This window comes from Clupea harengus, chromosome 13 (genome assembly GCF_900700415.2).
Source record: "Clupea harengus chromosome 13, Ch_v2.0.2, whole genome shotgun sequence".
Classification (NCBI taxonomy): Eukaryota; Metazoa; Chordata; class Actinopteri; order Clupeiformes; family Clupeidae; genus Clupea; species Clupea harengus.
Genome location: NC_045164.1, coordinates 9,762,006 through 9,834,094, shown reverse-complemented (window position 1 = coordinate 9,834,094; position 72,089 = coordinate 9,762,006).

Sequence of the window (72,089 nt, the reverse complement as noted above, 5' to 3'; positions counted from 1 at the left end):
TACTACAAAAATCTAACCGCAGTTTAAGCGAACACAAGCTCATTTTAGCTAACGTTAGCTAGCATGTCAAACAGGGCTAATCAGAGTCTTTCCACGGCTCCGGGGCTAGTAAATCAGCACATAGGAGAATGTAAAATCGCACATCTGGCTGATACAACTATAAAATAGCAAGGTGACCAGTAAAACTACCGCAGATGACCAGGGTTCCCACGCTTGCCTTGAAAAAAAATTCCATGTTACCTCCTGATTTTCCAGGTACCATATTAAGTGATGATCTATAGGCCCCTGAAGCTTTCCGCCCCACCTCCCCACACACACACACAACCCCCTAGGACACCTGACTACTTACTTGATTTAAAAGATGTGCCAGTCAAGTCTACATCGTAAATGCTTAGAGATTATGTCTTATTGATAATATCAATGCATGAAATAATGCAACAAGCTGTAGATGAACAACAATTTTTTGAACTGGAACTTTGAGACACATGAGCACTGGGATTGATATATGTTCTCTCTTCCACTCCTCTCCTATCTCATCCTGTCCTCTTCTCTCCACACCTCCCCTCTCGTGTCCACTCCTGTCTTCTCTTCCTACTCTTCTCAACTCCTCTCCACTCTTCTCCCTTTTCCTCTGTCATCCTCTACTCTCTTATCCTCCTCTCTTCTTCTCCTCTTTCATCTTCTCCCCTCTTCTCTTCCTCCTCCCTCTTTCCTTCTGTGCCCTCCTGGCTCCTCCCCCTCTCCACTCCTCTTCCTTTTCAAAAATGTCTCACCCCAAATGTTTAAAGAAAAAAAAGAAAAATCACAAAATAGCTAAAAGTAGATATAAGAATGAATGTTACAAAATTGATCAAGACTAGACTGGTCATGTCAACTAGTATAGAAGGAATGTCACTGCCTAATGTGAAAATGTATTGGTAGTTAGCTAGCAATGCAAGCTAGCCAACACTAGCTAGTTAGTTAGCAAGCTGAATGTTGGCTAGCAAGATTGCACTGCATGTGCTTGCTAACCATCATTAATGAATCCAAATTCAAAACAAACTCCCCTAAATGTGGTGAATAACATGGTTTTAGGAAAAGTCAATGAGTGAAATACATATGGGGATCAAACATAGTTCTAGTATTTTAAAAGCAAGGTAAAAATTACCTCAACAATTCTAGTGTAAGCTGCTAGCTAGCAAGTTTGCAAGATTGCACTGCTTACTAACTAACGTTGATAAACCCAGGTTTACCACACAGTTAAAACACAGCTACTTACATTTGAGTATAAACTTGCATAAGAAGTTTCACTGTAGATGTCAAGGCTCCCGTGTTGGCTGGGAAATGCATGTATTTGACCCTTCTATTGAGATTGTGGGTAACGTTTCTCGGTTATTATTCCCGTTATTAAGTCCACCAATCCGAAACTATACTTTTAAAGTCCACATCACCAGGTTGCCTGCATCAAATTCCAACATCCAATATACCAGATAGGATGCCAAGAGCATGCTCTACAACATGGGATCCATTTCTATCTACAGTAAAAGCTGTTCACATGTAAAGGGTTTTTATAAACTCATCTTAATTCTGTGCTCAATAGTTTCATTGTATTACTATTTTATCATCGAATAACATTTTCCAGGACAACTGTTTCAATTTCCATGTAATTGTTCACTTTTGCTCAGTTTCCATGACTTTTCCAAACCTGGAAAATGAAAAAATAAATTCCATGTTTTCCAGGTACCGTGGGAACCCTGTACATGTGATAGCACTGTCTCTTTTGTAGTCAAATAGATTGCCATTGCCAACTATGTAGCCTCAATCAGGGCATTGCTGCAAAAGAGCCCTGTGCTCAGTCAATTCTCCCTGAATAAACAATGATGATGATGATGATGAAGTGTAGTGTAGTGTAGTGTAGTGTAGTTTTAAGAAAGAAAACTGTTTTTGAATCATGTTTTGTCTTGAGTTCATGTAGACGAAAAATACTCAATTGAAATCATAAATTGGTCAAAACACTGAAAAAAATCAAGATAAAAAATTTAGTTTTCACTAAATGTAAGTAAGATTGTTGGAATTCCAGGAAAGACATCTTGCTGTCTGTGTAAATGTATTCTCTTGTGAATGTATCTACTTATTACTGTTATTCCTAGGCTTCTTTTTAATCTACCAGGATTTTTAAAGGTAAGGGTCAGGTATTACGCAGATGCTTTTATCCAAGGCAACTTAAAAGAGCACCCTGCAGTCAAGATGCCCCGTGAGTTGGATCCGCTCCAAAATGTCATGGGTTCTTCCTAGGCCCATCCTACACCTTTCCACAAGTTTCATGAAAACTGGGCTGGTAGTTTTTGCCTAATCCTATTTACAGACAGGCCGCACTTGAAAGCAACCTCTTTTGTGGAAGAACGTAGTTTGCATTGTATTACAAATTGATGGTTTGCCGCTACTTTCAACAGAGAGCCAGCTGGCACAGAATCTGGACTTTAAGGACCTAAAACATTAGCCTGGTATAACCAGAACCAAATTCACCAAAAACTAAGCCGGGAGCAATAGACTGACTGTATGACTGCTACCAAAAAGGTGGCGGCTGTCACAACCTCTGCTGCACGCTCCTCTGTTCCTGTTCCTGCTCTTGCTCCATATGCTACTCCAGTCCGTTAATCCTCTCCTAGTATTTCCCTCACACCTTAGTTTTCCCGCCATGTTTGGTTCTCACCTGTAGCCTATGTGTTAATTGAATTTAGTTCTCACCTGTAGCCAATGTGTTAATTAAGTTTAGTTCTCACCTGTAACCTATGTATTCATTGAGCTCCTATGTAAGCCTTGGACTTTTCCTTTGTCTTTGTGTGTAATTGTTTGTGATCAGCAAGACGTACTGTGTTCTCCAGTCCTGTGAACTCTGCCTTGTATGCCCATCGTGGCACTTTGATTTATCTCAGTAAAACACGCCTTGAGCGTTTGCATCCTATTTCTTGTTTCAAGTCTCCAGTTTGTGACAGCGGCAGGTGCCACCTTTTTACATTTGCTCATTTAGCCTGCATGTGTTATTGTGAGTGAATTGTTTTTTATATAATGCTGACTCCAGATTTTAAAAGTGATTGTCAACAACTTTTGACATTTGCTAACTTAAAGTTTAGGAGTGATTATTATCTAATGAGTTAATAGGCAAGGCTACTGTAACTGCAATATGATTTCATACAAGCTTGTATTTTGAACGTTTTTGAGAGAGTCAAGTTGACATAACAATAGAGCATGGCATTGAATTTTCAAAGCCTACTATCAGGCATAGCCTATTTTTACTTTTATTGAGGCTCGTTGAAATCATTTTGTCTGTGGGCCCAGAAATCATGCACAGCAGGGCTGCTAAACAGGGTCAGCCTTTGGTTTTTAAACCAAACACTTAAAACCTGATCTGTATATCCACACTTTTGTGATATCCCATAAGAAAAGAAAATCTAAAAGGAGATCACCTTATTATCTGCTTATTTTCTCGACACCAATCTCAAAAGTGAGATTTAGGCTTAAATGTCCTGCTTCTCAGATTTCTAGATGGACCAGATTTCTCCTATGGTGTTAAACGAGAGATCTTAACAGGGTCACAAATCATGCCCAGTTTTTAGCAAATCTTTAGACAATATTACCTCCTCTGTTTCTCTCTAGACCTTGGTGTTCAAAGCTGTTATGGAGAGGGTAGCTAGGTTAATTGTGGTAGATTCTTACAATGAAGTGCTTCATCTCATTTCTGTTTAAACAGTTTCTCCTAAGGAGTTTAGTAGAAATAACTGATTAAATTGATACATAATTAAAACTTTAAATAAAAAAAATTAAATAAAAATAATGAGATCACATCTAGGTCTCTACAGCTATCAAAGATCCATATGTGAGAACTATGATTTAAAGTAATAGAATTATGCTTCGATAGTTGAATGCCTTCGTGCAGTGATAACACTTTACTTGAACCCTGCTTCATAAGACAAACACATTGTCCTGTCAGATGGCATGTGCTGTCACATGAACAATCTGTCCAGTCATGTGGTTAACACTTTATAGATCTGTAATAAGTGGGCAGTATCATGATAATCAGTGGTTTGTATAATTATGGTAACAACCTACAAATTACTTAATAGTTTCCAAGTTGTTTCCACACAATAATCCAACATTTACTGTGGTAAAATGGTAACATCTTGTTGTAAATATGGATATTGTATGCATACACTTTAGGTAACTAGCTTGTTAGTTTTAGACAAAAAAAACCTTACTATTGTTTGAAATAAAATTCTGTTTTGTATTTAAGTTCCTCACTGAGCTCATTTACTAGAGTAGTATGTGTTAATCTGGATCCCCAGAGGTCTGGGTCTACTTTATTAGACATGAAACAGCAAAGTGGTGCTGGACTCAGTGATTGATGCCTGTGAACAGCATGCATTGTGCACAAACTTATCTCTTTAAGCAAACTTGGCCCGAGGGTGTGCCAGCCGGAGGCCGCTGGGCCTTATCAGCTCTTTATTGCTTGCTGTAAGACTAATTACACTAATTAATAAGGCCACGCTGATAGAACCTAACAATTTCCCACCTATGTATGCTCCCTGAAGAACAATGGTGAAATAATATTTCACACTAAAACTTCACCAGAATGTTGAGAAAAACATTTAATACATGTTACCTTACAGTGATAAGTTACTCAGGTTCTTACATAGTACAGTGGGAGACTGAAATTGAATCTTTCTAGCCTGATGTATTCAGACATCCGGCATTTCTGCTCTAAGGTTCTAAAGTTTTACTGAGTACAAAAGCACTGAGAGAGCTTCATGTTGTTTGAGAAGTGCAGGGTTGGGTGCGGGCTGAAGTGACCTCACTCAAGGGAAGCGGATCTAGGTGCAGCTGTGTTCCATGTGATTAGCCCCTTTGAGCTTGGAGCCACCATGTCCTTCTCAAAGAGGTTATCTCCAAGACCCATGTATTATCTTGTTCTACCTAATGATATACTAAATGCTTACCCTATTCAGTCTGTCAAAATTTAATCAGACCAGTATAAACTGTTGAAAGAAAATTGAATAGAGCCACATGCACAAGATAAGGTACTAACAACTCAAGCAAGGCATGACATATTCGTTTTACAGGACATGTTTTAAAGATATTTTTAAGATTTATTCAGCTGTATTTAAAAAACATTGTTCTTTAGTCATGAATATGTCAGGTGATGTCACAGATTGTAGTTTTTAATTGTTACTTATCTATATAAACACATTTAAATTCAGTTAAGAAGTTCAATAAATTGCTATTCATCTGTCAGCTTGTAGGCCTTATTGCCACAGTGGACTGAAAATCTTGCAGTGTTCTCATACCTAATGTGTTCATCAACCGGGGAGAATGATTTTCCGAAATAGACTATGGCATCTTTAACAAACTGAGGCACTGAAAAGTTAGAAAAATGGCCTGTGTTGTATTGTGTACTCGCCTTTTTGATGAGGTCTCACCCATGAAATATTCCATCTAGTAACATATGGAATCACAGCATTTCACAAAAAACGCGAAATTCAATACGTGCCTGCAATAGTTTTAACCTGAGAATTTCCTTTTACATTTTAATAGGTCTTGAAGACCTACAAGAGCTGTCGAAATACAGGACATTGATAAAAACATGCCCAAAGAGAAAAGCCACGCCTCTTTACTCAATCACTGTTTGCTGTTGTCATGGAAAGCCATAGAAAACTAAAATCTAAAGCATACACACAAGCACACATAAACACACACTGCATTGCTCCATTTATGCTAGAACTGTAGGAGAAGTTGACAGCCCCTGTCCTTTAAATAAATACAAAAAAATGTTGATCAATGTCATGTTAATGTCAATGTCAATGTCTGCTGTTATTGCATGTAGGACTCTACTAACATTACTGCTCCACTGCACATTCTTTCTCATTACACCATGGACTAATTTAACATGAGATTATCATCATTATTAGCATATCATCACCAAATTATTATTATCAAACAATATTCACTCTACGCGATCTGCAGAAGAATGAAATCAAATGTCATATATTTTCTTAAGGTTTTCTGTTTTTCTTTCCTCTTTGGTTCCAGGGTGTCTTTAGCTTCCTTTTCCACACCAAACAGTGAAACAGTAAAGAGGTATCTGAACAAGAATCACCCCCAACCTACCTCCCCTCAACTCTCAACCTTTGCTCTCACACTGCCTGACCTGTCTAGACTCAGCAAACAGAAGGATGGGGGACTGGAGCCAATCTTTTTGGTTAAAGTCTTCCTCTCTTTAGATTTTTGAATTGCATACTACAAGAGTGCCACCAGCAGGCTGGTGTTATTTCTTTCTTTCTTTTTGTTGGTCTGCAACACTTCATTCACATTATGGTTCTATGAATTAATTTAGGCTCAGAATACATTTCAATATATACATATTATATTATGTGCTTACGCTATGGTTGTATGCTACAGGTGTGTGTATATAAGTTGTTTGTAATATCAATGTTACCGTAACAAAGAAAAAAGAAAAGTCTGCTATTATAATGCTACATTAGCAAATCGATCTACTAATATTCTTTTAGTTTCCCTTTTTTTGCAGGGGATGCAACAAACAACCCTTGATAGTAGGGGGCCACATACATGAGATACATTGGTTCACAACAATAGACCCTTAAATTCAGAGTCTGCAATTCACTTTCGCGAAATGGTGTTGATATTTGGGCTCAAGAACCAATCAAATAACACTCCTCCCTTCCATGCTAGAAGGATGTGTGATGATTTGGTTGAGATTGTTTATGGCTCTGTCCGAGGACAGGACACCAGAGTTTTTTTGAGCAGACAGCTAGAGGACTGTGAAGAGGAATTAGCTGAATATGACAAGAAGTGTATGGGATTAGAGTTGCTAGCTGCACCTTAAGGGAATGTGTTCATAAATGTACATATAAGACATCTAGATTTATTTCAAACAGTAGTACAAGGGTTATCTGTGGACAATCAATTTACTTTTTAATTTACATACTATTTTATGTTTTTGTTACATCTGCAGGATAGTAATGGCGGCATCCCAGAAAAGGGGAAGTGTGCAGTTTCTGGGTTATCCTGGTTTTCCAGAATGGTGTTAACAATTTTAGTGTTCTAGGGAAGGAAAGGAATTCTGTCAGTGCTGTTGGTAGAGGGATTATTAGTGTAAGATCTTCTTTTTGGGATGAGTTATGGATATCTACTCATCTATATATATATATATTATGAAGTAATGTCATTTGTAATATATATGAAACATCATCATGAGGCTGAGTCAGCTGAATAAACACTAAATGTAAGTTTATATTCACTTACTTCCCTTCTTATTATAAATAGCATAGTAGCATAATGGCCCAGTTGTTGTTATTAGTACCATCCCTCATGGGGGATAATTCTCATGCTACCTGAAAGCTAATGCCTCTCTCTGTCATGTCAGCCTTTAAGACAGCTAGGAAACCATAAAATGATCTGCCTGACAGAATCTTTGTTTGTGTAAAGGTTATTCCTGTTTTGTCGCATCGTCTTAAGTTTAAGATGTGTTAAAATTCAGCATCAGCACTGGTTTACAAGTTTCAGAGATGGGAATAAGGTGTTATTTGGTGTGTGTGTGTGTGTGTGTGTATGTATGGGTGGGTGAGAGTATGTGTGTACTTTGGTAGACACACATTTGAGTGTTCCACAGCTGACCACTCAGGCTCCTTACCCTCCTCTGGCAGGATCCAGCCAAATTCCACACACCTGTGTGTCTGTATGTAGCCTTGTCATAACCAACCCACACTGACAACCTCCTGATAGTGAACGATGTGAGTTTACAGCTTGTATCGCATTCCTTAAATACAAATACAAAATACTCTCTTTCAATACAGCACAGACTATTGCACTGGATTTTGGGGGCTGGGGGCATGCTATGTAGGTAGTCATAGGTAATGTAGTTAATCGTATAGTGCATGTACCAGCAAAGACATAACCCTTAAATATAGAAACAAACAATGATAACTGTGAAGTGTGACATGTCTATGGAATCAGTATGAGAACGGTATGGTAATTTGGTTGATTCCGATTTGTTTCCCCTCTCTTTTGATCTGTCCCTTGCACTCCCTTTTAATTCATGTGATTATGGAATTGCTAAAATTCTTAGTATTAGTTATAAAGAATGGTAAAACTACAAACAGAATTGTCAACTTAGTCTAGAATTGCTGTGCTTGCTAGCATTAACTGTTACTGTAAGTAGTTGGCTAGCAATTGAATTTGTACAAAAAAAATCTAACTTATAACTACAACTGCTTGAGCAGCAACTTGATAAGCTAAGAAAGCCTGACAGTAACACTATAGCAAGTATACAAGTGGACTGTTGAGTAGAGTGAAGAGTGAAGTGAAGAAGTTGACTATAAGTGGACACTATGTACTTTTACCAAGGATTGTGCTAAAACCTACCCAACAATCTACTTATAGATTTTACAACAAAGACAGTGATCTTCAGATACGCTGTATCTTCTGCATTTTCTTCAATCAGGGTTCTTGCACCATTTCAAAAGTAAAATGTAATGCTTTTAAGACCTTTTTAAGACCTCAACAAATATAATTTAAGACCCAAAAATGTCACAATTTCTTTGGAATACTCAATTCAGGGGTGCAAACTCATCAGGGATGAAAAAGGTGACAACGATGCGAACCCCCTAGGAGGGTCCAGAGCATGCTCCCCGGGGAATATATTTTATATATAACATTTTGCAAATTTTAAAGTTCAATGCATCAATCTGGTGCACTTTGACAACAAAATTATGAGGCTAGATCTATGAAGAGCTTTGTGCTGTTGTAAACAATTTTGTGCTCTGGTAACAGTTTAATCATAAACATTCCTGTGTTGAATGTTGCAGGGGCACAGGCCAACCCAACCTGCCTCTAGTTGAGCCACAGTAATGGCATCCTCCTCCTAAAATTCTCTCATTCTGAAAACAAACTGAAGTAGGAGAGTGGTAAATTTGTTCAGTTGCAGTGAAGCGCCCGGCAGTAGAAAACGGGTCAGTGTTTCAGATTACAGATTACATAGGGACGTGTGGTCAGGGGAGGCAGAGCCTCATAAAAAGTAAAAAACAAAACAAATATTAATATGTATCTACTGATCTGTGCTTTAAATAAAATGTCTGTATGATTCCGATCATTTTTATAATCAAAATCGCTGAATTTGACCATGTCCTGTTCAAACAGAGGCGACTCGCGAGGTGAGGCAGCAACGAGCTGCGCCTCATCTCAGATTGTGCAATCCCTCACACACTGGGTTGAGCGCATGCCTTTTGCTTTCTCATTGTTTGTCATCACTGAAATATTTGTAGACACTGTTATTATATGTCGTTTGTATCCATAGAATAGGTAATGTAATGTATTTCACGTATGTGAAGAAGCTATTAGGTCTTGCTGATCTGTCATAAAACCACAATGAAAAAGCACATAGGGGAGGCAAACCTAACCTCTGCCTCAATGAACGGGGCATGCAAGAGCCTGGAAAATGGTCTTCCAATCCAGTGAAGTGATAAATACATAATGGGAGACCAATGCCAGAGCTAAAAGGTTTGCTTCAAACGACAGGACAGAAGATAACTTTAGCAGCTAAACTCCGGACCAAACTCGCCTGACGGCCATGTCTTTTATGTAAATGTACATTTTTCGGCGTTTTCACGCTTAGATTTGTCAAAAGTTACAGAGAAAAAGACACTGTACTATCCGATAGCACCGTTATTGATTGTAACCAGCAAAAATGGTTGATGTGATTTGCGAGGCGTCTGTCAGCCAACTGTCTGACTTTAGCACGTTAGCCTACGTTAGATAGCATAACGTTATTGCAGCGTACCAACGTTACACGTTACCGTAAATTCCATCTTAAAAAGAACGCTCGAAATCAACGCTTTCACCCGAAAGACATGTCTTGTAATACACCTGTCTATTACGGACCAGAAGACTCGAAATAAAAAGCGTGTCATGGTGACATGGGTTGGCCAAACAAACAAGCTTGAAAGAAATATTCATGACAGCTTGCGTTCACAGATTACTTGGAGATACCCAAGTGTGTGTGTGTGTGTGTGTCGAACCTCACATCGACAACCGCGTAATGGCGACACGCAGCCTGACGTCAGCGTCTGTAGCCGACGTACTGTAAACAGCTATTAAATTGCGGAGACTCATTTCACACAATACTAAATTAATCAACTATTAGATGTTTTACGATGCGCCACTGTGCTTTCTCATCGTCATTAAGCGCACCGGCAAAAAAATGAATACCTACAGCAACTTTACGTGAAATTTAAGACAATTTAAGACCTTAATTACCCGAATTTTAATTTAAGACTTTTTAAGGACCCGCGGGAACCCTGTCAATTCATTGAGTGGCTCTTAAAAGAGCCTTTAGGTGTCTCCAGCTAGTCAATAAATCAGGGGAAAACGGTGCTCAACTGCAGGGAGATGGATACTTGTGCAGTGTCTGTGTGTGTATATCACGAATGTTTGGACAGAGAAAGGTTTACATTATCCAGCATTGGGGTGGGCTAAGTTTGTGACAGGGAGGGCAGGAACCAGGGGAACCAGCCTGTAGTAGCCTCAGGCTCACTGGCAGTTGAAAAAAAGTTGGATATACAGTGGGGAAAATAAGTATTTGAACCCCTGCCGATTTCGCAAGTTTGGCCACTTGCAAAGAAATGTGTGATCTATAATTGTAATGGTAGGTGTATTTTAACAGTGAGAAACAGAATATCAACAAAAAATTCAGAAAACTGCATTTTCTAACATTTATGACTTTATTTGTATTTGATGCAGAAAATAAGTATTTGAACCCCCAAGCAAACAGCAAGAATTCTGGCTCCCAATGACCAGTTATGTGCCCAAGAAGCACACAGATTAGGCCTAACAAGGTACACCTGATCTCAACTGGTGACGTGTATAAAAGAAACCTGTCCAAAGAATCATACTTCACACCTTCAACCTCACCACCATGGGCAAGACCAAAGAGTTGTCCAAGGACGTCAGAGATAAGAACGTAGACCTGCACAAGGCTGGAATGGGTTACAAAACCATCGGCAAGCAGCTTGGTGAGAAGCAGACAACTATTGGTGCGATTATTCGTAAATGGAAGCAACACCAAACAACTGTCAATCGCTCTAGGTCTGGGGCTCCATGCAAGATATCCCCTCGTGCGGTATCGGTGATCATCCGAAAGGTGCAGAATAACCCCAGAACTACACAGGGGGAGCTTGTGAATGATCTCAAGGCAACTGGGACCACAGTCACCAAGAAAACCATTGGCAACACACTACGCCGTAATGGTTTGAAGTACTGCAGCACTCGCAAGGTCCCCCTGCTCAAGGAAGCACATGTACAGGTCCGTCTGAAGTTTGCCAATGAACACTTGAATGATTCTAAGGAGGATTGGGAGATAGGATGTGGTCAGATGAGACCAAAATCAAGCTCTTTGACATCAACTGGACTTGCCGCGTTTGGAGGGGGAAGAATGCTGAATATGACACCATCCCCACCATCAAGCATGGAGGTGGAAACATTATGCTTTGGCGCTGTTTCTCTGCCAAGGGTACAGGATGACTCCACTGCATCGAGGGGACTATGGATGGGGCCATGTAACGTGGAATATTGGGCTTGAACCTCATTCCCTCATATTGAAACGCAACCTTAAGGATTTGGAGAGGATCTGCAAAGAGGAGTGGACCAAAATCCCTCCTGAGATGTGTGTAAACCTGGTGACTAACTACAAGAAAAGTCTGACGTCTGTGCTTGCCAACAAGGGTTATTCCACCAAGTACTAAGTCATGTTTTGCTAGGGGTTTAAATACTTATTTTCTGCATCAAATGCAAATTAAGTCATAAATGTTATAAAATGCAGTTTTCTGGATTTTTTTGTTGATATTCTGTTTCTCACTGTTAAAATACACATACTATTGCAATTATAGATCACACATTTCTTTGCAAGTGGCCAAACTTGCGAAATCGGCAGGGGTTCAAATACTTATTTTCCCCACTGTATCTGTTTGATGTGTACTGTATGGCAGTAGACATTTAAAGGTCAACAGCATCATGTCTGTCAAGGTCCCAAGCAAAGATTGCCTCAAAAACAGACACAAAGACAATAAATGAAATCCTTAGAATGATTTTAATAGACAAAAAGCAGATAGCAAATAGCCAAACAAATAGAAAAACACTCAGCTTCTTTATCCAAAGGTCCAGCATTTACAGATTTAGCAGAGACAGAAGGTTGAGGTTGAGATTTTTTGCTGGCAATGTTGTGGACCTGAGATAACCTTCCAGAGAATAAAGTCTACATAGATATGTTAAACATACATTAATTAGATAATTCAATATTAAATACAAATGTTTTACTTTACAATACAATGCGTCTCGAAGTCATGTCAACATTCATTTGAAATTGTTCCAAATTTTTTTTTGGTTAATTTTCGAGGCGACACAGGACACACACACACACACACCCACGCCGGCCTGAGGTCGTTTGTGAATTTATCTTCTGCATTTCTCCCATCCCGGACTGTCCTTCCTCCAGGACCCCAGGAGCAGTGGGCAGCTTTTAAGCGCCCGGGGACCAGGTGAGGTGAACCGTTTGTCTTGGTCAGGGACCGACGAAGAGTGTTCTGTTCTTTTGCATGTTTTTTCTGTTGGGGTTCTAAGTGAAGGAAACCGCCTGTGAACACGGGGAGAACATGCAAACTCCACACAGAAAGGCCCGGGAGATAGCCCACCTGAGCACTGAAGGTCTGGGGAGGACCTACCCCTCATTTTTTTTTTCAGGAGGACATAATTTGCACAGAAAGGTGAGATTTTTACTGTCGGAAACTTTATCAGACAGTGTGTCAAAATCCCGCACATAATAATAAGGTGGATCGGATGTACTCGCTGAGTCTGCGTCTCTGTTTTCGCTTTCACTTGCCATTTTTTTTAGCCTGACGATGTCATACTCATAATTCTAGTCAGAATATGAGTCTGATACCGCTCCGTTGGACTGTGATTATGGGGCGTGTTTCAACCGAACCAGGAAAAAAAATGCCTCTTCGCTCAATTGGATATATCTAGAACCAATCAGAGCAACGTAGTATGACCATAACGTAGACCATGGGGCCAGCTGATACATTAAACTTTTACCGGATCCCGTAGGAAGGACAGCAAAAACATCTTTTCGATCGACAAATGCCTTGCTCGCGTTTCTCTGTTCCTCTTTCAAAATGAATGTGCTGTCAATGTTTTCTAAAACAGACTCGAACCTCCACATTTCAGCTCTCCAGCGGCAGCCATGTTTGTTGAAAACGAATTCAACCTAAACGCTCTTTGGTGACGTGGTTGATTACGTTACGGTTGATCATCTGTCCATCATCGTATAAAGCCCGCCCTGACAATTTGATTGGTCAGAACAGCTTCTGGTCTGGCATAATTTCTCCCCAAAGTAGCAATGCCAGACCAAACTTCCAGACCTCAAATGTTGTGGGCGGGGCTAAGTTCGGTCTGGTATCCAGGCTACTTTAGTGCATCCTATAGCCACAAATAATTGCGTCAAAAAAGCCATCACCTTTTGGGCCAGCAAGCCAGCATAACTAAACACATACAAAATCCCCCAAATCTATAAAACTGGGCTACAGATAGCATATGTTGTATCGTGAAGGAGGGCCTCTACGGATCCCGGGTACAGCATACAGCGTTTGTTGCGGCTGTCACAAGCCAAATGGGCACTGTTGTGTACTCTGGCACCCATGCTATGCTTATGACTAAAACTCCCCATGCACCAAGCCAGCCAACATTACTCATCACAACTAAACGCGTACAAAATCCCCTAAATCTATAAAACTGGGCTACAGACAGAGTATGTTGTATCATGAAGGAGGGCCTTTACGGATCCCGGGTACAGCATACGGCGCGTGTTGCAGCTGTCTCCAGCCAGTTAGGCACTGTTGTGTATCTTGACATCCTAACTAAAATCTGCATGCACCATGTCAGCCAACCATAACTATACATAACAAAACTAAATGCTAAATAATATTCCCATACATCTACCCAGGCAGCCTCTCTCTCTCCCTATCCTTTTACATCACATTGCTAATGCCTATATTAATACTGATAAAATGGCCATATTGCCTACCGTTAATTGTCTACCTAAAACTATCTCTTTATCTGTTTCCCAAATTGATGTCTACTATCAAAAATATTTTCTCCCCCATAAAGCACGATCCAATTGCTGATGGATGTGGAAACATTGCTCCTCACCACCACTACTCCTCATCTACGCATCTACCCACTCACTCTGTCTCCCCCCCCCCCCCTAGTCTAGACTATCCTCGCTATGGGGCGCTGCTGTAGTCTCCCCACCCGATCTGTAGAAACCCTCGGCCCACATGCACCCATCACCACCGTACTGCCGTACACTTAACCTACCCCATACACTATGCTAGCATTTATATGCAATATATATTATTGCCACCACCGACATGTTTTTCTGTTCCTACTCTCCTTACCCCAGTAACAGTAACCCTATGAGCACACCGTATACCACTAAGCTGTTTTTGTATGTATCATGTATATATGTATATATATATATGATGTTTGTATATATATTATGTACATCTACCAAATGCATGCTGTGTACAACACTTGTTGTTTCCCTCCCCTTCTGCCACACAACCCCCCCATCCCCCCTTCCTATCTCCTCCCGGTCGACCTCAAGCAGATGGGTCCCCCCTGGCCGTGGTTCTGCTTAAGGTTTTTCCTTGCCCCTTTTGCAATTGTGCTTGCTCTAAGGGGGTCCAGGCTCTGGGCTCTGTAAAGCACCTTGAGACAATTTCATTGTTCTTGCGCTATATAAATAAAATTGAATTGAATTGTTATTTTTTTTTATTACAAAAACAGCCTTTTCACATGGCGTTCACTGAAAGAAAAAAGAGAGCATAAACGAGCTTGAACAAATTTAGCAGGCAAGTGATCGCGGATGACCTTACACCTGGGGCTTCTCCGACTCTTGTTATGACAAACGGAGTTGGATAGCTGGATGTGGTGTAAGAAATGCCTTTTATTGCTTTCCCTATTTGCTATTTCAAAGTCTCAGCATGGAAGCATTGTGGACAATTTTAGGGTTACAAGACCTAGAATATCTGTCTGAAAAACATCTAAACAATATTTTACGGCTAAATTTGGTTGGCAAGAGACGGGTAGCTAAGATGGCTGATTTTGAACATTTAGTCATTAAGAAATTTGCAATCCAGTAGGAAAGGAGGGTAAAAGCAAGTAGGTCTTGCGGCTGTGTTTAGACCTCTCTGAAGCTTACTCTAAAGATCAGTATAGCCTCACTAAAGGCCAAACTATGTGCTGAATCAAAACTAAAAAACAAGACATTCAACTAAATGAATGAGACATAGAGATGCATGCTTCCACAAAAGCATATCATTTATTTTAATTCGGACATAAAAGGGAGAAGAGACATTTATAGGAGCACTGACTGACACACCAGTGAAATGGGATTTGTAATATGGGCCTTGAGAGGTCTACCCAGCTGTAGATAATTTTGGGTTATTACACCTAAAAGTGTTTTACAGAGTTTTAGAGAGTTTTCTTATTTCTTTTTACTGTGTGTAAATCTGAAAGATTATGCTCTTACTTTCTGTCCCTGAGGTTTTTTGACTGCAATATGCATTTTGGTGCATACACAAATTCCTTGTCCTTACGAGGAACATGAGAAACATATTAGCAGGACCAGGGGCACCTCCTTTAGGCAGAAATAAGCCACAATGTAACATACATGACCTTAACAGTAGCAGGAAACGATGCCAACATACATAATTGACACCATGGGATGGACAATTGGAAGACGAGTCATCACTTTTTTTTTGTCTTGATAGAAACCAGCCAAAACTAGTTTGAAATATGTCTGTTAGCCTCGTATCTCGAGCGAATTTCAGGTTTTCGCAAGCGTGAATTTCTTCTGCGCACTCAATTTTAGCAGCCGTGAGAGGAAATTCAACAACTGCGAGCGCAGAGACTGACATACGATCTCGCGAAAACTTGATCTGCTCGCTCGAATTTATCATACGCTCGCTCGAATTTATCATACGCTCTCTCGAAAACTTGATCTGCTCACTCGAATGTATGACTTTTGGCACTGTGTGGGCGGGAACCAAAGCAGGACGGGCTCTTCTCTGATTGGTCCTGATCCTTGAGGCTTTGACAGAGTCTCGTAGTCACATCACGACAACCAAACTCCGGTAAGTAGCTACATATATGTATGGTGAAAACTGATATTTAATGAACCGAAGTAACGATACCCATTAAATTCTAGTGGTGATTATGGCATTTGACCCATGATCACTTTATTTATTCCAGGAAAAAGAGTCAGTTCTCGTGACATAGTCGTGGTTATCTGCCAGTAGGTAACATAGCTAGCTACTAGCTAGCTTTAAGCTTGCTGCTAGTATGAAGTGTTGAGCACTACACAGTAAACAACAGTAATTTCAGTCACATTCTTACAGTTAGCCCTTGTAATTGCGAACGTGGCTTGTCCTCTCATGTTATTAAATTGTATTGTTTAGCTGCTAGCTAGTCTACTGCTGACCTAAGATCTAAGATTCTAGAGCTCCGCTGACTGCCTCAGAAGATTCCTGCGCTAGCAAGAAGCCTTTGCTTGCTAACTGTTGTAGCTAGCTCTTGCTGCTGAGTTTTCATAGTTGACTTCAATGTTTTAATGTAATTTATTCCATTATCAGTTTTCACTGCTTTCAAGCTAATTCTGACACTTTCTTCCCCTCCCTCTCTCATCCTAAAGTCTAAAAATGATGAACTCAAATGAGGTGAATACTAGTTAACATTGTAAAATATGTACAAACTACATTTTCTGAAGTTATTTGTGGTATTGTTTAAGAAGTGACCCTCCAAAAAATGGCTGTCAATATTAGTTTTCTGTCAAAAATGAGAATTTGTGCTCAAATTGGCTGATTATATATTGCTGCACGCGTGTGTGCATAATATCAGATGATATCAGAATTAACAATGTTGTATGCTGTAATTGAAGTTCAGGGTACATATACAGGCTCCCTGTGAGACCCCAATGCAGAGAAATTTGTTTAGGTTTGGATTTTCACATAGCCTATACTCTGTAGATGTTATGCCAATTATTTTCAGTGTGTCTCACCCAAAGTAATTGTTTGGGCTAATCTTTTCAGTAAAGCAGGGTCAGATGTTAACAAATGTTCAGCAAGAGCCCCGTATAGTTATCCATGGTTGTTTTGTAGTGGAGGTGTTCAAATAGCTTGATTTTCATCTACAAACTTTCTCTCAGGTCTTTCCCGGGAAGGTTTGGGGAGAGGCCACACAAGAGGTCTGCGGGCAAAAGTACCTCCGTTCAGTTTTTCCTTTTGAGTCGTTCGAGTGAGAGAACTCCAAAACCATCGGAGGAGCTAGCCCTCTTACATGCAGGGCTAGGGAGGAGAACAGTCAATGTTCCTGAGGGTGCTAGCCATAATGAGGTAGGTGTGTGACTGGATTTAAGATGTCTGTAGGATTTCATTTTCTGTGAGGTGTACCCGAAGTTGCGTGACCTAGAGAGGGCATGGATGGTACACAAAGCAATGGGTAAGAGCATTTAACTCCATCTTTTCTGTGCTTTTCTATATTATCTTATTAACTGCCATCAACATGGTTAATATTAAATTTCAAACAGGAGGGTCTGGACAAAGGCTGGTTACACCGGGGCTGGCCCAGTGAAATCCTGGGGAGGCAAGGGGTGCCTATATATCATACCTATCCAGCATGTGCTGGCAGGGCTCTACAGTGCGAGTATTTCACTCGCATTTGCGCCTAAAAATAGGTATGTGCGAACTTGAAAAATAATTTACGAGCACAGTGCGCGAGTGACGGGCTGTTGTCAATACACGGAACAACGGCGTGAAGAAGTGAAGCACCATAGATTTCATATGGAAACAAGTGACGGGGTCGCGACTGCACGATGTGAACATAGCATGATGACACGCTTAACTTCATGCAAATGAGAGCGACGATTCGCAACCAATGGGCCAGAGCCATATAAAAAGAGGGTTACGACGATCTCTCCGACATGTGATCACTTGGTATAAGTAGCTCGCAAAAAACCCACTGCTGGCAACCTGTTTGAATGGTCTTTCACGGGACAGACAGCAGCACCACCTCGATTTACTGACATGTTCGGTATATTAACACATAATATCAATTGGTTACTGGTGTGTTGTATTCTGTTTATGTCTGATACTTTATTAACATTACATTAACTTATAACACTAGGCAGCAATATTGTGAAGCAGAGCTAGAAATGGCTTTGCTAGCTCCCATACTGTAGCTCACACCAGCAACTGCTCAATTTAGAAAAAAGAAAGAGAAAGGAGTTTGGTAACTTAGCTAGTAACTGTCAATGATAACTAGTTATTAGAATGTATTAGCCAACGTTAAGTTAACTTCAAAGGGGCAGTCGAGTGTATAGGTTGTGTCAGCTTGGATAGCTAGCTAGTCATTTTCGATTTAAGCCTTCCGTTAGCCTTGGCGAACTTTTAGCTAGCTAACTTTAGCTAACTATGAGGTAGCATATCCTAGCTAAGTTATGCTAGCTAGTAAACTCATTGCAGAATAGACTATAGGGCAGGCCACGCATGACATTAATCAAGAAAAAATAAATTAATATGTGATTGGTTTAAATATCCTTGTCTATTTGGGCAGTTGTTATTATCATTGGCACCACTTTCAACTGTCAAAACTATCCGTCTAGCTAAATCTGTTGGTTATCAAATTGCACAGCAATTCAAATGGAGGATATGTGGTTGATTTAACTCTAAGGCCAGGTAGGCATAGTAGTTGTAATGTGCTATCACATCATTTGAAAATCTAGACTTGATATTCTCTTATATTTGAATGATAATTCTGTTAATTAAGTATTGCCTTAAAATGATTATTTACATTGAATTAATTGGAATTCAGCTGTAGGCATATACTAAGAGATCTGTCTCTTAGAGACTAATTGCATCCACAATTTAAGTACTGCAAGCTTGACTATTATGCACTTGTAGACACAACACAGGGGGTCCCTGGGCCTGGGAAGGAAAGGAGTTTAATGTGGCTATAATATGGACTTTTAAATGTGACTAAAACTAGACTAAAATGTAATCAGTTTTCGTTGACGAAAACTAGACTAAAACTAAGAAGGATAAAAATGACTAAATGTGACTAAAACTAGTATGCATTTTCGTCTTAAGACTAAATCTAAAATAGCTGCCAAAATTAACACTGAGATAGGGGACCCCTTAATCTACAATTCATTGTTGCTAGCTCTAATCAGATGTACTAACTAGGCTAATAAGAGAAGACTAACTTTGTATGCCAACAAACACCAATAACTAGAACTAATTTGACAGACTATAAACCAACGGACTACTGGTTATGGTACACATGCTCTCTAGCTAGCTACAGTAAAAGTGTTGCTTACATTAGATACTAGACCTACAGTCTAACTCTAACTGCATTTAGAATCTAACAAACTATATCTTACAATAAACTTTAGGTAAAGCTGGCTATATAAAATACTACTAATAACAATTGATAAGAGGTCCACTAAAGTGTTGAAATATGAACAAATGCAGTAATTTGATCAATTTACCAGCTAACTTGCTTCGGAAACACTGAACATGAATGGGGTTGAACGTTGGAAAATACAATGTTTGGAACTATAGGTCGCAAATGACATGCTTTACTTCCGCATTAAAAAAAAAAAATCGCTGTGCTCCTAAATTTCTTTGTGTGCTCCTAAATTTTTTCATTTAGGAGCACATGTACTCCTTGGGGAAAACCTTAGCGTAGAGCCCTGGCTGGACACATCTCCCCTTCCCCACCATGGAGTTCATCGCCATGCCCAAGGCCAAATGTGTGTCATGCCACCAGGACATGCCATTGCAGCTTCTCAGCCTCCATGCAGAAACATGCTGCAATGATATTGAGGAGGTACAATTAATTGCAAGCTTTTCACTCCTTAGCATCACAGAAGATATATTGATGTACAGGGCCATGTACTTGAACTATTCTTTGTCATTTCAGGTCCACCCTGTTTGGGATGACGATGATGATTGTGATGGCGATGAGAATCAGGCGAGCCACATAATGGTTTTGAATCTACCAAATATAGCTGTTATCATTGGTATTATTTATTGTTTTTGCATTTTATTTTTCACAGACTGAACCATCAAGGTCTAATTTGGAGGTGAGCAGATGCCAATATCCCTTTCACCTGGCACATCTGATATGCATGTCTTCTTATCTTTATCTCCCTTTATCCCTTATATTTGTAGGGTTTTACAGAGTGTCCATCTGCCTCTGAGTGTCCATCTGAGACATCTGATAAAGTAAGCACAAACCCAAGTTGTCTTTAAATGTTGGTGTTAGTCAACTCGGACTAAGCTGTCATTTAAATTTGAGTTCAGTGACAGATACGCATTAACAGGAACCCAATATTTGTGTTATGTGATCTGATCCTATCTCGGAATCCTGCTTTCCTCTTTGAACAACACATTTTCAAGATTTGGTCCAACCCAATCCTTCTGGATTACTTTTGAACAACTGGGCCCTTGTCTATAAGCTGGAGGACATATTGGTGAAGGTCCAGTGACTGGCGCTGGAGATATGGGGTATTATCATAATATGGCTGCAAAGGCTTTCGTACCATTGATTCCAATAGGTGTCTTTGCATAGCAGTCCTTCAGTGCAAAGAAAATTCTATTGGCTGTTGTGAGTGGAACAGTTTAGCAAAATAAAAAAGGGAATATGACACCTTACCTTTCTGGAGTACCCATCCACTGCACCAAACAGTACAATGCTGTACCTGAGGGCCAGAATTTGAGTTCCATCAATAAAATGTATTCACCATATCAGTAAAAGAACAACCATTCCACTATACCAAAAACACCCTCACCGACCTGATTCATTTATGGTTGGTGTCAACATGCCACAGAGAAAGGGGCCCTCTCACAGAATAAGTGCGGCGAATTATGCAGCCCAATCCACTGAGTCTCGACTAGGGATGTCACGAGAACCGATACTTACGGTACCTTTCGGTACTAAAATATCAAAACCACCTCGACTGATTGACAAGAAAGGCACAAAGAGTCGGGTATGGCAGTACTTTGCATTTGAGGCAGATGATGGTGGCGTGATCATTAATCCACAGAAGCCAATATGCAAAAGATGCTACCGTGGTATTCCGGCCAAGGGAGGGAATACTTCCAATTTAGCTAAGCACTTGAAAGACCGTCATCCGGATTTGTTCAAAGAATTCAAGGTGAGTTCTGATTCATATTAACAACATCCAAAGAATGCACTTTTTCTGTTTTTTTAATCCGTCATACTGAAATACACGTTACATGATGTTTGAGATGGTGGGCACGTGTGTGACAATGGCTTATGTTATGTCCGTAGTTTAGGTTAGCTATGCTGTAGTTTTAACGTTAGCCTATAGCCTACCTTGGTTAGAAAGAGAGCATGTATTTTGCAAGTATCATGTCAAAACTAGCCAAATTCACTGAATGTCCTAGTTTAATATAGTTACAAATGAATATGCAATTGGTTTGACAATTAGACAATTACCCAATTTAAATTTTTTTACGATGCCATAGACTCAATGTAACCTAAAAGACAATTTGCAAGCAGTGACGTGCGGTGTGGTTCGTGGCTGGTAAGGGACTGCCTCTTCCAGAGTCAGATTTACAAATACATAAACCCAATAGAGTATCTTAAATCATATAGCAATAGAATCTTCCATTCTCGCAGTCAGGGTCAAATATAAGTGTAGAAGAAGAGCAACGAACCAGCAAAACCCGACCAGTGGGCTCTCGCACGCCCCCTTCATTGAGGCAGAGGTACTGTGTGCCCAGTGTTGTGCATGAACACGTTCAAAAGAACGCGTTCATTGAACACGTTCATTTTTATGAGAACGATGAACTGAACGCAACTTCATGACAAATAATGAATTTGAACGGTGAACACGTTCATATTATCTGAGGTCCAGCGCCACTGAGGTCTAGCTAAAACATTACGGAATGTTTTCCTTCTGCTGAGGAAAGACGCTGTCTTAATCGAATGCTTGTACCATGTCGTTGCTCAGTACCTGTTAAAAAGGCCATAGTAATTATTTGTTAAATTGCCCAGACAGACCATGTTTCGGTAAATGACCATATTTGGTAATTGCGTTGGTCATGTGACTCCACTTCTCACGGTGCAATGTTTTGATATCGCTTCATGGCAAATTTAGGTGGAGTAGCAGTTAACTTCGGGCATATTTTCACATAATTGAACGTTGCACTTTGTTGAAGTTGTGTGCGTCCATGTATACGTGAGTTTGACTTTGTAGCCTACCTTGTCATTATGTGTTTGTTATAGTTTAGCTTTCTCATAATTGTTACGAGCACTGTCACTTAATTGATCTGGCATGATGCACTGTTCGTGAACTCGCTTAGCATAAGCTGCTAATGTACAAATACGAGTGTTACAGGGTTTACCTATGCTAACTTTTGAGCGGTCTTTCATTTAGTGTACATGCCCTTGTTGATCTGAGATTAAGCCAGTAGAATGTCATTGCTGAAGAGGTAAAATTATTACCCTGTTATTATGATTAGTTCCCTGTATAATTCATTATTTAAATGGTACTACATACTAATTAAAAAAAATTATAAAATGAACTGAACTATGAACTAGTTCAGAATTGAAATGGTGAACTATGAACGTGAACGATTCATGTTTACTTGTATGAACTGAACTTTGAACTAGTTCATGAGAGGTGTGAACGTGCACAACACTGTGTGTCCCTCACCTCCAGGGTTTATCTCAGATCAACAAGACTAAATATGTTCTACGCATGCGCACGCGCTAAACCCAGTTTGTGAGGGATTGCGCAATCTGAGTTGAGGCTCACACCGTCTGCCTCACCGTCTCGCTGTCTCCTGTCTGTTTGAACAGGACATACGCAAATTCAGCGATTTTGATTTAAGAAATGCTCGAAATGATTGGAATCATGCAGAAATTACATTTATAACACAGATCAGTAGAGAAATATAATTTTTTTTTTTTTTTTATAATTTTGTATTTATTTTTTACTTTTCACGATGACCGCACGTCCCTGTTTGCGAGTGACAGCTGGAATTTCGCCGCGACCACACTGAACATTGATTTATTTTGTATTTTATACGTCCTTTAAGAAGCTTTAGTCTTAGGGTATTTTTTTATTGTGATTAATCCAGATGAATTCACTTGGAAATATGAGATTAATTCCTTTTTTTTAATCGTTTGACAGCCCTGATTTTTATGTTTAATGTTTTAAAATGAACTACCTGCCACCACCTGTCTTACTTCAAATGGCAGCATCTACTACTATTAATATTTAGGTGTATGCGTGCGTGGGCTGGAGCCAATGTGCTGTGCAGGGCAGGCAGGCGCTTGTGCTTTATAGGTGCCTGTGCTCTTTCTTTAGTCAATTAACTGAAATGTGAATTTTCCTTTTCCAGTTTCAACCAGAGGATGACGTCCAGGAGACAACTCAGCCAACTCGCAGTCAGCGATCACAGCCAACCATAATCGAGGCTCTAGAGAAGCAAACTAAATATGAGAGAAATTCAAATGAGGCCAAGAGATTGGATAGAAGTGTAGCAGAGTTCATATGTATGGACCAACTCCCTGTCTACATTGTTGAAAAAACAGGATTTCAGCAAATGCTCCATAAATTCAATCCCAGATATCAACTTCCAAGTAGAAATTATTTCATGTACACAGAAATACCAAAAATCTACAGTGAAACAAGGGACCTGATCACACAATACCTCAAAGAAAAGCCATTCTATGCATGCACAACTGATCTATGGACAAGCAGAGCTGCAGACACGTTCATGTCCATTACTATACAATACATAACACAGTCATGGGAGATGCACTCCTGGTGTTTAGGCTGTAGTGGCCTGAACTCAGACCACACAGGTGACAGTTTGAGGGAGGCATTTGACGAAGTAGTTACTGAGGAGTGGAAGTTGGACATTGCAAAACTAGCAGGCATCACAACAGATAATGCATCCAACAACCAAAAGGCCTTTAAAGATGACTACACATGGATCCCTTGTTTTGGCCACAACTTGCACCTGGCCGTTAACAAAGCCTTCGACATCGCCAGGGTATCTGCAGCCCTGTCAAGGCTGCGCAGAACCATATTTGCCTTCACCAGGTCATCAAAGCTGTCACGACAACTCAAAACAAAACAAAAACAACTTGGACTCCCAGAACACAATTTGATACATGATGCACCAACCCGTTGGAATTCCTCATATGACATGGTGGAGAGATTTGTGGAGCAGCAGCAAGCTCTGTGTGCAGTCCTGGCAGAGGACAGAAAAAAATGGCACCTGATGCCAAAAGACAATGACATCACAATCCTAGAAACACTAAAAGAAGTCCTTGAGCCACTGAGTCCTTTTACAGATGCACTCAGTGGTAAGAAGCACACTACTCTCTCCTCTGTGTTACCGCTGTTATGGAAGATGCTCTCTTGTCTCAGGGATAAGGAGGATGACACTCTACTTACTGGAGAGATGAAGAGCTTAGTAAGGGAAAGCATCAACCAACGCTATGAGAATAGGGAGGTGCAGCTTCTGCTAAACATTGCCACCTACCTAGATCCAAGATTTAGGGCCAGTTTTGTTGCTCTGGAGGATGACGTGAAGCAAAGTCTCCTGGAGCAAGTGGGAAATGCCGATGATGGAGCTGGTACATCTGAAACCCCCATGGCAACAGGAGCAGAGGCCTCGAGCCAAAGCAGGCCATCTAAAAAGTCAAAGACTGATTTGAAGCATCTGCTTTCAGCCATTCAAGGAGAGAAGAAGGGCAGTGGTGATGACACTTCATCTCAAGCAGGGCTCTCCACACAAGATAAGTTAAATGGTGAGTTCCTGGTATATAGCAAAATGCCAGAACTGAGCGCAGACGAAGATCCCCTCATCTGGTGGAAAATGAATGGAGGCACAATACCTCAACTTGCAGAATTTGCAAGAAGGTATCTCTGCATTGCAGCTTCAAGCTGTGCTTCCGAAAGGGTCTTCAGTGTCTCAGGAATCATTGTCAGTCCAAGACGTTCCCGACTTACCCAAAACCATGTTGACATGTTAGTTTTCCTCAGTCAAAACCTTGAACTAGCCAAGAAAAGGTGTGAAATGCTGTGAATAGTTTCGGCAAAATTGCATAATTTATGTTCATCTTGTTAGCTGAATGGCTTTTATATCCACTGTTTTGTTTTGCACTGTTGTTGTTTTTGCACAGTACCTTTTCCAAAAAATTGCACTTTATTATGTTGTGCTATGCTCTATTGCACATGTTTTGTATGTCTTGCTATTTTTCAAATATTTTAATAAAGAAGTTCAAGTTCAAGTACATGGAATCTTTTTTTTTACCGTGGTATCGAAATTGGTATCGAGAATCGTGTTATTTTACTGGTATTGGTACCGACTACTGAATTTTTGGTATCGTGACACCCCTAGTCTCGACAGAATGCCAAGGGAGTCCACACGGTGCATTGTCGCTGCCGCAGATCGCAGCCTCCCCCTCACCATGCGATAGCCTGCTGATGGCATCTCAGTTTTAATGGCCTGCACCCAATCGTCAAGCTGTTCATCACTGATGTTACTATAATTTCTGGCGGAAAGTTGGTTTCATTCGACGGAAGAGAGTACTTTTGGACACTCCAAGCATTTTTGCTATGCAGGGCACAGGCAAATCTAAACTAATCAGCTCTTCCAGCGTATCTTCATTAATGCTGTACTTAGGGCGACCAGTTTCCCCATGGACTGTCAGGTTGGAGATCCCTACTCTGCTCCAAATCCAGGCGTGTCCTCACTGCTGTAAAAAAAACTTTCTAGAGCCTCCAATAAGCCTGCTGGCATGTCAATATGCCGTGATAAGGCATTCCAAAGATATACCTCATTTCGGCAGATGAATTCGAAATAATTCAGATCAATGGGTTGCCTGGTTACCTGGTTAAGCCCAGCTCAAACTTTGTCAGCAGCCGCATCAGCATCTGGTGTTTCAGGGTGTCCTGTCAAAGAGCATCAACATAAAGCCTACTTGTCATGCCCAATGTATTCAATTAATTTCCACTCGCTTGCACTGTAATTGACATTAGGCTACTGTCTAAACTTCAGCTCTACTGATTTCTAAACACACTTTTCAATCTGGCCAGATCTAGTGTAACACTGACATTGAATACTGCCTATATCTAACCTCTGGCCCACCCAATGAGCCGACTAGAATGATCCGGTCCTCCACATAAAAAAAATTGTCCACTGCTTAGATCAAAGCTGTTCATATCCTCTATCAAGGGCATTGCTTTAGGTTAATGATAGAACACTGTGCTTCTTGATAGCATAGCAACACAATACATTCACAGGCTAAGTTGTATTTGCCAAATGCCTTGAAGGTCATGTGGAAGTAGAGTTGACAATAACTTACTCCGCAGTTCCCCACAGATGCTGGTGCTGCTGCTGCCATGGTGCTTGATCCATAATGGATTCTAAAGGAGAGGAGGGAAAGTAGGCTATCACAATAATATAATTAGCTGAAAACAAGCTAGGCTTGCTCATTTTTTTGTCGTACTCCTATTACAAAGTAGGTCTAGGATACAACATTAATTATTCCTTACTCGCTACCCTATGTACGTTGTTCAAGCCTCAAAACAAATGTTAACATTAACTTGAAGCTAGCATTGCTAGCTGGCATCATCAACACTTAATACTAGCAGCAAGCTTAAAGCTAGCTAGTGTTACCTACTGGCAGATAACAGCGACTATGTCACGAGAACTGACTCTTTTTCCTGGAATAAATAAAGTGATCGTGGGTCAAATGCCATAATCACCACTAGTATTTAATCAAAACAGGTTTAATGGGTACCGTTACTTCGGTTCGTCATTTAATATCAGTTTTCACCATACATATATGTAGCTACTTACCGGAGTTTGGTTGTCGTGACGTGACTTCGAGACTCTGTCAAAGCCTCAACGATCAGGACCAATCAGAGAAGAGCCCGTCCTGTCTCCTTGTCTCAGCTGTGAGCTAGCCTGTTCTGTGAGTTGTCTGCTTTTTTTTTAAGTATGATGTTAGAGAAGTTTTTTGAGTTTGTTTTTGGACCTGCTTTTGCCTGCCTGTTTGTCAACCAGCCTGCTTGCTTTCTTGAAGAAATACTCAGATTTTTTTGATTATTTGCCTTAGAGAAGCCTTTAAAATGTACTTTAAGTCAAAGTTAGTTACTTTCAACAACTTGGTGGGGGCCGCTCCTATATAATGCAAAAAAGGACAAGGGATCATAAATCCAATAAAAAAACTAGTTATTTTTTAATTAAAGGAGAATCTTTAGAAATATAAGTGCAATGACATTAAACATGTCAACACAACATTTAAGAACTTTTGGGAGGACATGTCAAGACATGAACCACATGACAGCTAAAATAAAAAGTTAAAATGCCACTGCCGCTGCCCCACTGTAAACTTTGGTTACTTTACTTGTGTCCACCTTTAGAGCATATGATTAGTCTACAAACTTCTTGTTGAGTTTGAGCAGCAGCTGATTTTCAAGGTGAGTAGAGTTCATCCGGGCTCGCTTTGTGAGCAGCAATCCAGCACAGCTGAAGAGTCGCTCGCAGGCGGCAGAGGTATTGAGTTTAAGGGACAGTTTTTTGATATTCTGAAAGGCGTCCAGCAGATGCATATTGACTGAAACACAGGCTAGGTACCCTTCTAACTCCCCTGTACCTTCTGACCTTTTGGACTTCATTGAGGAAAATAAATCATCTTCATCTGATGAATGTTGTCCAACTTGCTCCAACATCCAGTCAAGGAGTTGTCTGACATAGAAATAGCTAGAAATAGCTACTTGAGATGACAGACCTACAGTATATATACAGAATTATAGCATTATTTTCTATTTCTACTTACATCACAATTCATAATCCTCAATTCTTGCTAACCGAGACCCCTGAGCATGAACATGAAAGACGTGCACATTGCAAAGCCACCACTTATCGTTATCAATATCTGACTAAACATCGTGATAAATTACAGATAATGACATACATATTGACTTGTCCAACTGTCTGACAACGATGGTGTGCGCATTCACATTGTTCCTGTTTCAAGGCATGGGAGGCAGCCAAATGATTAGCCTAATATCAGTTTATGTGGTGTATTTCATTGCTGATGACTGATCTGCAGTTTTTAACACAATATGAGAGACTGAACATAATAATGCTATGACCTGAAACGAATGGAAGACAGGAATGGAATTATTATTAGTCTATTGGATGACGGCTGTCGACGTTAGCATACTCAGGGCGGTTGCAAGTGCTAGCCAAAATGAGGCTACTAGTGCCATGAAATGCATATTTTGCATAATGGAGCAAAGCTAACTAAACGACAAAGACGCTGTCTGAACTACTAATGGAAAGGGACAAATACTGTACTTACCAACACATGCTTGCGCAGATTTGAAGATTAATTTTTATAAGCAGAAAGGCGGGTTAGGCACAGCTTACACAGCATTATATAGCTGTTGCCTCTTTTACATTGGAAGGCAAACTGCTTGCTGAGATGTGGCCACGGATTTTCTTCATCTTCTTTAATTTCAACTGGCGGAAAGTTCGGTGCTTCAGCTTGTTAGTGCGGACTACCATCATCTTCCTCCATCTCTATCTCTCGTGACTCGGCACCGGCGCCTTGCATCGACTCCATCATCCACTCTATGCAGCATCCACCACTGCAGTCAGAATTGTCGTGTGCGATTCCCGCCTTGAACTATGTTTTTTTTTTTTTTTACACAGTAACGGATGTAATTTCCAATGTAGCGAAGTACAATACTTCAGTCAAAATCTACTTAAGTAAAAGTAAAATTACCAATTTCAAAAACTACTTGAAAATTACAAAGTACACAAAAAAACGACTCAATTACAGTAACGTGAGTAAATGTAATTCGTTACTTTACACCTCTGAAAATGTGAACATGTGTGCAATTTTCCTTATACTGTTGGTATAGTTGGTGAATCAGCTCCTGTCTTCTCAGCGCAGTGATGTGCGTGTTCCAGCCAGCTGGGATGGGAGGGTGGTCATCTTGGTCCATGCGCATTTCGTCTTCTCCTAGCTCTAAAGTCAAGTCAAAGTCAAAGTAGCTTTATTGTCAATTTCTTTGCATGTCAGACATACAAAGGAATCGATAAAAACTCTATGCCATGGCTTAGACAGATGTTGGCAGGCAAGGATGATCTGGCAAACCTTTTCGGGGTCATATAGCATTCTCCCTCCCGATGCATCCAAACATCGCCACCTTCCCTTCAGCATGCCTATGCTGCGCTCCACTACCGACCGCGCACAGGCATGTGCTGTATTGAAGTGGGCTTCCTAGGTTGTCTGAGTTTGTGCAATCGGGGTGAGAAGCCATTGGGAACCCTGTTTTACGCAGAAAATCCTCTTTCACATTTCGCTGTTCCTGGGCACTGTATGGAAATGTAATACATTTCGGACAAAGAGGGATAATACCGTGACGAACATGACTGGGAAAGATGACTGGGATATACCCGACTGGTCTCCAATTTCTCGTTGGAACGTTCCTGTAGCCAGGAACCCAAGAACAGACAAAACCTGTACCTGAACGGGTATGGCCTGGTTGCATCAGGTGTGTCTCTGTAGATGAGGGCCCATTTTATGCTTATCAGCCATACATCATCCTGTGCGATCACGAAAAACCCTTTCTCTCCTTAATGCACGGTTGGCAATATCAGACATCCCAACCTGCAAAAAGTCATTTCAGGGAGGTATCCCGAACCTACCCCACCCCTGAGGCTCACACTCACACTGCCACACACACGCACAGTCTCTAGGTCCCTCTCCCTCTCTGTCGTGCGCGCGCTACACAGATGCTTACGCGGTTTGGAGCACGTCTGTCTCGCGTGTGCGGTCTTGCTCGTTCGCTCTAGATTCCGGGAGATTTTAAGTAATTTGCGGGCATCAGGGAGTTGCTATCAATATGCGGGAGACTCCCGGAACTTCCGGGAGACTTGGGATGTCTGCAATATCCTCTAACAACGTCAATGCAGCCATATCTCCTACAGAGCCGTTCTTGGTAAGCGGTACCTGCTTATCAGCCATACATCATCCTGCGCGATCACGAAAAACCCTTTCTCTCCTTAATGCACGTTTGGCAATATCCTCTAACAACGTCAATGCAGCCATATTTCCTACTGAAAACTAAGTCACTATCAGGCTTTTTATATAGGCTATAAATTGAGCGAAATGTTTTACACGTGTGGAATTCAAATGAATACCTATTAGACGTGAGTTTCATTCATGTATGAATTATTCAAATTGTTTAATTGATTTTATTGAGCGAAACATTCATTTGGCCTTTTACCATTAGCCCTAATGGTGACGATGATGTTGATGAAACTGCGTGTCGGCGCTCGGAGAGTTCCGAATTCCTGCAGTACTCCAGTATTGCCACAAGGAAATGTACTTACGCGAACTAGAACCAGACGTAGAGATACTCTAAGATCAAATCTGTGCGTAAGTACGTTTTATAAATGAGGCCCATTTGCTGACAAACCTAAGACTGAGTTTCCAATATATGGTATAAAACTAAATACTATCATCACTTAAAATTATCCATCACTTCTCATATAGCCTTCTTCAACTCAGCCCCCATCTTGCGTCTTGCTTTCCATTAATCCGTCATCATTTATTGCCTCACCATTCAACTAAGGTCTCAGTTTAGCCAGGCCCTCCTTCTCATCAACATATTTGACAGGCAGGGCAGGATTCCTTATCTCTTGAGACCCAAATGTCTTCAACATGTAGGATAACCTTTGCACCATCACATACGCGCAGGTTGCATGAAACTGGGATACCACGAGATTCCCCATGGAGGGGGTGGGGGGATGGGGTGGCTGTTGTCTGGGGAAAAGTCAGAAACCAGGAAGTTAAATCAACATGGTTTTTAAAATGCCGTTGATGAAGCCATTAGAGCTGGCTGAGATCTGGTAAGCGTATCCATGCCGCATTTGTAACGTGGAGGACCATACTAAAAATGAGGTGTACCAGTTCTGGCCTCTGGCGGATCCGGGACACCTTTGGGCCGATGTGTTTGGACAAAGGAACAGGTTCGGTTGGCAGATCGTTTCGTGGATCTGGGCCAGATCCTGTCTTACCACACGGGCTTCTTGGCAACAGAGGCTGTCCATAAGGAACTGACACGGGATGGGATGGGACAGGATTATAAACACAGGAGTATGAAGTTCCAATATGATGGTTGACCAAAACAATATTAAAGTACAATTTGGAGCAAGAGTTTTTTCCTCCAGTCATTGGAGTGACTGCACACTTTGACTGTTAATAGAAAATATTCTCATTCAATCAGTGTGCAAAATGTCTTTGATGCAGAAATGCGACTGACTAATATAGTGGCAAGGTGGCCTGGATCAACTCTTCATGTAGCCTAGGGTGACAGCGATGGGTGGCTCCTTGGGTGACAGGGTGCACGATGGGTGGCTCCTTGGGACACAATTCATTTGATGTCGGAATTTAAAAATGTATGGGTGCAGTTATTTTGATAAATTCTTCAACTGCCCATCAAAACATAGAGGTTATTACTAGTGCTGTCAGTTTAACGCGTTATTAACGGCGTTCACGCAAACCCATTTTAACTCTGTTAATTTTTTTTAATTTTTTTTTTTAGATTAACATTCTTTTTGGCCTCGCAAACTGTGTAGTAGGCAAACGTTACGGTTTGAGTGAATGGTGAGCGCGATACGGCGAAATGGATGATAAAAAGCTTCTGAATGGAAAGTTTACTTTTAAAAGTTGTGTTGTGCAAAAGAAGCGAGCTTCACTGTTGTCTGAAAATGTCAACAGGCAGCTGGCTGAAAGCAAAGAAGTAGTAGGCTTACCTTTTATTGGTAACCTAACTGTTACGGTTCATTGTTTCTGAAATAAGAGGCCTGACTGCTATGTTCCCAGCAAACTTGAAAAAAAGAAAATATTAAGCCATGGTTTAACTGCACTATAGGCTGAGTCCTTGTTTACCTGAAATGTGCACTTTATAATTTTATTTTGTACCGCCCTGTTTGGCAATGTTGGTTTTCAATAAAATAAAACATTTGCATAAAGCAAGCCAATCCACTTTTCCATGTTGATAAGGGCATTACAATTAAAATAAAATGATGGAAAAAATAAATAAACGAAGGGACATTTAGAATAGATAAAAATTTGCGATTAATCGCGATTAATTTTGAGTTAACTATGACATAAATGCGATTAATCGCGATTAAATATTTTAATCGTTTGACAGCACTAGTTATTACACTTTTGTTATTAATGCCAGGTGACAAATTTGTTTTCTTTTCATTTACATTGGATAAGAGCATAAAAGACCTCCACCTTGGATTCGCTGAAATTTCCTTTTTGGTTTGGAAATTTTCTTCTGCCTCAATTGGAGCACGGAGTGGCCTAGGCCCCTAACCCTAACCTTATATTTCATTATTAAAATGTGTGGAATTTAGGGAGGAGAGACAATGGAGTGTGGTGCTTGTGTACTGTATGTGTACCCAATTTCTCGTTGATTGGGATGCAAAAAAAAGTGCATGAAATTTTGCATATGCACCAGCTTCCAGCTTCACGCATACGCTATGTTTTAGTATGAATTCTATGTTTTATTATGAATTCTATGCAAGACTTTATACATTAGGCCCTTATATGAATGGGCTGACATTTTAAAGTCTGGAAAACTAATGGCTGGTCTCACTTCTCACGCTCCTATCCAAAACCATTGAGAGGGCAGCTTCCAAACAGGTCACAGAGTTCCTGTCAAGGAACAATCTCCTCGATCCAAACCAGTCTGGGTTCAAAAGTGGTCACTACACCGAAACAGCCCTGTTGTCTGTGACAGAGGCCTTAAAAACAGCTAGAGCAGCAGCTCAATCCTCAGTTTTCATCCTGCTTGACCTCAGCCGCTTTTGACACAGTCAACCACCGCATCCTTCTGTCTATACTGTCAAGTATGGGCATTTCTGGCAGGGCACACTCCTGGTTTGACAACATCTTTAAAATCAGGCCGTGCCTAACCCAGTATGCTGCTGCGGGTGCAAACCTTGGTGAGTTCCAGCCTTGACTACTGCAATGCCCTCCTAACAGGCCTGCCGGCATGCGTGGTGAAACCACTACAGATGATCCAGAGCGCGGCGGCGCGTCTGGTGTTCAACCAACCAAAGAGGGCACACGTCACCCCGCTACTCATTGAGCTACACTGGCTGTCTGTAGCTGCTCGCATCAAGTTCAAGTCACTTATGCTTGCTTACAGAGTGAATGCTGGTTCTGCTCCCACCTACTTAAATGCTCTTGTAAGGGCAAATGTTACCCCCAGGATGCTGCGCTCGTCTAATGAGCGTCGTTTAGCATTGCCGTCTGTGCAAGTACCGCAATCTAGACTATTCTCATTCGTAGTTCCACGTTGGTGGAATGAGCTACCTAGCACTACCAGAGCAGGGGCGTCCCTCTCTACCTTTAAGAAGCTCACCCAAGACCCAACTCTTCAGAGAGCACCTACCTTCTTAACTTGCATTTCTACTAGTTCTTAACTTGCACTTACATTCCTGCACTTTCTTTCTTTTTCTTATGTAAAATAGTATTTATTGTTACACTAGGTCTCTATTGCTCGTAGCTTGATTGTCCTCTCCCTTGTATGTCACTTTGGACAAAAGCGTCTGCTAAATGACTAAATGTAAACAATAGCGCAATAGTAGCTCATTCACTTTGCGAAAACTTTTGATAACGGAATTTACAATTGCAAAGTAAAACAAACCTGTATGTATATTTAATCAACAGTGCCATTGGCCAAATTCACTGTAAGTGAGGTGTTAAGCAGCTATGCTATGCTAGGCTGTCTGTTTGAGCGTGATCTAAGAACACCACACTGCCTAAAATGTTTCCATAAGGAGTGTGGTGTAAGGACCTCACTAGTTGGTTTTTGGTCTTTGTTTTAGTTAGGCCATATCTAACGTCAGTTTTTGTTTTGTAGGGCAACGGCTAATTTCTTCTGGCTAATTTACAATATCCTGAAGGGAGTCAGCCCTATGTTCCCACAGCCCAATGTTCCCACATTTCTAAGGATTTTTTTTTCACTGACAATTTTGAAAATTAGGCCCTATGTTCCCACAGACCTATGTTCCCAGATTTATTTTTAAAAATGAGTCCCGATGTTCCCACAGCCCTATGTTCTAGGGTTAGGGTTAAGGTTAGGGTTAGAGTTTGGAAGCTAGCTAGCTCCTCCAAATCGCCAGCTACGGAATGGTGAACCCTTAACTATCAGGCAGGGGTAGAAATGTGGGAACTGTAGGAACATAGGGCCTAATTTTGTAATGAATATTAGAAATGTGGGAACACAGAGCTGTGGGAACATAAGACCTAATTTTGAAAAAGCTCTTAGAAATGTGGGAACATAGGGCTGTGTGAACATTGGGCTGTGGGAACATAGGGCTGTGGGAACATAGGCACGCTCCCATCTGAACTGGGTCCGTCTTGAAAGTTCAAGTTTTTTTCTTAGTCACGAGGTACAGGTCTCGCGGTTTTCGCATTATTCCAGTCTAGTTGCCAGGCAGATTTCGTGGGGCACATCTGAAAGTGCCCCACCGCTCAATGTTAACTTTGGCCTGTGTGGTTCACGCTCATTGGTGTTTCTATGGTAACGGTGGGGCAGCGTGGGCCTTTGCCCCACCGGAAAGGGAGGGACAGCGGAGAGCAGCATTTCACAGAGCAAGCACACAGACAGAAAAACACACAAATCAAATTACTCCAAAACAAGACTATAATGCATGTGAGTCAAGTTTATTCACACACATATTCACCCTACTTTGCATAAAAATACATATATAGATATTTTGCCGCGAAGTACGAATGTATTGAGCTTTCTGCACAACAGCGTCATCTGGATCTGGTGGGGCAGTGCCCCACCTGCCCCTAATGTAGAAACGCCACTGGAAGTAAGTATGTACTGGCATACATGCATTTCTATAATTAGTTTGTTCCATTTTAAACTGTATTCATCTGTTGTCTATTTTTTTTTTTTTTATATCATCCCAGAATTTCAGAGACTGGTTCTCATCAAATTGGTGCAAATAAGAACTCTGATGTCCGAAGATTGGAGAACGAAACTGATTTTGATGAGATATTGAATGTTACAGCCTAACGGTGAGTCCATATTAGACATGTTGCTATTCTGAGTGATACCTGGTATTTTTCACACAACCACCTCTATCCCCCAGGCCTCATCCCTACCAGTGCTGTTCTGGAGCAAACGAATTGCCATATGGTGGCTATAATCCTCAAAAGCAACTCTGGTACAATTAAGACAGGCTCAGCTTGGAGCTTTGGAGTGGTGGTGAGTAGCATAACCCTTGCACCAACACCACTGCAGTCATATCAATGAAGATTAATGTTAGTGGCAAAATTCATCATGAGGGACAAAACCCTTTCTATGTAGACCAGAGCAAGCCACCAAATTGTATAGTCTTGTCCTTCTGTGATCAGCTTTTCAGATTGTGTGATCCCCCAACTGTGCTGCCTAGTCTGACACCTATGTCATCTAGTTTCAATTTGCAGGGTTGAAGAAAGGTGCCATGGTCCTTCATGCAGAACAAACTGGGTGCATTTGAATGCGTTATTTGTCAATCCTCACTTCCTTCCCTACTTTCTTTCATTATGTCCAACCCCTCCCTCTGAGGATAGAGGATCAAGAACAGACATACATGATAAATGAGATGTGTTTCCTCATTCACACGTCATTTTAGGAGATGTCAATTACTGATGACACATCAGCATCATCTCTTACTAGACTTAACAGACCTGTCGTCATATATGGCATAGAAGAAATTAAGGACTTGAAGATCAATCAAACATTAATTCCACTATATGTAATTGTCATCAGACAAGCAACAAATAACCATTAGGGTTGCAACGATTTATACCTACACTGACACAAGCCTACATTTATTTCCATCATTTATTATTCCCACCAGGGATTGTACAAAAAGTGGTTGACAGGTGTTATTCTCCGTCAACTCCTAAACAAACACAAACACCAGCGCTCTTAACAGCGCGTGCAATTTGTCGTTAAAATATAACATCCACTGCAAATGACCTGTCCGTTTAATGACCTGTCCGCAGTTGAATGCTATTCATTATTTTATTAGTCAACCAGCAGCCTCATGGCAAGGCACCTTTTACCCTAACTAGGGTTTGCATTCCAATCTCCACTCTTACCCTAACCAGGGTTTGCATTCTATTTAAACCTCCTTTGGATGATCCTCCCTTTAGCTTACACTGAGTGGCCCTTCCCTCTTAGGCATAGCGTGACTTTAGCCATCAGTATGTATAACACAAAACTGATCAATTTTAATGTCTGATCATCAGTGTCCCATCCAAACAGTTTCCAAAAGATATTTGTATTGTTTGATTACTTGGCCAACCAATTGTCTACCCAGTTAACCTTTCATCTATTATTATTTCACTTACAATACTACAGCTATGGTTTTTGACTCTATAATGGATTAGCATTTTTAAAAGTAAAACAGATCTATAATTGCACAAGGGGATCAAATACTCTCAAACTGTGGTTACTCAGGATGTGGGTTAAAGATCGATCACGGTCACTTTATAAAAGCATAAATGCATTGTCTCCCTTCAGGGTTTTCACCAAGAGATTAATAGGCCAGTTCAACCTCAAGGGCCATGGCCAGAAAAGGGGCTTTTCAATTACAGTCCTGTACTCCGTTATCAATTATGGTATGACCATAAACATTCACTTTTACTAGGCAGTCGATGTTCCAAGTTGTGTCAGTTGGACTTCTTTCCATTTTGTATGTATTTACAAATAAATGCTTTGGTGCTCAAGATGGTATTCACTTTGGTAACTGTTCTTTTAGAGGTCAACAAAGTTTGTCTCATAAACTTCTCATCTTTTCCAAACTGTCAAGGGAACCACAAGGCTACTTGACCAGGAAATCTACAGAGCAATGGGAAACCCCCTGAAGCCATTAGAAGTCTTCTCCTGGCAGAGCTGGTATTGGAGGCCTCCAACATAGTGAGCAAGACCCTTCTCCTGTGTCCCCTCATGCTCTGTAGACTTGGAAGTTTGTGACATAGCTAGTGGTGCTCCCTGCCATGACCCACACCTCGATATCCCATTTTGTTGTTTTGATGATGCAGAGAAGGCAAGTCTTTGTTTATTTATTTATTTTGTGTGTGTATAACAAGTTTTCTCTCTCTTCTCCCACAGATAGTAGGACCTTAACCTGCAAATGCTGATGGTTGTGATAACACTGTAACCCATCATCATAACCTATAATTGCATATACGGGCCATTCTACCGAATTGGTGCAAAGTGTGGTCCCACAACAATAAAAACTATTTACAAAACAATTAAGTATTCAGACATAGATATTTATTAAGAATATGTTATGGTCTATTTAAACCCAAGACATTAATTGAGATAGGGATAAGCTAAATATATACAAAATCATCATTTATAGGGTACTTTCTATTGGGAAGTAGCTGTCCCTAACCCTGGCATCTAAATTTCAATGTCTGTAAATAACACTTTTTAGATTTTTTTCAATGATGTAATTTCAAAGATCTTTACGATTAAGTTTAAACAGAACTTGGAAGATTTAGATTTATTGTGGGTTTAATAAAAAAAAAAAAAAAAACTATACTCAAAAAATAGTTTTCATGTCACTACCAAAACACAGGAGTTTTAGTCCATTGGCTGAGCCTGTTTTTTAGCCACACCCCTGCATTTATAACCAGGCAGTGATACTGCATCCCTATCCCTAATCGCTGAATGATAAGTAGCTAGATCCCATACTTTTGATATAAATGTGTTCCAAAGTCTGAAAATCAGTATGTAACCTTAAGAATTTTCACTACCGAACACATATTTTCTTCAATTAAGTAAACTTTTTTTTTTTTTTGCAAAGTATTATGTTTGTTTGTGTGTACACCTCTTCAAATATGTGTTTGCTAGCCATGTGCTTGCTAGAATTATTTATCTATGCTCAAAGTTAGCTAGAATTGTCACTACCGAAACAGTCACTACCGAAACAGTTACTACCAAAACATATGGTAAAGTTTCGGTAGTGACATGATCGTTTCGGTAGTGACAAAATGGAATGGTAAGTAGTTCTATCCCATCATTTTGAAATAAATGTGTTATGTGGACTAAATGGTAAACATGTAGATAATGCTGATTTCTATCTGAAATTGTTCAGGAGAGAAAGAATCATAAGACACCAAAATGCCAAAAGGAAAAAGTGGAGCAGAGAGGCTGAGAGAATACCAACAAAGAGTGAGGGATGACCCAGTAAAACACCAAGAATATTTAAGGAAGGAAAGAGAAAGAAATAAGAAACGAAAGGAAGAAGGAAAGTTGAAATGTATCAGTGATTTATCCAACAGGCAGCAAAAGCACAAAACATTTGTGTTTTTAATATTCTCAACCTAAAGCATGGTATGAGTTAAGATTAAGCAATAAGGTTGAGGAAATATGATACAACCTTGCAAACAAAATACTGTGGTCACTACCGAAACAGTGCAGTCACTACCGAAACACTGGATGTTTTGTAAAAAATAAAGTATATTGAGTTATCAACTAAAATGTTATGATACTGATTGGTTTAATGTATGTTCAATCTCATCAATCATCAACTCTGGAATCAATATGATCAGTATTTTGCATTTTACAAAGAAATATTGCACTTAGATTTGGATGAATTGTATAAATTGAACTTTAAATTTGGTAAAAATGTCTTTTTTTATTGATTTCATTGTGAAAACCTTCAAGAAATATTTGTAAAAATACTCTTCAGAAAAGGGAAGGAAACACAATCTGAACAGGTTAATAATAATACGTGGTTACTATAGTTTATTACTATGTTTCGGTAGTGACAATTTTTGGGAGAGGAAAAACATTCCAACACATTCTGAAAATACAATATAAAAATTGACGGTTCATTTACTAGATATGTGTACTTTAGATATGGTACAATATATATACGGACAAAGTTTTGGGAATAAAACATACAAATTTTCAAAATATTTCCAACCTGACTTTGCACCAATTCGGTAGAATGGCCCATACACATACCTAATGAAGATATCAACTTGTTTTAGACTTTGATAAACAAACATGTATGTGGGCACATGCATTCTAACTGGCACCTTTAATGTTCTCATTTCACTGAATCCTTTTACCCACTGATTGCTGTTTGATTACAGCATGTAATTATCTGCATTGATTGAGTCAGCCCTAATGCAACATCTCAACTGTCTTCAGCAAGGCACATGCTGTGGCACAGTTAGTCTAACCACACCGTGTTTGACCTCTCACTCCATCTCTAATGCCTCTGAAAAGGGCTAATTGTGCATTCATTTGTTTAACAAAGACAATGTTGTTACAACCCTAAAAAAAAACACCCAAAGACCCACTACTACATACACATACTAACAGAAACAAAGAACTCATATTCACAATCTGGGAGGAGGTGGGGGATAGTAAGACCATAGATAATGGTACAGATGTCAACATGAAAACTGTTATCAACACTGGGCATTGAAAAGCCTGGCCAATTCTTATTGGCTCTTGTCACAACATAAATACATGCAGTCTGACCAGATGCTGATTTGCTTGCTCTCTGACAATGAAATCATGTAGCTGAGATGCTATTCAAGTGGTTGGTTGCTGCTTCTCTGCAACATGGAACTGGCATCATGCAAAGTCTGCTGTGCATGACCTAAAGCTAATTTAACAAATCATTGGGCTAATTTCAAAACATGAGCAAGATTGTAAGTATGGCAAGAGAGGTAAGGAGGGCTATAATAAAGTTAACAATGTAGCCAGACTACGCACAGGGAATATTTAGGTAAATACCCAATGAAGCACACTAACAATTAAGTCACCCTGTTCAAATGCACCACCAGGAGACGTGAATTCTGTGTACCCAAAAGTTTATTGAAATAGAGGTAAAGGGTTATATTATTTTAATAATATTCTTAAAAAGTCATAGGAAGGTAACAAATTCTAACACTGGAGCCAGTGTTGGATTCTGTGTTTTGGATACTTCTGCCTTGGACTCCGTTTGGTGAGGCAGATACTCCAAACAAAAGCTAAAGAAAACAAAAAAGAGGGTTCCACCCCCAGTTGACTAGCCTCCATCAAGGGGACACCCATTTCTGCTAAGTTAAAGGGGACATATTATGAAAATTTTACTTTTTAGTGCTTCTACACATACATTTGGGTATCTGGCATGCCTACCAACCCAAAAACGCTGAATAAAGACAACCCAGTTAGTTTGTTATGGGCTGTCCAACAAGTCCATTTTAGGGATGAAAAGAGATAAATGTTCTTAAGGTGGGAAGAGGGTAGAATGAGGATGAAAAGGGGTAGCAAAATAAAAGTTTAGTTATCTGCACATGTGCACACACATGTAGTACTATGTCAATTTTACACTCATGCATTTAATAACATCAAAATACCTAGCAAATAATAAACATTATCACAGAAGTGCACTTACAGACATTTCTTTCAAGGTATATTCATGCAGGCCTACAACTCTTTCATAAGGACCTGCCCAAATTATTAAATAATAGCCTAAGTATTGTGTGTTATGCACTGTATAGGCTATACAACAAATAAATAAATTGTCCAAATCGAAAGCTACATAGCATGAGATCATTACCATTAAAAGTCCAAGCAAATACTAAAAGCAACACTATACAATCATTTGCTGTTTTTTTAAGTGTATTTTACTGTAATTTCCTGACTATTAACCATGGTTTATATATTGATTTTGTAAAATGTCTGCAGCCCTGCGGTTAATACTTGCATGCGGCCTATAAATGGGAATGCAATTTTTTTGCCTGGTAGTTAGTAACACACACAGTAACTCTGTCTGGTAAAGCCTGAATGGTTCTCTCCCTCTTTGACATACGAATACCATTAATGTATTAGGTAAAAACAACAGAGTTTAACCTGTTGCTATGGGCTGCAAACCTCCACGAGAGGTGTGTAAAACATGCAAGGTGTCATGCCAGGTAATCTAGCTGTGAACTGTTAGTAATTCTGCTATTTAAGTTCTTGTTTTTCCGGCAACATGTGCTTTTGTTTACATTTTGATCATGTGGTGGTGTTATGTGCCTTCTGTTTTTGTTTTGAAATGACATGTGTCTCTTATTCCACCCTGTTGTTGTTTGATTTCCCATCATTTTGTGAGCACACCTGATGTCTGTTTGTTGTGATTGGTTTGTGGGTATTTAAGCCCGGTGTGCCTATCCATCTTTGCCAGATCATACCAGTCTGTTACCTGTGCCATTTTAGCGCTTTGTAAGTCTCACTACATTCTGTCTGCTTGTAATTTTGACCCTTGCCTGATTTTTGACCTGACCTTGTTGGATTCTGTGTTTTGGATACTTCTGCCTTGGACTCTGTTTGACTGTTGGATTTTTGACCTTTTGCCTTACAAGACTGTCTTCTGCCCTTGGATTGTTGCCGGAAAACTTTATTAAAGCTAACACTGATCATTGAGCTGTGTTGTCTGCTAGTGGTTCCTTCTCTACTGAAAGCCTAACAGTGAACTATCCTAGCTATCTCTGGCTAGCCATCTTAATAGTTGCTAGTGTGTGTAATAAACAGCGGTTCTTGCTCCTGTGGCCATTGTGCTTGCTCTAAGGGGGTTCAGGCCCTTGGCTCTGCAAAGTGCCTTGAGAGAAATGTATTATTATTATTTTTTGATACTATATAAATACAATTTAATTGAATTAATATGAACCTGTGTTAATATGAAGCTGCACAGGCACTTCTACCTTTTCCTATTATCATTTCATTAGTTAAATTGAAGGCACTGAAACATCAGCTAGTAATTAACTGCGTGCCTCATCATTTCATGCAAATGGAATGTTCAAAGTTATTTAAGTTTCCTTAGCTAGCTAGTTTGCTAGCATAGCAAACTAGACAACCATAATAACCAGGAAACAGTTTGCTGCATAGCCAGACGCAACGTTTCAAAATCAGCTCACCAATAAAGGGCAGTCTTGGGTTCAAAGTGATCACAACCACTTGCGGATGAAGGGGAGGAAGGGGAGGGGAGAATCATGTTAATTGGAAAACTGTTAATAACACATTAACATAGTGTATTGCAAAACTTATGAGATATGATGCATTTTCTTGTGCAGAAGGAGGAAGAGATTGGGAAAACAAATACAGGTGCAGACAGATTATTGTAGCACGGTAAAATATTATTTCAGAAATGAATTATTGTTTTCTCCATTTTGAAAATGGATTGGGAGACCTTAGCCTTTCTGGGGTGGTCAATTTCTAAGGCATATGTTAATACAAGGTCAATGATGTGGATGTGGTAATGAGTTGCCGTGTTTACATGTTGGTTATTAATTACCGGAGAGGTCTCAGAATGTTAAAAATAACATTTCTGCTCAGAAGGAACTGGAAACAAAAAACATTTTGCTTTTAATCCCTGGCCATGACCACTATCTTCCTGAAGACATTATTCCTGACCGTGGCCTACTGTTCACTGCTGGGGATTATGGTGAGCCTCACATCGGGGTACAACCCCCGGTCCAATGGACAAGTGGAGAGGACCCACCAGGAGGGGAGATGGCTTCATACTTTCAGCCATGAATGACAGAAGGAATCAATTTCTCCCATGGGCTGAGAAAGCACAGATTTCCTACACTCCATACACTTGCACATAAATTTGGAATTATGTCATCAATATGAAACACACACAGAAATGTTAAAACCCACACAAATTCATAAATGTGCAAATCCATGCATGGGCAAGTACTTAGAAATACTCTCATACTGGGAGCTCATTGTGCCTGATCCTTAGGTACTATTACAGATGTCCTGCATCGCTGCAAATTTCCCCAGTTGAAATTCATTGCTCAATGATATAGTCCATGCATATGGTGCCAATAGGTGACACAAAGATTTTGGGTTAAGTAAAAGAATGACAATATTGGACATGCAATAAAAAGCTGGGGAACTTGGCTGAATATCCCAAGCACTGACGTATGTACCCCAAAAGTCAAATGCTCGTTAAACAGCACAAGGTTAATAGCCTAAAGGCTTTAACTAATCTAAAGTTGTATGCTATATACTACCTTTCATATTCTGAGCCTCTCCATAGGCTACTGAAGCCTTCACTGTTGTGCTTCATGTAAGAACTAATGATAGGTACCACAACTCATTTTCCCTGTACATTTCTGTGTGTTTTATCTGATTGATTACATTTATATTTCCACAAGAAATGTATCATTCATGAGATTTATTTAATTACTAAAATAATAAGAATTGTATGTTTGTATTAGTGCTGTTAATTGTTTAAAAAATAACTTTGAAAACAGGTTCTCTCCTGTGAATTACAGATTTCCAATAAAACTATCAAGGCCATCAAAATTGACAGTCAGTTTGAAAGCCATATTTGTTAAATGTGTTGCAAATGAAATGTGAAGGGACTTTTGTTTTGAAACGGGGATTGAGATGAAGATGCGGAGAAGAAGAGACAAGGACATTTGGGAAAGGAGATACTTTGGAGGGAGCTAGCGACTAGGTCAGTTGGTTGGTAGTTGGAACATGGTGTGCAGCACGTTGGGTTAGTTATAAGTTGAAGTGCTCAATGAACTTGCAAGTTTGTGAATTCAACTAAGCTCTGTGTCAGGTATATGTTAGATGCCCCCAGATATTTCAAACATTACATATGCACTCACAGAAATAACGACAAAACCCAGCTAAATTTATCGCAAAAATTAAGTTAGAAAGGTTAATTTTGATAGCACTAGTTTGTGTAATGTAATAATGATAATATGTGGAACACCTGCATTTTGAAATAAGCACAGCAATATTTAATCATTTATTAAAAATTAAAATGAAATTAAATTCAAAGTATTTATTATAAAAACATCAGTTGATTTAAAAAAAATACAGGTATTATTACATAATAAAGTGAAATTTCTTGCAATTTTAGGAGTTTTCAAAAAATGCTGTTTTATTATGCAATAGTGGTTCAGGAGGTAGAGTGTTGAAGTGTCCTTAAGCAAGACACCGAATCCCCAACCGCTCCCGATGTGCAGTTTGGCAACTTAGATAGTAGCCTCTGCCATCGGTGTGTGAATGGGTAGATGCACTTTGAGTGCTCTATGAGTAGAAAAGTGCTATATAAATGCAGTCCATTTACCATTTAATGTGCTGGTGTAAGCATATCTACTAAATCTAATCTAAAGGTATTGCCTTATGTGTATATCAGTATTCTTCATCACTCTGATATTCCAGGTCCAAGCGGGCCAAATTAAAACAGCACCGCTCCATAAGCTTCTGATAGACATGACACTGACTAAAAGGTTAGTCAGTAGTATGTCTTTTCATGGATGCCCGTTTACATTGAACTATGAACTGTGCCACCATCTTCATGCAACTGCAAGCCATTTCAATTTAATTTCAATACATTGCAAATACACCTATTACAAATATCCGGTGTAATAATGGTGTATAATATTTACACCATTGCTGAGGGTGAATTATCGACATCCCACTTGTAGGAACTCTGTGTCTGTGTGTGTGCGTGTGTGTGTTGTGAACTCCTCAATAAGGAAGGAAAGATTTAAGACAAATGATATAATGGGTCAGGAGACATGATTTCCTGGTCACAGTCTACTTAAACACACAACATTATGATCCCTACAAAACAAACTACCTCTCCAAAACGATAAATGTTCCTCGGCTAAACCCTGGCATTGCATCCTTCATCAACCAGCTGACTTGTAGAGACCTGACAGAAATTTAATGTGAAGAAGCTCTTGAAAATAATGATTGTATTTTGAGAGGAGTAATCATTGGCTGGGACATGATTGAATGTGTCCATGGCTATTGACTTTTCATATGATTAATAGGTTTGTTTAGTCGATATTCCCATCCAAATTGTATAATTAATTATCCTTGTGCCTGTCAACCTGGCAGGATGGAGTGCCTTGATGACGATTTGGGAAGATTACATTTTCTGGGCCCAGTGTGTGATGTTGGGTGTGGGGCTCAGGGCATCCAGGGGAGTGGGTGTGACACAAAGGGGATGGAGACCAACGGTAAAGAATCGGGACTGGTCTGCCACCCTGCCATTAACTCACCCTCAACCTTCCCCCCACTGACACACAGACGTGCACATACACATGAACACATTCACACACAGCTGCACGTGTTCTGGGAGCAGAAACCTCTTACTTCAACATTGATTTGGATTCAGTATCTGTTTTTACTGCAACTTAATCTGTACTGTTCAGTCTGGTGGCTAAGTGATTTTGTTATATATGTCTCCACCACCCCTGAATCACCCCAGCCCTTCTCATGCACTATGCATATCTTGTAAAAATCACACCAACATTTTAGCTCCTGTGGTTTCAAAGTTGTTCTACAGCAGCATTTACGCATCATCTTTTTAACAGAAAAAAGTCTTAAGAGAGGGATCTGTATCCTATTAACACATAACCATACCGGAGCAGTAAGATATGCTTGTGGATGCTTGTATTATTTGGTGCATATTTTATTCAAGTTCTAGAAGTTATATGTCATCTTTAGTTATAAGCAGTGAGTTTTCCGCACAATATTATAAATGCATTGAAATGCATCGGAAAACGTGGGCCTTGTTGAGTGGTGTTTGTAAAAAAGTAAATGCCAGACTGAAGCACAGACTGAAGCACACACAAGTCAATTTGTAAATTAAGAGTGAATTGATAAATCCACTTGTTTTTCAAACTGATGTAAAGTTGTTGATTGTCATTTGTGTAGGCTACAATGTAAAATAGGCTAATATATAGACTAGACTATATTTTTAATAACATTTATTCTGGTTGTAGAGAGAGCAGGATATGATTTTTACAATATTTTTCCTTTCCTTAATATGTTTTAAAATCAGTTAAGACACTACTGACATCCCGTAGATTTTTTTTCATTATTAACTGAGGATGCAAAATGATGATGAATCAACATCTATCTGAGCTAACTAACTTAGCAAGAAGCCTGGTGTATTATTATGGTTTCTTTCTTTTATTGTGAGTAAACGTATCTGTGATATAAGATTGACTAGATCAATACAGTCATGACAGCACCACTGCAAATTTGTAGCCAACTTTCTGTATCATGTGCTAAATACCACCCCACCACCTTCCCCCACCCCCACATCCAAATTCATGTTGGGGCTGCCTTAGTTGCAAAAGTCACACACCGCCACCGAGTTTGATTTATGTTAATTATCAATGATAACTTCTGCATTGATGTTATCTGTTTGCTGTCTTACAATGATAATGATAAGATTGTGTTTGGACGAGCTTGGACTGGATAACTGTAAAGTTAATGTTACTTACCTCTAATCAAATTGGGTTGTTATACGTCTGCATACGTCTTACTCTGTTACATTAGGCTACATACGTCTTACTCCGTTACATTAGGCTACATACGTACGGCTACTTTTATATTGTATAATTTGTATTCACATGCGCATAGCTTCTAGCTTACAATGACGACTGCTTTGGCTACACAGGCATAGATGCCCTGGTTCTATAAAAGTCAATCACAAAACATTAGTGGAAATCAGTTGAAAAATGGGATGCATGAGGGTGTGTAAATCATAGCACCTCCCTTTAAATGTAAAGCTGCGCAGTTATTTTTTTGCTGTTGTATTTGGTAGCCTACAATAACATTATGTTGACAGCTAGTTAGTCCGCTCTTTATTCAAAGCAATTAATGCTGACATTAGAATGATGTTTTTAAAGTCAAAGGCAGGGTTGGTGACAAGAAAAGAAAGACAGAAATACAAGGACTGTGTACCCGAAGGTCTCCATATTTAACAAACACAATCTCTGTGACTGTAAAATACTGAAATGTCACTATACGTAGTTACAGATCTAGATCTACATGTAACTAAAGGCACTGATGCTGCATCATTACTTTCTTAATGTGGGCAATCCTACAGGCAAAATGCAAAAGAAAGGCGAATGTAATGTTAGGCTATTTACAAATTGGTGAAAGATGGGAGGTTGCTAAATTGGCAATATTGCTTTAACTTTACACACTGAACCACTTTCTCGGTAGGGAGTATGGTACAGTGTTACACAAATGTATAACATATACAATATTAGATTAACGTTGGATTGGATTAATTTTAGTTACCATAACTTTAGATGACGTGACATTAGTGTAGTGACAGTGATGGTTCATTGGTCATTGCTCTGAGAAGATCGGGGTACACTTGTGTGTCTAAGTCATGGGGTACACTTGTGTGTCTAAGTCATGGGCCCCTGCTCACATTTCAGTCTTTCAGAGCCACATTTTCATAGCCATTTTGTCACAGCCGTCTCCCATGGATTCTCAAAAGCAGCTGAACATCAATGAAATACTTTTTACCTTGAATATAAATGATTTCATTGCACGAGCCATGAAAGAGTTCTTGGTTTGACAATTTGAGACTTTTTTCTGTATTGCAATGATGAAGATTCACAAACCCTTTAAACTACAAAAGCTCCAAAAGCTTGTTTAACACTACTTCCCCTCTGTTTTAGGTGATGGGTGGTTTGAACACAGACATTGAAGAATGATTAATTCACTTTAGTACTGAAAAAACTGCAGTGACAAGCTATTCATTTTCAATCCATTGTTCACATTACTTTTTGACAGTGAAATTACTTTTCAGTCTCTCTCAATTTCTGCATTTATACATTCAAGATAGAAAGCCAGAACAGAAACCCATAAGTGCATTAGCATCTGGATAGTCATGGTGCACAGTGACCCTGTGTTTGGGAGAACTAAATGAATGAAAGATGGACCAATTTGTTAGAATGTTTTAAAGAAATAAAGCTTAGAGTGGCTGCTGCTGGGTTGATGTTCTGCTTTCACTTGTGGTGTGTGTTTGTTCTTGTCTGGTGCCCCAGTCACTATTCAGGGTAGCTGATTTGTGCTATTTTCACTCAAAATCCCTATTTCCACTACCAGCACCAGCCACCCTGTTACACTGGCCTGCCCAGATTAACTATACTGTGCTTTGAATTTCAATCAGGTTTCTGTGCCCACCATGTGGGATGGGAACGACAAGCTGCAGGATTACCTCATTCAACTCTCCTCAAACACAGATGGCTGAATGTTTAACCAATTGTGAAAAGTCTCCAAAAGTGACTCTTACAATGACCATAGTACCATAGGGAGTACCATAAAAATGCTGAATTAAAATGAGATGGTCATTTTAAAGGTACACTTTGTCCTCGTAAGATCACTGAACAAACTGTTTTTGGAACCTCTTTGCATATGAGGCATGACAGCACACAAGTCATTATCTAATGTAGTAGTTATTAGTTACATGTCCTACAATATTGATATGTATAACAACAACTACAAGAACAACAATAATTATTAGTATTATTGCTATTATTATTATCATCATTATTGTTGTTGTTGCATTGTTATACACTTTTGTTATAAGTCATTATGCATTATGTTGTTGTCAATATTTTCTTCAAATATGTTTAAGTTGCCAAATGCCAAAACCATAACCATAATTAAAATGTAGAGAGGTTTTGGTTTTGTATTGTTTGCATTGCTGTTAATGCACATCATTACCACCGGGCTTCCAGATTCAATTCACTTGAAATTGATTCATTTGTATGAGGCATTATTTAGTTTTGTCAGTGGCCACTGGTAGTATATTCTTGTTCTTTAAAATGAAGCAATAGCCATCCACAGGAAACTGAATGAAAGGTATAGTTCACAATTGTGTGTGTGTGTGTGTGGGGGGGGGGGGTCATGGTTCCCCAAGCCTGAAGGTTTTTTTTGTTCAGTAGCTGCTTCAGGTCACTAGTGATCCAGGGTTTGTTCTTGGGGAAGCATTGCTCTGTCCTGGTGGGGATAGTGTTGACTACACAGAAGTTAATGTATTGTGTTATGCATGGTCAGTCTTGTAATTGATGTTGTCTCCATGGGACTCACATAGTACATCCCAGTCTATGGCCTCAGGGATGAGACACACCAATTTGTGGTCAGATTGGCCAAGGGGCAGGGCAGTGGAGCTGTATTAATCTCTCACATTTGCATATAGCTAACCCAAAGTTGTATTGTCTCTGGTGGGGCAATTGATGAAATGTCTGATAAAATACAACAATTTAATAATAATAACAAATGACACACAAACAAAAAATAAATAAAATCTCTATTCATGAAGTTTCTATTACACAGAAAAACAGAGCTATTACATTTATATCAAAACTGTCCATATTCAATTGTTTCTTGGTGTGTTTTTATGTTTTTTTTAAATATGGAAACCGGCATTTTTGCCTGCCACATCACTTCCACCAAGCTGATCTTGCCGTTCCTCAATTTCTGTTCAGGAATAATACGTTTGCAAACAGAATAAATCATCAAACAGAATAAAAACACACATTTCACTATGCCTAATGTGCGCATGCTCCAATGGTCAAAGTGTGCATGGAGGTAGGAACATGTCTTTACGTAACTCAATAAACTTCAGATAACTCTTCAATTCAATTCAATTCAATTCAATTCAATTCAATTCAATTGTATTTATATAGCGCCATAACAATACCATTGTCTCAAGGTGCTTTACAGAGCCCAGAGCCTGGACCCCCTTAGTGCAAGAACAATGGCAGCAGGGGCATGGAAAAACTCCCTGTTATTCAGGAAGGAACCTTAAGCAGAACCACGGCACATAACAGGGGACCCATCTGCTTGAGGTCAGCCGGGTGGCACATTATTTACTCTCTGAAGGTCGCTTGCATCTTTCAGTAGATTTCGAAATGCTCAGGACACAGCATCGATCTCTCCAATCACGTTCGTAAATTGGGGATAAGTCATTTTGCAATCGGCAGTGGTTCAGCTCTTTGCGCACCACCCAATAACACAATTGTGATTAGACGAGAGAAAGTCAACATTGCTGCCAGTGATATCTTCGCTGCAGGACAGTTTTTAATGTTACAGAAATATTATTAAAAGTAACGAGTGCTTTTGCAATTGTAGACGACTGATAAGACCCCAGAGGCTTTTAAACACTGCCAAGTTAGCTTGGCGTATTGAAGCACAGACAAACACACACACGTGAGCAGAGGCAGAGAGACACAAGTGCAGAAACATTATGTTAGCTAGAAGCCCATAACATGTGTTCCCCATAACGTTGTTGGTAAGCTGATATCGTTAACACTAGCTTTCGGACTGCTGTTATCGTAAGCCCACTTGTTGAATCGAAAGCTATCTCTAGCCCATTAGTAAATGCAACCATTTTTAACTAACGTTGGGTTTCTTATAACTATCAAATCAATCGCTTATGATAGCAGATTGTTGAATTGAGACGAGAGGAGAGGTTCATCAATCCAGTCTTCATTCTCTGCCTCAGCTGACAGCAGGTACTGCTGGCTTTGCCCACTTGAGAATAGTTCTTCTAGCTCGCTATTAATGTTACTCCACTGTGGGCAAACTTTGCACTAGCATGCGCATGTATATTAGCACCATCGATGAAGAAAATATGTTTATGTAATGCAAAATACTTAACAGCGGCAGGCCACATGCTTTGATAATCGGCCTTGTGAGCCCAGGCATCGGCCGATGCCGATTAACTCAAAATGCCGGATATCGGCCGGATTTATCGGTCGACCACTAGTTTGAAGACACCTCTTGTACCTCTTTCATATCTCTCATGTACGAATCTATCCTGTCCAATCACCATAATATGCTGTTCAGTTATCTTCCATGAAAAGGCCTTTAGCAAGGTGACCAGCTGTTTGTTTTTTTCTGACTCAAAGGCGGAATAATTGAATATTCCCATTGAGTAGCGTCCCCACTCCACATTAGAAAACTCCAGCATTCTTTTGTGGGACTGTGCTTGTTTACACAAAGCAGGTTACATAGGTGCCGTGCCTCGGATTGGGAGCGAGTTTTAGGAGGGTGAGTGTAACTGTAACCAGTGGGTACAGTGCTGTGCAGTGAGTAAACCTCATTCCGTGACACCTTAAGAGACGTGCTAGTGACACATAGGTTTAAGCCTCCTTGTGAGTTTCAGTCCGGTGCAAGACTGTGCTTGTCCATACAATGCAGGTTACACGCACTAGATAAAAAATACTCTCTTTTTGGAACTTCAGGGGCTTTGTACATCTCCTGTATGTGTCCCATGTTACGCTACGTCTAATTGTTCTTGGAATTAAAAACATAACTTTAAATCTCTCCATATCTTCGCAGAGAATTTAAAGCGGCCAAACGACAATGCAGAGAGAACCTCTCCCTTCACATGCGAGTGGTCCCCTCCTGCTTTAAGATACCTATTATTATTACGGTGCCAAAAAAACACATGCAAATAGACAAAACACCAGCAAGTTAAGAAAACATCTACACGTTACAGAAACACGCTGCAAATACTGACAACACAACGAAAGTGTTTTCTAAGGACACATAAAAGTGATGAACACGTTTGGACATGCATGTAATTGTTTGCCAACTGTCATTTAAATAGAAGAAGAAAAAGGGCACTCTTGTCGACTGTTGAAAAATGTAAGTGTTTTTGGTTTATTTTAACATTGTGATCACATGAATCAGATGTTATTGCAGATATCTGCTGCCTAGCGCTGGCCTTTTACTTATCATTAGTCTGCCAATTCAAATAATCTGAACACATAAACATAATTCATTGTGAAACACACTTTACTTACAAAACCTGTAATAAGGGACAAACAAGTTAAACTACTTTTGCTAACATAGCTAAAAAAATGACACCCATGACCCAGTTAGCATACATAAACATATCTGTACGGAACTAAAACAGAGACTTTAAGTTTGGCATTGAAAAACACAAAATCGTCATTGATTAAAAAATAAAGTGAAAAATAGAACACTGGCATTGTAATACTTGTATTGAAATTAACTTTGGGCACTCTAAAGATATTTTCATTTGCGTGCAGGTCATTATTTGACGTCAGTACTTTCCATGTCAACTTACTGTCTGTTTTGATGTGAAAGGCGAGGATTTTAATTTGAGGGACAAGAAATACATTATTTGCATAGATCCAATGGTCAACGCATTTATGAACATGGGCATGGCTGCAGGTATGGGGATTGTAAAAAAAATAAGAGAAAATCCCATTTAAGCCTGTTCAATGGCACATCTCTTCTACGAAGAAGACATTTTCATTGATAATTTAACACTTGATGAGAAACTACAATACTTCAATTCAATACAATACTACAATACAATACAAACTGGATACTTTCAGAGTTAATTAATGTCCATACATTGTGAAACCTTTGGGAAAAAGTGCTATAATTCCATCCTAAATACCTGTCATCCCTCTATCCAGCTAGCTAATGTTAGGTTTTCAGAGACTGGTTTAAGAGACTAGATTATGAGGTAAAACTAGCCTTGTTTCTTGGAATGTTTCTGGTATGGTGCCTGCTTAGCTCCAGCAGTATCCTTCAGTATGCTTAATTTCACATGAAATTTGGTGATATACTTTCAAGGATAATTGTATTATCTAGTCTTGAATGTTGTGCTTTAGTGCCTATATGTGTGGGTTGGGAAGTTCACAGGGTCCATTCAAAACAAGGTCAAATGCTATCTCAGCAGGGTGTCTAATATGACAACGAGGTATCAAGGAACATTCAAAACTGATTATACTCTCTTTTCCTGTCTGGTAAGATACCTTCAAAGTTCCCCTGTAATGGTCATTTTTGAAGGCAGCATCAATGTAACCTCATTGCTGCTCATTACCCATGATTCCGTGCGGCAGCCCCCTGCAAATTGTAAACAAAAATGGCAAACCAAACACCACGATGGCCGTGTTTTGTACGTAAATGTCATTTGTTTGGCTTTTTCTCACTTAGATTTTTCAAAAGTTACAGAGTAATAGGCAGTGTACTATCCGATAACACCGTTACTGTAACCAGCAATAACGTTTGATGTGATTTGCAAGGTGTCTGTCAGTCTTCTGTCTAATGTTGGCTTACGTTAGCTAGCCTAATGTTCTTGCAGTGTGCTAACTTCATACATTACTGAAATGAAATGGCTTCGTTTTCAATTAAATCCACGTATTTTTACCATCTTTTCTTTCCTTAGCAACTATTTCTACTAGTGAACGAACTAACTAATGTTGCCTAGTTTATAGCGAGTAGTTAGCCAATAAAGATGATGACTTAATGGTATTGTAATATCGATCTAGCCATTGTAAATGTAAAGTGCACTGAAACACTGTGTGCTTGTTTTCATTGTTTTGACGTGACCAGGCACAATGGCAGAAATGTACTCCAGTGAGGGCTTTACCTCGTAATGTAAGCTAGTCCATAAAATGTATCTTTCAGCAGGTATATACAATGTCAGGACACTAATCCATCCTTAAGGTGTCCAGTTTGAATGCACTTCATAGAGCAATCTGACAAAACCGGTTACAATAGACATATATATGAACACACAAATATAGTACTTTAACAAACATCAGTGCACCATTTACATTTTTAGTGCAAGAATGTACAAAATAGTTTACTAAAACATTACAGCAAACTGAAATATATTAAGTCAACACATAAATGCAGGGCCATTTAGGGTACTGAGGGTTGTAACAAAAGCGAAAAGTAAAAACTTTTTAGAGTGTAGTATGTAGTATGTAAGAAGTATAAAAACATGTACCCTCTGTACATGATTCATAAAAAGAGACTCTATAACCATACCCTATCTCTTTTTTTAGTCTTGTCACAGCAACACAGCTTAGTGGGTCTTGTATTTTGTAGGGCAGTGACTTAAAAAGGCCCACAAGTGTTCAATGTCTAATGTTTCGCTAAAAGTGTTTTATGAAACTGAAAACTGAGTTAAAGGCTGAGAATAAGCTAATGATTTTGCAGATTTGGTGTGGGGTTTTGCTCTTGGAGTGACAGATCTCAGAAATTGTGTGCACGCAGTTTAAAAAAAACTGTAACATAGCCGGTCCTGCCATAAAAAAGTCTGATTTCACATGAAGCCCCAAAGCCACACCCAATCACAGCTGTATAACATTACCGGCAAAGGAATTCGATCACCTGTGGAATTCAAACACATGTGTATTAGCTAACTTGACAGTGTGACTAGTCAAACCTGAGTTTCGGGGGCAGAGTACATCGAGACAGGAAATGTCAACAAGGATATCATGTTGAAACAATGTGTTTTTAGCCTCCATTACAAACCTCTTTGTGGTGAGTGGTATTGTAATATGAATGGTTGTATTTGTTCATCGCTTACATTTAGTTTGTATCAGATGGTGAACCACATTCATCTTTGTTTGCAACCTAATAAACCTAATTTGCATAGTCACAAAATGTTTTTGCAACTGCAAATTATTATTTCAGGTACAAATCTATTTTACAAGCACAAAAACATGTTGGCCTATTTTAACCCATATGATGGCCTCTATAGAGGATATACTGTAAAAAGAAATATAGATCATATTTTACATTTTTTTTACCATTTTCATTTTTCTGTGACTGCCCAAAAAACGTTGTATATGAGAAACTCAAATTCAGAACCCTTCCTCCTGGATCCCAGGAGGATGACACACAAATTAGTTCACGTATGTGTCGCACAGCACATGTCAGCTCTGTCAGCATCATGCATTATGTGAAGCGTCATACAGAAAAGGTAGCTTGGAAATACATTGCATTGCATGCCACTGAGAAATTGTTATTCTTAGGGGTTAATGGAATAGTAAGTGTGGGGTTGGGGGTGGTTGTGACGGCAGTTGTCAAGAAGTGTCTCTGTTGGAACATCCTTTAAAGACAAATGAAGAACAACCATGGCTTCTATTCTGCTCTCATGTAACAAAAGGGTTTTGAAGCACGGTCATTGAGAGCTGCTGGCAGCTGAGCACAGCAGCAATGGATGGCATGACATTGGAGATGAGGGCATTGTCTGGCACCAGTGTCTCTGGATTCACCCATCCCCCACCACCCATAAGGATCAGTGACGTAGAGTGATGCCTGCTCTAGTGGCCCTCGGATACTCTGTATCTAGTACTAGTTTGAGTTTTGGTAGACTTCTATGCTTTCAGAAAGATGTGGCCTAAGGCTATTTTTGTTATGCATGATGCAAGAGAAGAATTGAGTTTAGTAAATTTAGAAAAAGAAATGGTAGAGTGAGATTACAACTAGGTGAATTTAGTCTGGTGAATCATTTTTCACCTTGCAAACTTTCTAAAAACATGAAATCCTTCCTGTTTTGCGACAAATATTTTGCCAAGGAAAATACTTTCATTTTATGTTATTTGCAAGCAAGACAATAACAATGAACAAGGATCAAGGAAGTTATTGAAAGCAAGTTCCATACAGTTACATTTCTATTCTATCTGAAACAGGAGCCATAAAGTTCAAAGTGCAGAAACTAAAGCTATGTGGAGAGCATAGGAAAGTGCAAGAGTGGATTCACTTCATTTAGTTTTTGCATAGGGATGATCAGATGATGAGAATATTATTAAAGTATATGTGGTTCCCCAGAGTTATCTGCCAGCACAGGGTTGTGCATAAAGTCTTAGTACTGGGAGGTCAACTGGGTCAAAGTGATGAATTTTTATGGGCGTGTTCCTTGTGTTTCAGATCTGTTCCATTCTCCTTAGAGTGCTACAGTCCAACAGGACAACCAGGCTGTGCAATTTGTCCTTCAAGGCTGTGGTGGATGGTCCCACTGAGACTTAAATCCTAGCTGCAAGCAGACACACACACAACACACACACCCATCTCCATTGTCCATGATGATTTATGCCTTGTCCATTATCCTGGGAAGAATAAATGCATTCAGCCCAGATCCCAAGGTGGTGTATGGGGGGTATAACACTCCAAGTAGTGGATGACATTTTTTTAGAGAGGTTTCCATATGTGTAAATGGGAGACATAAATAGGAAGCACCATCATTATCTGTCACGGCCATTTTATTAGGCTCCAAGGCCCTGAGGGAATGGGGAAATGGTAGAAACATAGAAATGTTTGTTGTACAGAAGCTGTGGGGTGTGGTACTTGTGGAATTTGTTATTAAGACTTCATTGGTTCTCTGGGTGAGAAGTGGGACACAAAAGCAATAGTTTTATATCTTTTTATATCTCTATCTGCCTAAATTGCCACTCTCAAAAAGAGCTACTTCTCTAACCTTGTGTCAAAACTGTTTGTTTATATTTCAACCAATATTGAATATTGGCATTAAGCAGAATGTTTGTCAACCACAGTGGTATGAAAGAGGGAAAATGCCATCATTCAATTAAATGAAATGTTATTTATATAGTGCCAAAACAACAAAATTGTCTTAAGACAGGGGCATAAAAAAACTCCCTGTTAACAGGAGGAAACCTTGAACAGAACTTCGGCTCATATGGGGGGACCCCATCTGCTTGGGGCTGGCTGGATAGAGAGGTAGAGATAGAAGAAAGGAGAGGGGGTGGGGGTGGCAGAAGGGAAGGGAGGAGAAAAGGAGGGGAGAGAATCAGAAATTCATACACATGTCAGGATAAGCACGCTAGCATACATGTGGAAAATGTGCACAATACATACAAACAGAATATGGTATATATGATACATATAAAATTAAGAGTGGATAAGATGACGAGAGAGCATTTAAGTATTGCAGAACAGCTTAGTGGGTAAACGGTGTGCTTGTAAGATTATTATTACAAGGGTACGGGTAAATCTATGTCTCAATTATTTACATTGCAATCATGATAATGTCAGTCCTTGCTGACACAGATGGCTACCCAGTCTCCTTACCCACACATATTTATGCTTTAAATGTAATGTTGTAGCCGTAAACTAGTAATTTCAAGCAGTAATTTCCATGTTTCCATGGTCACAAGGGTAATAGGTTATAGGTAATTTCCCACAAAAACATTATGAAATGTGCTAAATGTATTATTTCATATATATATTTATTGTTTGTGGGAAGGTGAAACATTTTAAAAATTCTAATAATCCCACAAACATAATAAATCACTAATATGGTGCCATTTTGTAATACAGGTTTTTACAATTGGTTACACGCTTGTCTCAATGCAATGTCCATAAGCTTCACAAACATGTACCTTAGCAAATAAGTTGATATTTTATGCTAAATGTACTACAAACACCAAAGCACTTCATCCTCAAAGAAGCCGTAAGGAGTTTTGATCGATAACTAGCAACCAAACTATTGAAAAGGCATGCAAAAACCCTACAAACACCAACAAAAATTAGCATTTAAAGGAACAGGGACTCAAAACATGTCGCTCTGAACAGGGCAGTTTTAGACAGGGTAAAAAGGTTACTATTTTGCTTGATCCTTTTGGTGTTTTGACCAAAGTATGTTACAGACATTGCATTAAGACCAAGAGAAATCATGTGGAAAACTTGTGGAAAAATGGGTATACGATGACTCCTTCAAGGTTATTTGGTAGCGTGTAGTCTATTTGATATTGACTAGTTAACTTTGTTTGGCGCTGAACCTCTAACTCCGCTATCCACACCATTTACCTTGACACCGCCTCAAGCACCAGTTAGCCCTGCTTGGCCCAAGGTAATCGGTGGCCCAAAAGTCCCTGGCCGTAAATCCCAAAGAAGCCCCAAGAAGGCATGATCAAGCCCTGGAAGTACTGCCCTGTTTTTCCTCTGAGATACCTTCTATTTTTGTCTGGATCTTCTGTGCTTTTCTCACATATATGCACTATAGCTGTTCTTCGGTCCTACATTGCTCAGCGTGCTACACACTGGATTAGCAATCCAGTGGCCCAGGTTCAATCCCTGACACTGGCCTGACAATACCCTTGTCAGCAATCTGCCACCATCTTATGGTAAGACTGAAAAGTAGGCCTTGAAATTTGGGTATGCAATTGTAGGTGTAAATTGCCCCAAAAAAAAGCCAAGATTTAAGGTATATTTTTTGTATTTAGTTTTTGTAGGTAGTTTTAATATCATCTTCTAAACATTTCTTTTGACGACTGTGAAAGAGGTACATGGCCCAGGTTCCTCACTATGTCATTTTGTTTTCCAACCCCCCCAAATCATTTCAAAATATATCACTGAAATATGCCTGTTAGCTATGTTCTCCTTTGTTATGTTTATGCACTGCTGTGAACTGTTTTAGTCAAGCTACAACTCCATCTAGTCAGTCTCAATACAAACTGTTTTATATTTTCCCAAGAACAGATTGTTAATCATATTATGCATATAACATAAATGCTTAAAATATGTCCATTATTTTAAAAAGCAAATAATCCCCTTGCCCTCACCCATTAGTAGTTCAGGGAAGTAGGTGTTCATGTTAAATATGTGCTTTAGAACTACTTCTGTTCTTGCAGCTGACTGACACTTCTCCATTTTGAATCAGTATAATTGTCTAAATCAGTCTCACATGAAGTGCTTTTACACATACTGTATGTTGTTGGAAAGAAAACAAGTTTAAGGGAATCTGAATGGCCAGGCAAAGAAACCCTGATAGCAGTGACATCTGGCTTTTTTATAACAAAGGAGAAACACTAATATGATATGAAACAGTTTATTGTAAAATTAATCAAAAATATATCAAATCTACAAAAACAGAATACATGTGGCCAAATACATGTGGGTGCAATTGTGCATAAACAGCAAAACTCTCCTCACGAGAGCAGCAGCAATAATATGTTGGTGATCTAACCTGATTTTGATAGGCATCAAGTATTCAACGCAACAACAGATCAATTAAGTTAGAAAACATGGGGCACCACACAAAGTGTAGTGTCTACCATAGTGGTCAAAAAAAGATCATTCGAAAATCATTCGAAAAGTCTCATAAAACAATATAATACATTTGGAACTCTGATTAATAATTAAATGAATAACTACAAGAAAAATGACCTTATTAATAGTGAGTAAAGGTTGAAGGCCTGAATAGAAGAGGTTGGCTGCATTCACTCTTGTGCAACATTAAATAGAGCAGCATACACAATCAAAGCATTTATTTACAAAATTATCAGAAATAAAACACACAATACGTAATCTCACTAAATGTATCTAACTAATGAACTAAAGGGGAGTGTGTGTGTGTGTGTGTGTGTGTGTGTGTGTGTGTGTGTGTGTGTGTGTGTGTGTGTGTGTGTGTGTGTGTGTGTGTGTGTGTGTGTGTGTGTGTGTGTGTGTGTTTGAAAGAGAGGGAGTGTTCATGTGTGTGTGAGTGCCCAAGCTTGTGTGCTCAAGTGTGCGCACCAGAAAGAATGTGTGTTTCTTTGTTCGGCCACCATAGTTCCAAGTGCATGTGTGTGCCCATCTGCCAAGTTAGAAAAGGAAAATGGTTAGTAATGCACGCAAGACCCTATGTCTCTGGGAAGAATAACTAACATTAACCCTTGTATGGCTTGGCAAAGCCAGCTACCACGAATATATATCCCAACAGTCATGTTTAGTGAACAAATCAAATCAAAAGATGTAAAATGGCAAAGGTAAAACAGTCTTATGCTTAGCCCAGTTATTATATTGGAGTTACCAGTCCTTGGGGAAAAGGGTTGCACTAGCAGATCTCATGTTGATGAGCCAAATAGAAGAGTATCTGTGGATAAAGGAGGTTGTAGCTCTGATGTTGCCGTTGCCGTGCAGTGTAGATCGGAGGAACCAGTCGCTCCTTTTGTTCAGTTTGCAGAATTTGCGGGTCATCTTGGCAATTACTTGCCTTGCTTGTTCCCATCATAGAGTTAGCTAGCAGGCTTTCTGGTTGTAGCTGCTCATGCTAAACTTGATAAATGTATCAAACGTGATAGTTTGTTGCCTCTGCAGGCGAGAGAGCGGAAAGAAAAGAGAGTGCTCTTGTCAGAGTGTGGGGAGAGAAGAGGCAGAGTAGTCATTGACTTGGGTTTTTTCTACCAGGTTAGGGGGCGTAGTTCAGGTGACATCAGGCTATATATCCAATGATTGATTGGAGGAGAGGCGTTGATTAAACCATAGGAGAGGCGTTGATTAAACCATATGTAAGTTCCTGATTAAACCATATGTAAGTTCCTGATTAAACCACACATAAGTTCCTGACTAAAACCCACAATGAACAAATTTCAGATGTCCCTCCAGTGGTGAGTCCTGAGGATGAACCAAGGTACGAAGGACCCGACTGGAAAAAGGTTACTAAAATGTGATTTCATTTGAGGGAATGTAGTTCTGTTATTAAATCTGTGGGTTATGTGGGGTTTTAGTTTACACATTTTGGTTGTATGATGGGTATATTTCATTAAGGTATAGCCCAGTTCATGGTTAATCAGAGATTTACTCTCTGTAATTATATCAAACATAAAGGCAGTAATAATTTTTCTAGCTCAACTTTTGGTTTAAATTAGAAACAGAGTTGACCCAGTTCACACATAATATCACGGTCATGAGGTATGTTGAGGTCCCCCTTCCCTTGAGGGCCTGCTAACGGGCAGCAACAGGGGACGTTTTGCCCTTTTCCGGGAGTTCGGCACATGGGTACATTTATGTGTTATGTTAAACAAAAGGGTGGAAACTGTTGTAGAATTTTCTGATGAAGTGGTGTTTAACATGACCCAACTGTCTGAACAAAACTGAGAATCATTCTCCCTCTGTTAGGAGAAGGGAGGGAGCTGTCAGGAAACAATGCAGATTGGGAAACAGGCTGATAGTGGATTTCTGCGGACATCTTCGCTATTGAAAAGTATCAAGGTGAACCGATGCTTGGTCCATATGATGCATAAAATAATCACAAGCACTTTTGTGTTTTAACTGCATTGATATGTTAATGATTGCAATGATGTTGTGGCTTCTTCTGACGAAAGTAGGCTGACATTTAGGTGAGGGGTTTTATGCAACTTCATTATTGCTTCATGTAAATGGCAAAACACTGTCAAAACAAACCGTTATCAAATGATAACCTAGGTCTATATGTTGATAACTATACAAACTTATTTGACGATGATTCACAAAAGAGTTGTTGAATGCAGAGTGGGGACGCCACGTCAGGAATATTCAATTATTCCATCAAGTCCGAATGAAAACAAACAGCTGGTTGCCTTGCTAAATGCATTTTAAAAGAAGATAACTTAACAGCATATTATGGCGATTGGACAGGATCGAATCAAATTGGACACAAAAGAACTGAGTGGTGCAAGAGGTGTCTGCTCCAAAAAGGATTAAAACGAGCTGGAAACTCTTTTAGTTTATTTCTGAGGTCTGCTAGTTTTTGCATGACTACCACACATTCCAGTGTGTTTGCATTTATTGAGCTGCTCTATGCCTTAATGTGGTTGAATTGAACCCTTACTAAATGTACTTCTCATAGAAAGTCTTGCAGGTACTTAACATTGAAACAACACAAACAAATATGATCCACTGACACGATATGCTTGGCTAACGTGTTTAGCTTTAGTAACTTGAATTCTAAATCTAAATGAACTTCTTATCAATCTTCCTTTCTTCCCCACACGACAAGGCTGTAACGACACCATAGACTGCTGAACGGCGTGCCGATTGGCTTTCGCAAATGTGGATGCAGAAGTTATAAAAGGTGAGTTATGGGTCTAGTCTTGTCGGTTAATAGGTCTAAACGTTAACCATACATTTGTTCAATGTACTTTTTTAAGTTGCATAATAAATAAAGTGTTTTTTTCTCACTCTCAAGACCTATTATGAAAGCATTATGATATTTCGCCCAGAAATTCTTAGGCTTTTTCCCCAATTTCTGTTTTTAGTGGTCTAATTTCTTTTTGCCCTATGAATAAAGAGGGCTCCGTCTGGCCTCCAGCCCATAGTACAGATCGTCTACACTGTGTGGGGAGGTACAGAAAATACTGGATGCAGACCAGAAGTACATTGTGAATCACTATGCATGGTTAATGTGGATAGACTTGCAATGGAGACCACAGCGTGAGGAGCTGGGTTTCTCTTGAAAATGCTCGCAAATGATTCCTTTATGCTCACTAAAAGCCTTTGTTATGTTATATTACATTATATTTATTACATAATATCTTGTCATGCAGTTGTGTATTGACGTATATTGCTAATTTATATGTTTAATAATTGATATTTAACTGTATTTCATTAATTTCTCATTAATATCTGTTTGTCAATATAACCTGCCTAAGAACACAACACCAACAGCAATAATAATAATGATAATAATAAACAACTAATCATGTCTGAGGACACACACTGGACCAATGGGGAGGGGGTTTAGAGGAGGGGCAACACATTGTTCCACCAATCCAAGTTAAGACTTTTGACCCATTGAAGAACACCTGGTGGCCCAAAGGTGTAAAATGCAAATGTTCCCTTGCAAGCACCCCAGGGGATTATTCACCATGGCGACTAATGACTCCAGGCAAGCCCCCAAACCTCTGAGGATCTGGGATAGATACACCCACTATCTGGGAGTACACAGATGTTCAGGAGTCCTGGCTAGACCTCTTTTCATGTAGTGTATATTAATACTAGGGATGTCAAGCGATTCGAAAAGTCATCTTATTTATTACCTGATTTGCTATCAATGAATCTAAATTAATCGCATATGCAAAGCATTTAAAAATCTGTCAGATTTGCCACTGACGTGAATTGGCAAAGCCACTTGGCAGTAACACTTGGCAGTGTGATGTTCACTACATATTAATGGCAAACAACATAAACTTCAATTGATTTTATTTAATGGAGAGCACATGTTCTTTATTCCTCATTAATCCATCTGACAGTTTATTGATGACTCAGACTCGGACTCAGGTAACGGGAACTCGATTCTGACTCTTGACTACAACACTGGTGAAGACTCTATTAACTCATTATTGAATTTGCTAAACACATTGCTTATAGTACATGAGCAGTTCATGTAATGGGTCTGTATTCAGATGTGTTGTATGCAAGTGTGACTGATGGTCATATTATTCATAATTTTTCAGTTATTTAATTTAATTACTCAGTAAAACTCTTGGTAAAGTACTTGGTGAGTGCCTGTTTCAACGACGACTGTTCAGTTTGTTGCAGTTCTGTTTGATGTATTTTGTCAGAAGTTTGACCCTTTCGGTGCAGTGGTTGATTAATTAGAAAATAGCTGTATTATATTTTTAGTTTTATCCATTGTGTGTACCTTAGTGCATCTCAGTGCTTGTTACATTTTGCAGTTGATCCATTTAGTGTATTTCAGTGCATATGTTGCAGTTAACAGTTTAGTAAAGCAGGAATATAAGTAGGAATGAAAATTGTTAGCTAGTGCCTTTCCCACTCACATTAACTCTGGAACTAGTGTTTATTGAGCTTGCTATGTTACATAAAGTGATGATTTTAAGATAGCGGACAAAACCAAATCATCCAAAAGTGAAACTCACTTTAAATAAACCTAGGAATCAATTTTAAGAAGATAGACTTCATACAAAAACATGACATCCAGATACCCAATTGGTCTCCCAACTGGAAGGATTGCCACTATACTTTTTACTTATCAAAAAAAGTCTACCTAAGCTCATTCATCTTAGCCTAAAATGTATGCATTTACCATAACCTCATTGAATGGCCTAGGCCCATCATAAACTTTTGATGTTCAGTTACCCAAATACATTTACACTCATTAGTTACCAGAGAAAATTAGTTACCAGAAAACTGAAGTCTCTCATTTTCATGTTTCTCTATCAGAGCAAAGTACATTTTTAGCAGTCCATAAACCAGACCCTTCAGTCAGTTAGACTTTTGTTGGCTCTACCCTACCCTACTAGACACCACTACCTACACTCCACAGGTTGACTTTTGTAGGCTCTACCCTATCCTACTAGACACCACTCACCACAAGACTGCATGAGTAAATGAATCAAACACAGGTTGCTGGATTTGGAACTCATCATGGTTAATGTGGGAAAGTCTTTTAATGCTTGTGGTGTATCTTGAGGTATATGTGGTGTTTTCTCTGGTATTGACATGTGTCTTAACCCATTGTGCGTATGGATGGGGTGGGTCTGGAATGCCAGACACCACTGTTGAGCCTTCTGGAGGTGTTGGTGTTCTGAAGGTGTTCTGGAGGTACATGGTCACTCGACAACCCCAGTAAAAGGGTCACAAAAGGGTCTCTTTGCTGTTGTTGTTAAGCATTGTTCCATATCAGTATGCTGATTGAGGAGCAACCTGATGTGTTATAAGATATACAGTAGGCTAGGCTGTTGGATGTGGTTACTTACATGAGGCACGAGACATTGAGAGGTTTGGCTGTTGAGGGAAGACCCCAACCAGTAGCACATGGAATTTAACATCTTCTCCTATGTACAACTGAAATGCAAAAAGGAACATCCTCAACTAAACAGTCTTAAACTGAACTACATATTCTAGTCTAATATAATACTCACAAACACTCTCTCTCACCCTCTCAGACACACACGCGCACACACACACAAACACTCCTCCGCAAAGGACCCTTTCTCTCCCACTCATGCGCTGGCTTGCGTGTTAGCCCTCTCAAACAGGTTAGGGACAAAATGTCTTATAGTGCCTATATGAACAGGCTGCAAATCTGTGGTAGAACAAAACAACTCTGAAGTTCTATTCTTTTGGAGGGGCGTTGTATTTATTTTTTAAGTACTCACTGAGACCCTGACACTTATTTATGTATGGCCATCTACGTGTTAATGATCATACATTGACATAAATCAATTAGGGTTTGTCATTAGACAGTCAGAAAGACTGAAGAACACACACACAAGGCCTCCCCAACCTCACTCTCTCTGCACAGGAGCACTCAGTCTCTGTCCCCCTCTCCCAACCACGTGCGTACATGAGGGTTTATTTTTTTTATTTTTTAGCTGCACTGTGGACCAGAGAGCCATCTCCCTCCCCCAGCTCCATAGCTATAATGAGCGCAGGTTGTTGGGAACAGATGATAAACCCCCAGAGAGCTGAACAGACAACCTCTTGAACATTCCTAGGTGATTAATCTATTTTTCTATCTTATAGAGCCTTTGGAACAAAACAACGTAAGTTCTCTTCTTTGCAAGGACCATAGCTGCTGTAGGGTTAAAGCTGGATAGAGAACCACCTTTCCCTTCCAGTACCATAGCCTCATGTCAGTAAGTACCTCCTCTATCTGCAAAAGATGAGAGACCCCCCCCCCCCCCACCCCCCGCGCCTCAGAGAACTGAACAGACACACCATTCTATTAGTGATACTGTGCTTTTCCCCACATCCTCTCCCTCTCCTTACGCATGAACTTCAACCTTTTACCATCTCTGTGGGACTGTATTTGGTACACACAAGTAGTACACACATTGAGAGGACGCCACAGTAACAGGGGAGCACAATGCCACGCTGGTCTGTCGATGGATGGCCCCACCCCCTTTAACAGCTGAGAGAGTGGCACATGCATGCCTGACATTCTCACTCCTGATGCTGAAGGAGCCATGTCTTGTTTATTGACCGGTGGGGGCTATATAACATGCCAGAGTCTTGCGTGCTTCCTTGTGTGTGTATGATGTCAATTCGGCCCATAATCCCGCGTGTGTTTGCTGAAAAAAATGTCATATCTGATTTGTTCTGCCTGAAGAGAAAAGGTAGGTTTGAGAAGTCACTCTCTCAGCTGTTAAAGGGGGTGGGGCCATCCTCACTACAATGGAAACAGGGGGACCAGGAAACTTCACTTATCATTCAACTTAACATTGTCTGAGGGAAAAACTACTGAATCAAATGAATACGGAAATGATTCATGTTTCTCCAGGTTATCACTTAAAAAGTATTTTTTTTTAGTTATTTATGGCAGTAGTTTGACAGTGTGATTACGACCGTATGTTTGTTTTCATTTCAGCAAATGACAATGAGGATACAGCAGAATACCTTCCCCTGATTACTGCTCACATAGATGCCTGTGTAGCTATTTGGGTCGAATTTGTCTCCACTCTTAGATTGAGGATGTAAGCCCCTTGTTCCAGATCTGAGGGAAGCAGCCAGCTTACAGAACAAGAGCCTGCTGGAGTGCAGGGGTGCTGAGCTTCAGCATGTCTGCTTTTATGTTGTCAGGCCCGCATGTTATTTTAGCTTTCAGATTGTGGAGTGTGCTTGTTATCTCACAATGTGTAAAACACAGATTCAGAACCATATAGAACTTCTTTCTTTAGAACACCCAAATAGATTCAGAACCATGTAAAACTTCTTTCTTTAGAACACCCAAATAGACTCAGAACCATGTAGAACTTCACAATGTGCTGAATTCTAGCAAATAAACTGCACACGCAGACTCCCCTCTACAATATTTCTCCTGTGTGCATTTAAAGTGTTACCTCACAGCGAAAACGATATAAAATAATGACTGTATATTTTAATATTTTCATAGGTCAATTATTTCCGAAATGATAGTATGTGGGGGCAGAGAAGCTAGGTTTAGTTAAAGTATTGCCACCCAGGCACCTGCAGATTGTGTCTGATTCAACCACGCAGTGGTCCATCTGGTCCCAGATGCTTGCTTAATAGGGTTCTTTTAGGGGCCTCAGATGGATGGTGAATCCGAGTGGTTTCATCTACTAAAAGAAGGCATAAATCAAGACTGTGGAAGCAGGGACGAAGCAGGGGTTATCACCAGACTGCCTCCCTCTTGAGAGCTTTGCATTAAAGCATTAGTGAAATTAATTCATCTTTCATAAGAGGTTTGAGCTGTATCTGTGATCTATAACAACCAATTTCTCAGTCTTAGGGCTGAGGAGGATGGTATTAGTTGAGGGTCTAGACAGACAACACAAATCTGCCCCTTTAAATGACTTAACATTATCTGGAGCGCTGCACTCTAAAGCATCATTCTACATTCATAAACCAAGTGAGAACATGTCATAAATCAGTTAACAATCCGCATTTTTTCAATCTCATATTTTTTCCTTTGTTTTCTGCTTGGACATATTTAGTGTTTTGTATTGGTCTCTGTATGTGTTTAGATTATTTTGAAATTCTAATTGTTTCTGTATGTGTAAGTGCATGTGCATTTTGGGTTTCTGGTGGAGGGGGGACAAAATAAAATTGTTATGTATTGTATAGAATAAATGAAGATTTGCATGTGTCCATGGAAGTCAAAGGTCATAACTATCATAGATATTGGTAATTCAGTGACTATCCATGCCACATATGATATAGCCTGAAGATTAATATTTTTAAACCAATTCATGTTTCTCTTATATACCATCAGTTTATTTGGATGTTAGAAAGTCACTCTTGGTGAGTGTGAAGTCTATGATTTCTAATCCAATACACTTTTGATTCTCATGCTCTTCTAGCGGTCAAAGGGAATCCAAAGTCCCAAATGCATATCTGAATTTTCTGACATCATTGTCGCCATAATAAACCACTAGAAAAAGCTGTTTTATTTTGTTTTGATGCTACATTTATGTTCGATGAAGCAAGCAGCTAATGTTTTAGTTTCACCTATGTAGATCTGATTGTATTTTTTGCTGGGGCTAGATTCAGGTACTTTAGCGATTCTGAAATGTTCTGATATTTTGGAAAATGTAACCAAAGGGTTTAAGTCAAATGTACAAGTTTGGGTACAATAATATTTAAATAGTACGCACATCGTATTTTCATTTCATTTCAATTCATTTCCATTATATTAATTTGTATAGCACCAAGTGGCAAGGGAAAACTTCATTTTAAGGAAAATAACCGTACCATTTAAAGTAGTGTTTTACTTTGCTGTAAAACATATACTGAACCATACCTATTCATCTAATCCAATACAGAAAACACGTTTTCTCATTTTGTTGTCACATTAACTAATATGTATTCAGCTCAGATGAAATTCCTGTTATGTCCTCTGTCTTTATTACATAATATCAGAATAAACAAAATCAGAATCAGATATGTAGTATAAAGTAAAAGTCTTTATTCACAGCAAAACATCACAGAAAATGTCATCTAAATGCAGGTCAGATTGTGTACAGCAAAGTTATTTTGAAAGCGAATAAGAGAGAAATCTAGTTCTGTGAATAGTCCTAGGCTGCTCCTATCTGATCACTACTATCTAAATGTCATGCTAAAAACATGAGATGACATTGTGTGATGTATTTAGGTGACACATTTGTATCCATATACCTAAATATGAAATATATCTTTAACAAGAGCTGTTACCTATAGCTTATGTTTGGTGTGTACTGGTGTATGCCAATCAAAGGCAGACATATTTCCCAAGTATTCTAATATGTGTAATAATGAACACATGGTTGGTCCAGTGGTGTGTGTGTCTCCTTTCTGCCCTTCACTGGGGTGAATGGTGTTAATGCTGACTCCAGTGTAATGGGCATGCCTTAATTAGAGTGACCAGCAAGGTCTATGCCCTTTGACACTGCTTTTTGATGAGACCGCGCCTAACTGCCCAATAACCTGTATGGACTATTACTGTCACAGAAAATCTCATGAAATAAATTCTAATATTTATAAGTTATTACAATTCTATCTCACAGTCTTCTCTCTGTATATATCCTTAGTATCATGCACATTTATTGGAGCTGGCTTTGATTAAAGTGAAAACAGTAAGAATAAACAGTTCTACATTTATAGAAGCTGATTTTTGGTTTAAGATATGTTTTGATAATTTGATTAAATGAAATACCAAAGCTCACCCTTGAAATTAAACTGATGTGTTAAAAGAATTCATCATTACAATAGCAACTTCTAAATCCCTGAAAGAGCAGAGAGAAAATGGGAGAATATTATTAAGAATATTTTACAATGTAATTGGCAATCATTTTATGGTAGCCTGATCTAAATCATTTCAAATACATTATGCTTATTTTTTTCTGTGGGACTTATACTTCCACAACATCTTTAGCTTTGTTGAGTACTTAAAATGTAAACAAGTTTTTCTTAATAATGTATGATAATTTATTGACTCCCACCTCTTAGTGGGACAAACTCTGCTAGAATGTGGTTCTAGAACTAGGATCTGCCTCAATGGAATTATATTCTTACTTTTTACAGAACAATCAGTCACTTTCCAAGTTTGTGGAGACTAAAGGCAACCTCTCAAGCGAGAAGAGCAAAAGAACCATCCAAGGGATTTGATTCAGTTCACAGTTCACTAACCACTTGTCTATCAGCTTTTTAAGCTGCCTCTCTCAGGCGATAAAAAGTCAAAACTCTCTCCTCTCTGTGTTGTCAAGGCAGAGGCCACAGAAACAACCTAACACATTCATGCAACATGCTCTGTGTCCCTGTTCTTAGCAGAGGGGATAATGTAAAGTAGAAAGGTGGTTTCAGGGCAATAAAGAGGATATGTGAATGGCAGTGAGATACCCTTATTCATCTTAAACCTAAGATGGAGGCCATACACAGCCATCAGTCAGCACAGCCATCATTTTACCACGTGACATAGCTGTCCGTAGCCATGGGGAGAGTTGAAGCATGGAAGGAGCATTCTTTTTGAGAGCGGGTGCATTTTAAAACTAAACATGCTGATTTGTCAAAAACATGAGGTCCTGCACACCTCCTTGATATAAATCCAGCGGAACACATCCTACGTGTTATTGATGAGAACTGCACATCAGTATTGAAGGAATCAAGGCAAGTGAGGATTAGAGTCATTTCACTACTGTTTACTGTTTAGTTCTACGTGTGATTTTTTGACCTAAAACCTCACATGTATCACAGACATAGCATATGACAGACAAAAAGAGATGAAAATGTGTGTGAGTCTAAAATAGTTAGAGATCTTCTTGTGTGATTACTGTCCAGCTAAATAAATGCATTAAACCATTTGGTATATTAGGCAAATGAAAACCCTCAAGAAACATAGTTAATGGAATATAAAATATTTTAAAACACAGAGGAAAATGTAGGTGATAAAGTGTAGTGACATGTTAATGAGATGAATATATAAGATAAAGCAACCTATCCGTAACTCGAAAGCTTATATTGATGTAAACACTGATATGGCATCAGTTGATAATACAAATAAGTCATATTCAAGCTATATACAAGCTTAATGCAATTCAGTAAAGAAACTAAAGTTCCTTCCATATATAGTATGGAATATGTTCCATACATGTATCTACTAGGTGTATGGTCATATCCACATTTGTCCCAGCACACCAATGATTTGGCCATCTGGAATTAATCTATTTACCTCCACATGTCAGCCGCTAAATATGAATTGTACCAAGACATGTTGATAGTTTTTTGTTCTTCTTGTGGTTGTAGAATGTACAATGGCAAGTGTGTCTGACCCAGTGTACTGATTACCTACCAGGCTGACTTAAAATAATTAAAAGTATATTTTACATATTTATTAAGTGGACTCTCATAAGCAGTACTTAATTTTCTGTTGGTAAAATGGACTCTATTAAATGCTGCACTTGGGCCAAAGGGAGGCAGGGGAAATGACTAATCATCATAATTGCAGACAGAAAGACAATAACGTGCCATAAAAGTGAGTCTTTATAGCCTGCTCTGGCAATGTTAGCTCTTATTTCAAATCATCCCACATACTGGACTGAGTAGACAAGGTGTGAGTAGATCAAGCTGAACAGTTTTCTATGTGGAAGTATTTAGGTAAAATCTTAAAATAAAAATGAATTAGCTTTACTTTTATGTCTGAGATGTACTAAATATGTAATTTTTACAAGCTGACCTCTAAATGGATTTTCTGCATTTCATTTGAGAAATGACCCATAAAACCAGTCATTTTGCACTGTGCCTTAACCTCGGTTTCTCTCAGAATAGCATAGGTCATTCCCTTGGGTGCTATCAAACACACTTTCTTAACACAGGAGTATCACTAGTGTTTCAGGGGTCAGTATATATGAAAGTGGATCGCCTTTTTTGTGAAACACAATTACACTCACTGCTCTGTGTTTTCTACAGTGTTCAATTTAGCCAAAGAACTCACAGCATTGCAGCAGGCCAGCGCACTTGTTATTCAGGCCACAACCCTCTGGTGCGTTTTTGAAGGAGCACATCACAAATCACAGTGTTTGTTGTCATCCTTGCAAAAAAGCTTCTGCTCCCTCTTCAATATGTTTCTACCCATGTGTGGAAACAGCCCTCACTTTCCTCTTGATAGAATTCTAAGGATTGAGCTAGTAAAACAATGTGAGCAAGAGCAGTACATAGTGAATGTTAGTATGTGAGCAATTTGAGCATTCTTGATATATTTCATTCTCAGAATCAGATTTTTTTTTGGTTTTATTGGCCAAGTAAGTTTGCACTAACAAGGAATTTGACTTGGTAAAGTGGCTCTCAGTGTGCTTCGACAGAATATACATCGCAACACAAAACAATACAATACAAAGTGCAATGGTCTAAGAACTCTAAAAAAGTATATACAAGGAGGAATGCCTATATATAGGAGCTGTGAATTTTATCACAACAATAGTGCAAAGAAGTGGAGAGTCCAAGAAGTGCAGGGACAAATATTTGACGGTATGAGTATGAAGGGTGAGATAAATAAATAAATATGTTTGCGGGAGTAATTGTACAGTGGTTATTATAGTGCTCCAGGGTTATTTCACGGTGCCACAGTGGGTTAGCTGTTCCGTAGTGAGACGGCGAGGGGGAAGAAACTGTTTTTGTGTCTGGAGGTTTTGGCAAACAGAGATCTGTAGCGCCTACCAGAGGGGAGGAGTTGGAATAGTTTGTGTCCAGGGTGTGAGGGGTCTGCAGTGATTTTTCCTGCCCGTTTCCTGACTCTGGAGGTGTACAGGTCTTGGATGGTGGGCAGGTTGGCACCGATGATCTTTTCTGCAGACCTGACTGTCCGTCTGTTCTTATCCAGTTTGGTGGCCGATCCAAACCAGACAGTTATTGAAGTGCACAGAACAGACCCTATGACTGCAGTGTAGAAATTGATCAGCAGCTCCTGAGGCAGGTTGTACTTCTTAAGCTGGCGCAAGAAGTACATCCTCTGCTGGGCCTTCTTGATGATTGTGTTGATGTGGGGTTCCCACTTCAGGTTCTGGGAGATTGTGGAGATGATGGTGTTGAACGCCGAGCTGAAGTCCACAAACAGCAT